The sequence below is a fragment of the Cyclopterus lumpus genome, chromosome 17 (assembly GCF_009769545.1).
Source record: "Cyclopterus lumpus isolate fCycLum1 chromosome 17, fCycLum1.pri, whole genome shotgun sequence".
NCBI classification, from domain to species: domain Eukaryota; kingdom Metazoa; phylum Chordata; class Actinopteri; order Perciformes; family Cyclopteridae; genus Cyclopterus; species Cyclopterus lumpus.
In genome coordinates this window covers 19806570-19869877 of record NC_046982.1, presented here as the reverse complement: position 1 = coordinate 19869877, position 63308 = coordinate 19806570, and the positions used below count along the sequence as shown (strand labels likewise).

Sequence of the window (63308 nt, the reverse complement as noted above, 5' to 3'; positions counted from 1 at the left end):
CACACACACACACACACACACACACACACACACACGCATGTGGTGTGAACCAACGTGCCCGATATAAGTACAACTTAAGTGGTTTCTCATTGAAAGGTTTGCTCATCGATATTATAAATAATGCACACCACAGCTGAGTAAACGGCACGATGCTGATTGTGGTCGGTATTGATTAATATTCCTATTATTTATCTTGTGTGGTCTTTAAACTGTATGGAGAGAAAAAAAGAGTTATCAATGCCAATCACAACTTACTAAATTCCAAATATGTGTTTTTATATGTTGTCCTCTCAACTGTACACAAACCTAAAGACATTCAATTAACTGTCTAATCGCGCCATCTTTTAAAAAGTGGCAATGGATTCCTTACAGACCACTTTTTAATTTATAGTAGGTGTCTCTTGTTAACTTGTAATTCATTTAAAACTCCTAAAAGACCAAATGCATGACTTTTACACGTTCACTTTCATCACCCACTGATTGTATTGTCTCAACACTAGATGGCACTCGTCTAGGGACTTACACACACCTCCTGAAGTCTATATCAAAAGCCTTTAATAAAAAAAAAAATATATATATATATATATATCTTCACTAAAGTTAGCTTTACATTTTGGTGGCATCTTCAGATGTTTTGTCCCATTTATGTATCCAAAACCCAAATATATTCAGTTTAATCTCATAATTAACAAAGAAAAGCAGCAAACATTCACATTTCAGAAAGTGGAACCAATACATTTTGGGCATTTTTGCTTTAAAAAAAAGACCTGAAGGACTTTTAAATAAAATATTGCCATGTCATTTTCTGACAAGCTAAATTATTCCACTATAAGCTTCGGCTCTTGTTGAATTAACGCCTCTGTGACACGCCGTTGACAGCGATTAACAACACCTGAAGCCCCCTTGCTAGACGCCCTGTGACGCTATCATACTCATCAAAAAAAAAAACACAAGGAGAGAAAACAGATCAAATGTAAGCCGTGCGAGACGCAAGCGGTTCCAGGTCGATGTCGGTGCCACAAATTGAGGCAAAGACACGTCTGCTTGAAGTGTCTTCATTACGTTCATCTCACAGCTGTATGACCTCTTTCTGTGAATATATGCACAGTCAATATTAGGATCCAGAGGGGGAATAAGTGTAACAGCTGGAGTTCCGGTTAATAACGTTTCACACCCACCTGCATGCAGCCGGCTCCTGTCTGTTTCGCCCCCCCCCCCGGGCACAACGGACACCTCTTCCGCCGTCACGTCCCGTGGCTGTTTGTGGCTAATTAACTCGGAGTGCAGTGGTCAAAGCTGCATCGATAAAGATGGATGCCAAATGAGCCTCACACACAAGCCCGGGGATCAAAAGCACCGATGCACTGCTGACAACAAACATCTTCTTTTTGTATATGGCAGTCTCTTAATATTACAGTCTGAGGGTGGCACTAAAGGAAGTGGGATGGAGGGGGGTCATTGTGGAGAGTGACTCGTTAGACTTTGGGACATATTGTGCAGTCGTGGAAAATAAAAGTCTTTATAAAAGATGACTAACATTGAAACTTTGAGAGGAAGACATATACTGCTGTAATGGCTACTGAAATGTTGGTCTTTCATATAGTGCATTAAAAATGACTTCCTGTCTAATGGATCAATGGCCGCCGATGGTCATGGGGGGTGGAAATAAAATTTAAAAAAGATATTAAAACCAAAAACTTGTGACTGTCTGCTGCCCTTCTCGAACATGCAATCGGACATTATGTAGTCAAACGTTTCCCCCGGGGGGGGGGGGGGGTTCACCCTAAAGGAGGGCTCAGCAGGTCGTTAACATTTCAAAAGATAGCCATTAACATATTCAGGATGCATCACCATATTCAGATTTTGAGGTATATTGTACATTTCAGCGTATCTTCTGGTAGTTTTAACGGGTCTTGGGGTCATTTTAGTTTTTTCAGGTCATGAAATAAAAGTATTTGACGTGCTGGTGGCACTGGACGCTTTAACACGAGCACAGCGTTCATCAAAGCTAATATGTATTACAGGAGCGTTTTACAATGTGAATTACAATACAATGTGCAGGTGCTGTGCCTCTCACAACACGGTTCTTTGTTCAGAGGAATACTCCGACTTCAATAACATTATTCAATTCAGGTAGCCCCCTATTGTTTTTTGTGGCGAAAAAAAAACAAATGAGCGCTTCTTTGAAATTTGCATTTGCAAAGCGCATTCGCTCACAGGCTGTATTAATAATACGTTTGACATCGCAGAGAGAAATGAAAAAAAAATGTGTCCGTGAATTTATTTTCCATACAGACGTATCTCCATTAAAATACACAAGTCTCAAGTCTTTTATCCAGTTTTCTTCTCCTTCACCGTTTAATTGAACACGCTCCTATCTTGGGACGAAGCGTCGACAAATCGATCATAAAAACTATATTTTTGTATACTTATATATTGTAGCTTTAAGCACGAATGACGTGTGTGTGTGTGTCGCTCCTCGACGCCCCCCCCCCCGCTACAAAGTCACCTCTGAATTCAATCTTTATTAGCTGAGTCAGAACGTGGAGATGCTGAGGAGGCGAGGGGAGGAGAATTTGAAGGCTCGTCTTCCTCAAGTCATCAAAGCGTCTATAAAATGTTATAAAAAAAGCAGCATGCGGCGGTAGTTTCCTCCTTTTTAAAAAAAAAAATATATATGTTTTTTTTTATTTATACAACGTTGTACTTTAATAGTATTGCGTAGTAAAGCCGGTGGGCTCAGTGTACTCGACGTGTAAGTAACTTTCAGATCGGTTTTCATTGACCCGGCGAAGTGAAGCGGGCAACTCTTGACTCAATTGATTTAAACTAATTGTTTCAGCTAAAAAAATAAATAAATACAAAGGGTTAGGGTTACGCTGCGTCTCTGTTACCATAAAGTCAAGCTAAAGAGCCAGCAACATGTCTGTTATGAAGAGGCCTGTTATACATCGAAAGAGAGTAAACAACTTGTAAGATGGAAGCGTGTGTTTTTGGAGGTTAATCTCGGGAGGCAATGATGTGCATAATAGCAATCTGAAGGCTCCCTATGTAAAGCCACAAATGCTATTATCCAATTAAAAATGCCTTAATGTCGTGCTGCTGGATTGTTTTCCAACGTGAATATTCAAACACACAAGGCTTTAATATTTCAACGCATCTTTGAAGTGATTTTATTTGGACAAGCACTGATATATGTATATATGTATGTATGTATGTATATGTATATATATATATATATATATATATATATATATATATATATATATATATATATATATATATATATATATAAATAATAATAATTCCGTCATTATTCTTTCTGTTGCTAATCTTTCATCAGAAAGACGACCACAATAGTGGGAGAAGATGAATAAATCTTGACTCCAGCGTCTTAAATCTGCACAGACGTATCCCCTTGCGGGCGTGTTGCCATAACGCGTTTATGTAATATTTTCTCAGGTCACTTGCCGCCTGGACTATGACCGCCGCGGTCTGAGCCGACGCTCGAGGAGTCCCAGCGGCTTTCAGGTCAGACGTCCGTCCCCCTCCTCCCCCAATGTCACTCTGAGGAGGAGTGCGAGCTCGGCCCTTGTGTTTCTCTTCTCTCCTTCTTTTTTTTTTTTTTTATTCGCCATGGGCGGAGCCGTGAGCGCCGGGGAGGACAACGACGACCTCATCGATAATCTGAAGGAGGCCCAGTACATTCGCACGGAGAAAGTCGAGCAGGCCTTTCGGGCCATAGACCGCGGCGACTACTATCTGGACGGCTACCGGGACAGTGCCTACAAAGACTTGGCGTGGAAGCACGGCAACATACACCTGTCTGCGCCGTGCATATACTCGGAGGTGATGGAGGCCCTCAAACTGCAGCCCGGGCTTTCTTTCCTCAATCTGGGCAGTGGGACCGGCTACCTGAGCACAATGGTTGGCCTTATCGTAGGTAAGTGTGCCCAGCTGTGCTTTTTTGTTCATGTGTGCTCAGACATAACAAATCTAGGTCAAACAAATGTACCTGCAAAAAGTACACCGTGTGCCTGCAAGCCAGTGATAACAGCACGGCAGTTTTCATTTTTAGTTCTTTAAACAAAATAAAGTACATTTGTTTAAAACTCAACATTAGGTTTATTATCACTTAAGACAAAGACAATATGATTAATGCAGATTAATGTAACGTGTCCATCAATAATTAAAAAAAACAACAGTTGACCGTTTCAGTGCTCCGTGAAGTCACAATAAGTAATTCTGTGTTTTTGATGTTGTTGTTTTAAAGAACATTGTGTTCCCTGTTGTGTTCTTTTTTTCCCCTCGAAGGGCCGTTTGGTGTGAACCATGGAGTCGAGCTCCATAAGGACGTGGTTGAATATGCCAGAGAGAAACTGGATGATTTCATAAAGAATAGTGACAGCTTTGATAAGTACGTTCTTGCTTTTTTTTTAAAAAGGAACATTTCATTTGGGCAAATAGGCCAATTTAAGGTTAATTATTCGGGTTCTGAAAAGTGAATCCACTGTGGAAGTGGCTTGAACGTGCATTCTCTTTAATGGCCATCAGGGGGCGACTCTCCCCTGGTTGAAGTCTGATTGTATAAAAGTCTATGAGAACATAACTTCACACTTTTTATTTATAACCTCAGGAAACATTTTAGTTTGTGGTCTCAATCTTTAGTTTAAAGTTTCATATGTTCATGTTTGATAAAAGAAGGGGTACACTTTAGGGCGTGGCTACCTTGTGATTGACAGGTTGCTTCCACTGTGTCTGGATGTTGTCTGTGTTTTTGTCTTTTTAACTCCTTTTAGCTCATGGAAGTTAATTTTTAACATTTCGGTTGCCTTAGAAATGCCTTGTTCAGTGTTCCGTTGCATTTAGCTCCGCCCCTTCGGGTCATTTCTGGTTGCGAAAAAAACCAAGATGGCGGCGGTGATGGCAGCACAAAAAAAGACGGCAGTCCACAAACAAATGGCCGACGTCGTGATGACTAAGTCCACTTCTTATATACAGTCTTATATACAGCCAGGAGCTGGTTAGCCTAGCTTAGCATAACGTGTGGAAACAAGAGGAAGCAGTTGGCCTGATTGTCCCAATGTAACAAAATCTGTTTCCCAGCACTTCTAATGCTCGCTGTTATATATGTAGTTTGTTTATTCTGTGTAAAAACAACACGTATTACAACAGCTTTAGATTAGATTACTGTCTCATTCCAGTGTGTGTTGAAACCACAGGCACGACGAGCAGTTTAACCTGCCAGCTCGAAAATGAAATACACTTAAATCTCTCTTCCTCTATTCATCGAATCGGCACGATTCTGTCGCAGCTCACAAATGGGATGAAGAAAAAAAACACAACTGTTTCCCTCCTGTTGTTTTAAGCATTTTTTTCACGATACTTTGTCATTCATCTTTTCCCAAAAGGTTTGAATTCTGCGAGCCCGCCTTCGTGGTGGGGAATTGCCTGGAGATCTCGACAGACAGCCACCAATACGATCGCATCTACTGCGGCGCCGGGGTGCAAAAGGACCACGAGAATTACATGAAAGTGCTGCTCAAAGTCGGAGGCATTCTGGTGATGCCGATAGAAGATCAGGTACGTGCAGGCGACGCATAACTATCGCTAACGCGTGAGGGGGGAAAACAGGTGAAAATAAATAAAATAAAGTGGCTTTGAAGACAGGTTATGCAACTTTCACATGCATTATTGAGCCACAACTGCCCCTGGATTTGAGCAGCTGTGTCAGGAGCACCCAGAGGGGCTGTATGAATAAATGTTTTATTTTAATTTTTTTTAAGTGGATGTCTGAGTTATGGACAGACTGTGGTGGCATATAAATAAAGGGGTGCGTTCAAAATAGGATGTGTTTTTAGAAAAGGTAGAAGGCTTGAATAAGAACCAAAAACAGCCTAATGAATCATGATGGGGGGGGAGGGGGAATAATTCTCATTTTAATAAGAAATATAACCAGTATGAAAGCACTACAGCTCATATCTGCAAATCATTTTCGAAAACTTCTTTTGTTTTTACTCCCTTCACCAAGCTGCCACCTCGCCAAATAAAGAACAGAAAAAATACTCTTCAGAGTGGACGGTTATGAATCATGAGCTCTATGCTGCCGCGCTGTATGATTGAGTGTCTTCGAAGACGTGGCGGGGCACTAATGGGGGAGCAACAAGCCATTGTTTTTTTTTTTTTCTTCCCACACTCAGCTTGTGCGTTATAGTCAAATATAATGGATCGCATAATATGGAGGTCATCTCAAACATACTCCACGTTATTGTTTACGATGGTGGGCGCTTCTCAAAAGCATACGCTCAGGAACTGCACTTAGCCGTAGGTCATTTATGACCCCTTAATCTTTCAGAATCTGAATTACCTTTATTGGCCAAGTATGTGTACAGTATATATGTATACAGAAATGGGCATAACGGTTAGGATCAAAGGGCAATAAAACTAGATGAATAAGGTAAAAAACTATGTGCACACTTATGAGAAAATATAGGTGTCCATATGTATGAAAATGACCAATAATAATGCAACAATACATTGAATAAAACATCTATACACAAGTCAATTGTTCTGTAAGTTAGGATCATCTCTAGAAAAATATCTAGATTGATAATTGGCTCTTTTAGAGAAAATGGGGCGAGTCTCCTGGATTTATTGAAAGAAATAATAAGTATAATCACAGAGAGCTGCACAGCGAGCATTATTGTGTGTAATGAAGCGCATCAAAAATAAATAAATGTGCGAATGAATGAAGCGTACGTTTCTTCAGGGTCTGCTGGTGTTACCGGACCCTGAAACCATTACACCTCCCACTAAGACACACTCTCCCTTTATTATGACCACGTGTGACGAGTCCACAGCCTCACGGGGTTTAATAGTGTTTTCATAACTGTCAATAATACTGTGGACTGTCGTAATTACTTGTTATGAACCGAGCTGAGGGCGACGACTCGATGACGTGTCGATAACGTGTCTGATGTGACGACGAAGACCAATTTTATATATTACGACTGCAACAATCAGCCAAATAGTTACTCAGACGTGGACAAAAAAAATTAATTAGCTGCTCTTTTGATGCTCGAATAATTGTTTATTTTTCCAAAGCAAAAATTGTAAAAAAAAAACCAAAAAAACATTTGCCGTCTCCAGCTCCTCGGGATCAAACAACGTATCGACGTAATCGAGAAGATACATTAGCAGATTAATTGATTTCTGCAACAACAAAAAAATAATTAGACTGATTGCTGCTCCTTTTTAATAAATCTGTCAGTTTTTTTTACAATTGTGGGCAGTGTTGCATATTATGACTACAAAAAAGGAATTAACGCATCTATTCATTCATTTGGAACCTTTTTAAAGATTGAAAACATTAAATAATAAAGGCAACAGGCAAAAATAATTTTGTATGATTTTTTTTTTTTTTAATCAATTCCTCAATTGATTTTCTGAAAAATGAAAGACGTGTATGTCTTGACATCATTGCCTTTTTAAAAAAAAAAAAAAACTTCACTATCTTGTTGATGCTCACAATCTTTAATTTTTTTAAGCCTTTTGCCGGTAATTTGGCAATTTTTTCATGCACCTATTTGTCACATTAGCACGTATGCAAATGTAAAAATAAAAAAAAGGAGCTCGGTTCTTCTCCGGGGGAGCAAAGTTTATCTTTAGTTCGGAGTACGATCATTCGATGTGTGAATGTTTCAATAAGCAAACGCTGCATGTACAGGATGACCTCAGTGTCACCTCAACATTTCACCGAATTTTTTTTACAAGTGTTGAGTTCCTGGTTTTGCCTCTTTACGAAGCTGACCCAGATAACCAGGACTGGCCAGTGCACATGGGACAGCAAAAACATCTTGGCGGTGTCCTTTGCCCCCTTGGCCCAGCCGAGCGTAGCCGACGGAGAGAAGCCCGACGCTGTCCAGCTGCGTAAGTTCTCCAGCCTCACAAAAAAGATGTATTATTATAATGCCTAACTGGTCTTGAAGTGTAAAAAAATATATATCAAGTCAGACGGTGCATTAAAAAATGATGTGACGAGACGATTCCGACAGCAATATTTCTTTTGACATGTGAAGCTCGCCCTGCAGCGGCTCCCGTTCAGCCACTAGATCCTTAGATCCTGTTTCCTTGAAATACCCAGACTCTCTCTCTCTCTCTCTCTCTGGCCTAGTTGAAGGACTGGTGCAGTTGTATTGGCCTATTGTTGTTGTTGTTGTTGTTGTCGCGCCCCTGAAGCTCCTGTCGTCTCCGTTCGTCCTCAGCCCCGGTGACCGTGCGCGGCCTCCAGGATCTGTCTCGGATCCACATCCGCCGCACTCTGAGGAACCTGGCCGACGACGGCGACGGCGACGGCCAGGGGAAGGGCGCCGTGCAGAGGGTTCCCCAGAAGCGCAAGCGCAGGCGTTGCCGCCGGCGACGCATCAACACCTACGTCTTCGTGGGCAACCAGCTGATCCCCCAGATGGTGGAGAGCGAGGAGGAGGAGCACGCCGAGGAGGAGCACAAGGAAGTGGTGGTGGAGGAGGAGGAGGAGGAGGAGAGGGACATTGGCGACATTGAAATCCTCAAGCAAGTGAACGCGTTGAGAGACCAGATCATGTCTCTACCGCTGCCCGAGTCTCTGAAAGCATATTTGCTGTATTACAGAGAGAAATGACTGATTTATTTATCTTTATGGGTGCAGCGGCGCCTGCTGAAACGCGTTTGTTCTTCACCCTTTTCAGTACACATGTAGCATTGGTTTTCCATTGAATCGGAAAGAGACGTCATAGATAGTGGATGATAATGTTTTACGATTGTCACCCGCTGTATGAATTTGTATATCCTCCTCCTCCCCCCCCCCCCCCCTGAAAAAATAAAAAAAATAAAAACATATGTAAAAAGTAGACTAAATGGACAGTTTCAGAAACCCCAATGTTGAGATTCTGATGTCGGAAATGTGCAGATTATAAATTGTATATGAAAATAGTTTGTCAGAATACGATGAAGACCTTTTTTTTTTTTTTATAGAAGCTTTAACTTTACTGTCGGGCGTCAAAAAGACACTGAAAGTCAAACAAGGCCACGCCCCCTTTTTTGTGAGTTTCCTGCATAATCATAAATTGGGATCACTTCAGATTTCTTTTTGGGTTTTTTTTCCCCCGGTCAACGTGTTTTGTATCTTCCACGTTTACGAGAGACTTTTATGGATTCATCTTTTTTTTTTTTTCTACAGGGTGCTCATGTTTTTGCTCTCGTTGCATTATGAACACTGACGTCCTACTTGACATGACGAGTTCTCGCCGGCCCCTCCCCTCTCCACGGTCCCCCGTCCCCCCCCCCCCGTCCCCCGTCGTTGATGCAAATAGTATAATTGATCATATCCGAGGTTTGGGGTGATGATTTTAAAAAGTTACCGGTGGTGGTGGTCAATAATGCATGAATTTACTGTAAATGTGTTTCACTTCCCCCGTCTGATGATTGGTCACTGGAGGTGATGTCCCAAGTGATTTTGATAAAAGAAAGACGATTTAAAAGAATATTAATCCAGCAGATGGCCTTGATATAGTACGCCGTTTTATTAAATCAACAATGCAAATCAGAATCTGATTATTTTAAAGCCTTTTTTTTGTATCCTACGAAGCACCTTTTTAGTCTGCAGTCCTCCAGAGAGAGAAAAACGAGTCATTTTGTTACGTAAATCAATGTTTTAATCAAAGTACAACGTGCTCGCGGAAACTTCCCTGACGGTGGCGGCGTCGTACCCCATCACAGTAGGACTCCTGTGAGTTTTATGGCACAAATAATGTAAATGTTTCCCTTTTTAAAAACAAAAAGGTATATTTCTACAAAAGAACATTCCGCGTTGAAAACCTCACTGATCGACGTCACACTTTTATCTTCACGCTTTATGGTCACAGAGTTTGGAGATTTCTTCTTTGAAAGCATCCTTTTTAGTATTTCCAAAAGCTGAACGAACGCTGTTGATATTAATTCTATTCAATATAAAAGTGATATATATATATATATATGTGCGTGTGTGTATTGTTGTCATAGGGCTTCTGCATACAGTTTAATTTGGTTTGTCGTAGCGTCCCGTTTGCTGTTTACTGTCCCTCGACACTGAGAAGCTCCACTGCTGTCTGTTAAATATGTATATTAGTGCTTTATGGGATGCATTTTTGTTTTTTGTTTGAAAACGGGAGTTATTATTCTATTAGTAGTTTGTGTGTGTGAAGGGGGTAATTCATTTCTGTGAGTTTTCTTTTTACAAAAGCTTTGCAAGTAAACGATAATAGAATAATTTATCATCTTATAATTACCAATAACACCACAGTCTCATTCGATTTGCCCAGTATCCATTAAAATCATGACCAATTACTGGCCTGCACCGGTTATCTAAAACATAATTGCTAATCAGAGAGCACATTATTAGTATTGAAAGCAGGAGGGGGAGGGAGGGGGGGGGGGGGGTGGACCTACAACCTCGACTCTCAGGTCACGCCTTGCACCAAAGTAAACGGGATCGCCGGGAACGTGGACGATATATATATATATATATATATATATATATATATATATATATATATATATACACACACACGACTGCAAAAAAAGTCATAACCATAATTCTGTGCTTTTTATATTTAAGTTAATTTGGTCCAAGCCAAAAAAAACAAACAGCCGCGTCGCTGTTCCATCAGGTTTTTTGGGTTTTTTTTCTTCTTCTCACAGTTAAATTTTTTTTTTTGGGAGGGGGGGGGGGGAAATGTGTTTTGTGTTTCTCTCTCCGGTAAATGTTTTTGGCACAAAAAATAAATAAAAAAATGTCACAATCACGTACACACGCCTCTTCAAGTCATTGCGTTAACGTGGAAGTAGAAGAAACCTGAATCCTTGGAAAGCTACATTTTTAATTGATAAACACTGAGACAACACTAGAGCTCTTCTGACAGATTGATGGATTTCCAGACAAGTCAACAGGCCGTTATCTGCACGTGAAGCCCGAAGGCTGCACGCATTACAGACTGTTACCGTAATGTACTTCATGTTTTACAGAACTCGCCTATTTTCACTGCAGGAAACGGACGTAAAAGGACGAAATAAAAGACTATGTTTGGACCTTTCTGTGCAGAGACTGAAACATGTCATTTAAATCCGCTAGTCAGAAGATTTAATAGATTTAGTGACATAAATGTCAAATAAACGATTTAATGCATTAAACATGCTCTTGTCTTAAAAAACCAGGACGTAACAAACCAGTATCCGTAACAAATCACCTTGACATTAAATGAATATACGGTTTGTATGATATACATCATATACACATAGGGTGATACAGGGTCAAAGATGTATGTGTATATATATATATATATATATATATATATATATATATATATATATATATACATACACAGTATATCTCAATAGAAACAAGCTGGTGTGTAAAATCAGCTTTTAAACCTTTATTGAATAAAATTGTCGTTGCTTAATGTAAAGAACAGAGCAATATCTTGATTTTAATCTCTAGAATAGGTCAAACTCCACAAGTGTTGGATACTCTTATTTCTTATGAAGCAATGCATATTTAATAAGTCTGAGATAATCCCGAGGACATCTTCAGGGTGTTTAATACTTTGTGTGAACATTTTACTAAATGCATAAATGATTACCCGATAGTGAGGAATGAAAGGAGCTCTAGAATATCTATTTAAATAAGACAGTCCACTCAGCCTCTCCGTCCCAGCATAACCAGTCCACTCAGCCTCTCCGTCCCAGCATAACCAGTCCACTCAGCCTCTCCGTCCCAGCATAACCAGTCCACTCAGCCTCTCCGTCCCAGCATAACCAGTCCACTCAGCCTCTCCGTCCCAGCATAACCAGTCCACTCAGCCTCTCCATCCCAGCATAACCAGTCCACTCAGCCTCTCCATCCCAGCATAACCAGTCCACTCAGCCTCTCGGTCCCAGTATAACCAGTCCACTCAGCCTCTCCATCCCAGCATAACCAGTCCACTCAGCCTCTCCATCCCAGCATAACCAGTCCACTCAGCCTCTTAATGGTAACCATAATTGACACTCCTGGAGTTTAAGACAGACAGGTGAATAAAACAAGCACACCTGAATCTTAAGACAGACAGGTGAATAAAACAAGCACACCTGAAGCTTAAGACAGACAGGTGAACAAAACAAGCACACCTGAAGCTTAAGACAGACAGGTGAACAAAACAAGCACACCTGGAACTTCTTCTCTGCTGCAGCAGCTTTTGTTCCATTCTCAGTAGTTTTAGGAGTTTTTCATGTGATTTTTTTTGTTTTTAATCTGTAACAAAATACATCAGAAAATATTAAAATACAGCAAAATTATTGCAACAAAAATTGACTAAACTTAAGTGCACTCAACTGTTTTCTCAGGAAACCCGCTAAACTGTATTTAACTACACTTCTTTTTGCTATTATTATGCACCGTGTCTTTAAATATGTAAATATTAAATCGCTGACATATAAGTCTGAGTAAATTAAGTTATATTTTAATAATATTGAAACGTGGAAATAAAACCCCACCACACAAGGGAGCCATGTTATAAAAGGTCTCGTTTATTAATTTAAGTCACACAGAATATTTGTTAATAAAACATCTGCAAAAAAAAAAAGAAAGAAGAATAAACTCTCTAGACCCCGCCAGTGTATGAAGGTATGCAACCGAAGATCCTTTATAAAGCGCAGACGCATCGCTCGGACTTTTCTTTGCATAGACTGCACCGCCATTGGTCTCCCTCAAGACGCCCACGCCGGCACTCCGCTGACCCCATTTAACGTGCCATCCTCCAGGGTTTCCCTACCCAGGAGCCCCTTCTGCTCAGAGTCCACTCTGTAGATGGGGAGGTACGAGCGTGACTAATTGCACTAATTGACCTGAACTCTTTTTGGGAGCATGATTAGGTTAGTGGTCCCTCTGCTGCGCTTAGAAACTGTTTAAGTGTGTTGAAAAAAGGGGGGAGGGGGTGGGATCTCAAACCTTTTGGAGGCCACGACGCTACATATCTGTTCTTCACTTTTTTTTCTTTAATAGTCAATGAAAAAGCTGAAGTTTCCACCAAAAAAAAAAATATATATATATATATATATTCCAAAAGATGCCGTTTTTCAGAAGATGATAGAGAGAGAGGTCATGAGGTTTTCCACCTGGTTATCTCTGGTGCACATCAAATTAACAAATGCCATAATCCCCTCTGCGCGTAATCCCTCAAGTCATCGACCATAATTCATAATTCTTTTGAGTTCATTTGAATGTCAGTGTTTATTTACATAATGAAGTTGTGGGGAGAAAAATAAATAAAAATGCTCTAGACATCATAGAAGGTGTTTCCTCGTCGTGTTTGTTGTCAGAATATAGCTGTGTGGTCTGGGATTTATATTTTTCATCCATACAATAAAAACTACGCCTTCTGGTTTTTTTTTTACGTCATTTACAGAGAAGAATAAAAGCGAGAAATGAAATATAGAAAGCGGGCGTCATATCGGCGTCCGGACACGTCCTCCTCACCACGGGGGGGGGGGGGGAAGCTTCGATTGGGAAATGAATAAAAGGCTCCCCCAAAAAAAAAAAAAATCTTGAAAAAGCATCGCGACCGTGGGGGAAAATAACGGTTGTTTTTCTTCGAGATGTGCGGGCTCACGAGGACGAAGAGGACCGTTTCACTTGAAGAAAGCAACAAAAAAAAAAATCTGCACACGTCCTTCGTGGAGTCTCTCAAAGCAGATCCAGGTCCGCGAATTATTCCAGAACATATGGAACTTCTTCCACAAATATCAAGTATATCACTCTCAAAAGAGGTCTTTTTTTTTTTTTTCATCATTTGATAACCGTTCTCCCGTTCCACCTCTTTTAGGTCCACAGCTTCGATGCAGCATCCCGATGGAGAGAGGCGCGGAAGGGGCGTGGCCTGTCAGGTGGCGTACTTGAGTTTAGGCGTCTGCGGGTTACACGACATACTGCAGAGAGAAGAAGGGAAGCCGGCGGTCGTCGACGTCGACGTCGCCGTCGTCGCGGCGCCTTGGCTCTCCACGAAAATCGGGTCCAGGCAGGCGACTTTGGCGGCGAAGAAAGCGTGAATGCAATGAAGCACGGCGAAGAGGTTGGAGAACTCCAGCTCCTAAAAAAAAAAATAACGAAAATGAAAAGACAAGAGACATCGTAAGTCATACATCTTTCAGAACTTGCGATGCTTTGTCCCGTTGAATAACCGTTTCCTGGACATGCAGCTTTAATGCGAGTTCACCTTCGCTTCGATAGATTTGGAGTCTTGGTTCTGGAATAAGAACTTGATCTTGCTCTTCCCGTCGTCCGACGATCCTTTCAATTGGGAGAACTTGTATCTCCACAGGACGGCCTGAAGAGCGGAAAAGACAACTTTAAAAAGGAAAACAACAACAACAACGTGACTGCATTCCTTTCTCAAGTAAACAATAACATCGCATTGGGTGAGAAATGGAGCGTGTCACCCACTTGTTATTTCTGCCATTAGGACATTTTAACAAGCCGCAGAGATTTCGCCCCGAAATAGCGTCCGTGATTCAATTAGCGTCGGACTGAATAAACAGAAAGCTGCACGGGGAGCCGAACGAGAGGCAGACAGCTGGCCAACGCGTCCGCATGAATATGCATCCGTGTCCCTGCACACTGGAATTATTACCTTGGCATAAAATAAATAATAATAATCTGATTGATTACAGCGCAAGTCTAACACGGCATGCACACAAAAAGAGTAAATCTGATCAGATTCAGAACGTATATATATATATATATATATATATATATATATATATATATATATATATATTTATATTCACGACGCCTCTCCGGCTTTCCTTTGAAAGCCACGATACCTCCGTCTCCTCGGTGTCAATCACGAGCACCTGTAACGGTGCACCTGGATCGGGGCCTCCGGGCGCACGGAGACGCGTTCACTCGTGGGATGGAATTCTCACGAGATTCTGCTCAGTATTATTTTAGTTATGATGTGTTTCTGCTAGAAGGGAGATATCGTACTCTATATTTCACTTTATGCGACAGCTGCGGATACCTCTTACTTATTAATATATTATGATTTCAAATTACATGATTATTGATACATTGCTGTAGATTAACACCCCCCGAACAGTATGAATTAATTATGATAATTTAGCTCACTTTGACCAGCTACATTAAAGTCTTAAACATTAATGGAGCAGTACGTATTAAATAGTAATAAATAATGATGTACCACCGACAGCGGCCATGATGAGCATTTTTACACTAACTATCGGAGGAGCTCCTTTTAGTGTTTGATTTATTCGAGATATTCGCTTTATAAGAACGAAGTAAGATAGTGCGTGTTCTTTTGCTTGGTATTTGTTTAGATTATAATTTTTTTGTAGGAATTATCAGCACTACGGACGCCAGGCTGAAGGCAGGCAGGTACAGGACCAGCATGCACCTGGGGTGGCTGTTCTTTTCAACCAGAGCAAGAGAGGATGTCCTTGTTCTTTGTTTGCTAAAAATATTTGAATCCACAGTGGATATATTTTCTATATATTACTCTGGTGCACGAGGGGCCTTTTATATATTATTATAGATATTAAAGCGCTGGTCTTTTACAGGATTCCCTGGAGATGTCCGATTTAAAAAAAAAAAAAGAAAAAAGATGTGCATGTCTGTGGGCTCCAACGGATCCTATGAAATCATCTCTCAAGTGCTTATGAATTACGCATTCCACGTTGGCAACCGAGTCGTTTAAACTCGCTGGAAACAAGTTGGGAAGAAAGCGACGTTGCGCAACACGGCGTGCAACCTGCTCGCACCTGAGGGACGCTGCCAGCGTTTCCACGGCAGCCTAGTTCCATCTATTCATGCAGGAGGATCATATCAACGTTCAAATGGGAGTTTGTGGTTTTTGTTGTCAGCTCAAGGAACAATGTTTGGAATAATATTCCAGGACCGCACGGGATTCTTCCACCACATAATTCCGATGTATTATATCTTTCATTTATGCCATCGTTTGTATCATATTGTAGCGGAAAGGGAAATGCACAGAATACCACTCGCACCGCCCCCCCCCTGACCCACAACACTTAGCGTGCCTCTGGAGTCATCATTTAATGCAATTACTTTAATTGAGGGCATTTCGATCTCCATATCTAGACTCCCGTATGCGTGTTTATCTTTCGTTAATGGCGTAAGACCGTATCGAGTATACGCCTTACACCTTTTATTTTTTTATTTGACCATTTCTATTTAAGAAAAGTGGAGGAAAATGTATTTGTTTTGTGTATTTTTGTGTATCTTTTGCAGCATCCTCTTAAAAATTAGTACAATTATTCTCCTGTCTGGCGCCCAACTCCTACCTTTAATAGTTGGAAGGGAAACCTAATATAAATAACATAAATGTACCCGATTCCTTGCCGTTTCTCTTGGTTCGTGCAGCTGCTCACGCTCAAGTCTCCGGTGTCAGAGCTTTGGACCTTTGAGGTGTTCTTCCTTTATGAAAAGCCCTCATTAGATATGTAGAAATACTGTGCTTTAACATGTAATATGTTGATGTATCGACAGACTGTACGCCGGTCAGAGCCATGTGCACGGTGCAGGGTGCAGGGCGAGCGAGAGCTCTGAACCGCCGACCCGATGCCAACGCAGTCCAACTTAGACCAGATAGACCAGTCAAAGTCAGAGCCGCGCTGTGTTTTATGCTTTTAAATGTCTTGATAATAACCTTGTTGTATACGTGTTTTAGTTTTATGTTGTGCCTTATAAAGTAACATTGCTACTTTTGATTAAAAAAACAAAACAGACCCATAAACATCTCACCGGGCCAACAGATACATTTCCATTTGTCCAACAGAGTTATTGTAGCCACGGCGTTTCTGATTGAAAGCAATTCAAACGTGCTTTCTGCAATCGGGAGTTTACATATGGATCGTGTTCTCTCTGTAAACAATGCGCTGCCAACATTTCTGTTGTCCTTGGGGGGGGGGGGACGACGACATTGTCGCTTCACATTGCAAGAACGGAGGCCAAGATCTTGCAGAACAATATGGCCGGCGCTCGCGTCCTGCTCATCCGCATAATGTCGGCAAAGGCCAACGTGAGCCATGGGGGGCAAGGGGGTGGTGGTGTGTGTGGGGTGGGGGTGGGGGTGGGTGTGGGTGTGTGTGTGTGGGTGTGTGTGTGTGTGTGTGTGTGGGGGGGGGGGGGCTCACACTCCCAAAATGTGGAGAAAAGGTTAGTAGCACACAACAGAAAAAAAAGGAAAAAACAGGAAAAGAGAGGCTGCGGCATGGTGATTAGTTTCATCACACTGTGTGTTTGCGTGTGTGTGTGTGTGTGTGTGTGTGTGTGTGTGTGTGTGTGCGCGCACAGACTCTCTTCCCCATTCGTATTGATGGTAAAGTATCACACTCACCTTTGAAGCGGCATCAAAGCACACAAAGCCCATGCTGAAGTCGACCGTGAGTCCCATGAGGTGGCTCTCCAGGATGCAGGCGTACGTTTTACACTGCACGGAACAGGAGAACAAGATGTCACCCGGAAAGAGCGACAAGAAGGACACAGAAGCCCCTGAATGTGTTTTCCCATGTGAGCGTAATCGATGTCTTTTAAAAGAAAATTATCGTCAGTTCCCTTCACGCGGCCTACTGTTCAGGTGCCGACCTGTATCCTCTCCACCTCCAGGAACGTGGCCATCTGAAAAACCTTTTCCCAGATCAGCAGCTCGCGCTCCAGCTCCACGCTGAAGAACATGTCCTCGCCGCTCTCCGTCTGGACGCTGAAGCAGTGCTTCCTCTTGTCCAGGAGGTCATTATCCTAAGATAAGACAGTACGGCTGCCATGCTGATCAGGTACAGATGGGCAGAGTGACGTGGAGATAAGACAAAGCAACAGCAGTGCAGTCGTTTTTCCTGAAGCTAAACCCGAGGTCTGCGGGCTTTAAAAGCACTTGAATTATTTCACTCCGTATAACCGACGCTTACGTGAAGGTGATGTGTAACAAACGCGAGCTGAACGGCGCAACGTTTTACCCATAATGCATCGTTTTGTCACCTAAATTAAAGCGTTGTGTAATAAATTAAATGAAATCTGAACCGTCTGTGAGACACTCATGCAGATGAATCGGTGGGTTACTTTATTTTTCTCTCAATGCATCCGGTGCTCATCGCTCCTCTGAACGCTCGAGAAAAAAAAAGAAAAGGAAACCCGGAGCGGGCCGGCCTTACCTTTAAGATCTTGCACATGATTTCGTACACAGTGAAGCTTTTCTCGGCTCTGGTCCAGTCCCACGTCGTCACCTGAAGAAAAAAAAAAGAAAAAATAATAATAATGTCACATATATTTTGATAATGAAGAATGGCTTTATTAAAAAAAAAAGAAGGAAAGAAAGTAAAAGTGATGGAAATACTTTTAAATACAATTACAGTTTGACCCCCACCGCCCTCGTAAACCATTGCTATACATGTCAAGCTAAAATCTGACAGTTTACCAAAAAAAAAAATAATAAATGAAATATGGAAGCAGCTTTTATCAGCTAGGTAGTTAATGTGAGTGGTGCATTGACATTCAGGAATAGCACTGTTCATGTATTGCACGTCCTGTTCAATAAAACTAAATGTTATTCCTTAAATGGTTTAAATGGTTTAAAACACATGTAGTCACACTTTAATGTTTTTATATATTTAAACGGCACGCTTCACTTTGACAAAAGAAAACCCTTTTTCGCGATATCTTAACCCCGCTTTACGTAGACGGATATCCTCAGAAAGTAGCCCAACCGGGGGTAAACCAGACCGATCCTCGGGGGCGGGGCTTCCAGGTGTCAATCATTTGATGAACCTTTATTATTTATTTTTAAAAAGCGGTCATCCTGAGGGGTAATTTTCCTTCTCTTGGTCTGCAACGAGCTTCTACGTGACACACACACACACACACACACACACACACACACACACACACACACACACACACACCCACTCACATTAGCATATTCCATTTATACGAGCAGATTCAAGGCAATTGCAGTTTTCCTATCAATCTCTTCTCATCTCCAGCACCATCAACAACTTATCCTTCTTGTCATAATCACTTAAGTGGGCTGGCAGTATGTAAACAGATTTAATGATGCTCATCAATCAGGAGGAAGATCAATGCGGCAACCAAAAGATGATGACGCTTCCTCCTTCTTCTTCTTCTTCTTCTTCTTCTACTGGGTGGAAAAACATGTTCTCCTTCAACAATACATTAACGTGACGTGAAGCAAAAAGAAATTCTCCCGCGGAGTCCAAACGGGCGTTTTTTTTGCGTCTTCTGATGCTCGAAAAGAGGAAAAAAAAGTGAGCCGAGACAAATGTGAGGATTTCGCGATGTGAAAAACTTACGGGAGGCGCCGAGAACTTAAAGAGGGAGGAGCCCCGCAGAGCGAGGAACTTTGGGGAATACATTCGGTCCTGAACGGAGTCCTGCTCCTTCTCGTCCACCCAGCCCATGTAGATGATCTACCCGACGGGGAGAGAGAGGCGAGTGGTCGGGAGGCAAAAAGATGGGTTAAGAAACATCATAACACTTCTCTCCTCCGGGTCTACACTAACATGATCAATACTTCTGACAATAAGCTTTGTTTTCAGTGTCGGCAATGCATCAGTAGGATCAATAATTAATAACAAATGCATGGTGTCGTGGTGACTGCGACACAGTTTCAAGCATGCATGCGTGCAGCAATCGTGTCACTGGTGCAAATAACACAACAATAACATTTATAAATGTATTTTGTGTCTGCGTGGATGTGATTAACTAACATTTCCATATAACACAACACATCAAATATAATTATTTCTTTTTAACAATATTTGTGTAAATCGAGTTTTCCTACATTGAAATGGATCAAACCACATTCGAGGAGGTTATTAATAATAAACGGTGTTTTTTTTCTTCTTTTCTTCCCTCTCCAAATTTTTACTTGATTGCTTATTAAGTCATGAATATTTAACTTCAATTGAAAGATACTTGTGAAAGAAAAAATGATCAGGGGCTTTAAAAGATTACCATTCAGGTACTCCTATTTTTTGTTTTTTTTCTAGGAGATTAAATATCTGACAGATCTAGGAACAAAAAAAAAATCACATAAAAATCCAATATTATCACTCTTGTCTAATAGAAAAAGTGGTACTGAAGACGTATTAACATGGCATTTATGTTCATATTGCCCACATGAAGGCGGATGGGAAGATAACAGAGAAAGAAAGTAAAGCAAATGTTCACAGACTTGATTATTTATTATATTTAAATCAAGTGCATCTCAACATCAGCGCTCGTTAATTAAATCTGGGTGATTGCAAACCTTTGGAGTGAAAGATTCGGGACACGTAGTCACGTCGCTTCCTCTCTTAAAAAAGAATCGTCGAGTGAATTCACACGCTTTTTTTTTTTTTTGTGGCACAAACCCCAAAATAAATTAGTCGCATTATCTCCCCGTGTTTAGACGACAGCGGCGGGCCGACTGAAGGCGCTCCTCTTTCTTCCCGATCATCCCTCTGCGGACGAGCTTTAATGATGCAAAGCGTTCTCCTCGCGTTGCAATAGACGGAAAGACATCGCACCGTGCACTGGCTGACCTGATTAGAGCCACTTGTTATACAAGATGGGGGTAAAAATGAAAACACCTTACCTGCTGGTTGACTGGGAAATTACGGTTAATCTTCTTCACCTGTGAAAATGCAACAAGAACACATCAAATGAGAACATTAAAAACCACATTTTCAGACACCGGTTACTGGCAGAATAATCAAATTGTCTCAGAACCAATGAACTCCCAGTATCTGTGCTAACAGGTTAACCACTGAATACCGTTAGAGCTACTTCATTTAGTCGATGCATGCAAATTACAGAATGAAATAGATAGTCATTTCCACAAGGACCCCGAGGCCGCTCCCTTCAAATATACGTATAAAGAAATCCATTTAAAGAAATCCATTCTCTCTGTGATAATAAACTACCGAGAGAGAGCAGTCAGGCTTTAAATTAGGAAAAAAAAAAAGCTCAGATCACAGGTATCACTCCCCTAATCCGACACTAGACTTAATACTAGCAATATAACTCTTTCTTAGCAGAAGAAACACCACGTTAAGCCAGCCCGGACCAGAACTCGTCCTCCTATAGAGGCGAGTCACAGCTGCTGGAGGTGAAAAGTGCCCTAAAGTAATGGAGGAACGCTCCATTACACGTACTCAAGTAACATTGTAATGCCCGGGGGTTCGTACACATTTACGATGGATTTCCATGACTTTTCCCATGACTTTTCCCATGACTTTTCCCATGACCAAACATGTTGTGCGTACATGAAAAAGTGAGAAAATGTAGCGCGGAAAAAAAATGTGTCTTTCTTTTTAAAAAAGCATATTAATTATTTTTTTTAAACTAAATGCAACAAATTTCCATGACTTTTCCAAAACTTTTTTTTTTTCCTCAATGACTTTTCCAGGCCTGGAAGAAAACAAAAAAACATTCCATGACTTTTTCCAGGTTTTCCATGACCGTACGAGCCCTGTAACGCAGCATATTCCTTTTTTTTGCTCATGAATAATCGTTACTATTAACACCCGTCACATTTGGATGTATTCTACTCTTATCTATAGGCAGGTGATCATGCTGCAGTCTCTCCAGCCGAACCAGCTGGTCCCAGGTCTGCTGCTGCAGCCACGCCTCCACTCGACTCTTGTTCAAAGCAGCCAGTTAGCGGAGAGACCACGTTATCTCCTAATCTGAGATGTAATTGATCTGTGGGGCTCAATAGACACAGTTCATTATGCACATGATCTGATGATTTATTTGGCAAATCATAAAATAATACAAGAGACAAGCAAAGCATGTCATGTGGAAAAAACACAACTTTACTTATTGGTGCGAACAGAGTATAATATTATAATTTATTACTATTTTGTGATCAGATTTGAGAGATTCCGACTATATTCTGGTAAATATATATAGTCTGGTAAATATATATACATATATATATATATATCACATATATATATGTATATATATCACATATATATATGTATATATATCACATATATATATATATATGTGATGTACATATATATATGTGCTATATATACATATGTGATATATATACACGTGATACATATATATATGTGATATATACATATATATATATATGTACCTGTATATATGTGATATATATACACATATATATGTGATATATACATATATATATGCAATATATATATATATATATATATATATATACACACACATACATATATATATATATATATATGTGATATATATACATACACACATACATATATATGTGATATATATACACACATACATATATATACACATATATATATACACACATATACACATATATATATATATATATTTATATATATGTATGTGTATATACACACACATACATACATACATACATATATATACACATACATAATGTTTTATCATACGGCTCAACTCTAACTTTCCAAGGGGTTGCTAGGCAGGTAACCGGTTATGATACGTCAGCTTAATAATGATGAGTCGTGCATGCTTTGCAGTGTAAGTTTCTGTCACAGATTTCCCTTTTTTGTTTTGGTTTCCGGTTCATCTGGTTACGACTTTAAACAAATATTCAACATGCATGTTTAGTTTTTTTCACTACTTTTCAACGCCAAAGGCCAAGAAACGCAGCGTTGCATTTAAAAACATCTCAAGTGCCCCGTGGACACCCCACTGTGGGGGTTTTAAAGAGCATTTTAATTGATAATTACATATTTCATACATACCCCACATTTATATAACACTATAATATTGATGCACCTTTATGTCCAGTAATTTAACGACATTTGTTCAAGACAAGTATTTTACTACAAACAGTTCAATTGTATGACGGTAAAATGAAGCATAATTTTAATTATGGCCCTGGTGTTTGTGCTATTTCGGTGCCCAATTATTCTATTTACACACACAAAAAAAGGTCCATCTATGAATATTAATTTTGACTTTGAAAAGCAGGGGAACACAAAACAAGCCCCTCACGTATATTCTCAAGTTTTACAGTTGTTGTTGTTGTTTTAAGGTCTTTGTGGGACTCTGGCTGATCCTCAGCCTAATAAATCAATCAATAAAGAAAATCACTTTATTCGTCCCAAATAGGTTGCGCAGCAGTGAAAAAAATATTATAAAAAGGCATACAAATACATCACATAATAACCAAAAAGACGCATTATACTACAAAAAAAAATCTTTTTTAAATCTTAAAATTTGGACTGGAAAATATAAAAACAACGTTATTACCGTCAGCCTGATGGAGGCAATTTAGATGCATGATTGCGAATACAAGTTCTGCTTATATCGGTTATATATTTGTTTTTTAACTACTGGACATTTAAGGTCACAATCCTACATGAGGATGAAACATGGACATATATGGATGAATTATAATAGCTTTGGGGCTCCCCAAAAAAAATAAAAAATAAAATCGACGCTTGTCCAATACTTTGCTTTATGACTAAATACCTGCAGAACTAAAGCCACTCTCATCAGCCTCAGTTTGTTTATTAGTGCTAATAAGCAGCTGGTGACGGTAGACACGGTCGCGTTACCGTGACGACGCCGACATTCAACTCCAAGTGACAGCAACCGATCTCCTCCTTTAAAACGTAACGCCGGTCCGAAGCGTAAAATCGACATAGCAACAAAATAAAAAAAATAAGTGTCTTTTTTCAATTAGACGTCTGTTTTTTTTTTCACCAGCAAGAAAGCTGTCCGTCCCTCATCCGTCTAGGTTGCTGTAGCTCAGGCGCACGCCTCAGTGAAAGCAAAATAAAGAGGGCCAGAGAATGAGAAATGCACTCTCTCCATTGTTGAGGCCATTCTGGCAGTGAGTGATCAGTGTGTCCCTCACTTCAGCCACTCCAATTAACCAGGCCTCCATTATTCCACTCTCTCTCTCACACACACACACACACACACACACACTCGGTATAAATCCCTGTTTTTCACTCCGCGCTCTGCATTCAATCGTCTTGAAGCTGACTGGTTACATATATTTATAGACGTCGACTTAAATTAAGACTCTCCGCGAAATGGAACTTAACGGTACGACGATTGGAAACGCACCTAAACGTCAGCAGCGTTTGTATTTGACTCCTCCCCCCCCCCCCCCCCCCCCACGCCCCCCCCTCCCCATCTTCACCGAGCGGCATCGCCCATCTGGAAAACACACGCTTTGTGGGTTGTTTGTTTTTTTTATATCCCCGACAATATGCTCACAACAAGAGGAAAAAAGACACAACGTATTACGTTGAATTATAGATAACGAGTGCACAGGGGGGGTTTTTTGGGGGCTGGAGGGGAGTCAGTGAAGTGCGGCGTCGTTATCGTGACCCCGAGCTCGGAGAAAATAAGCGAGTACTCCGCTGATGGAGTGGGAAAGACATTAGTGTGCGTCCACTCAACAAAGCGTGACATTTGCATAAAAAAAAAAAAGGGGGGGGGGGGGGGACTCCCGAGACGATCCGCACAAATTGAAACTCTTCCGCGTCAACTCCCAGGCCCCCACGACCGACGTGGTATATTATGGGTTATCGTTGCCCCGGCGCGCGTGTTATTTATTTATTATTTCCTCACACTCACATTGTGCTTGGTGAGACCGGAGATGTTGCCGGCCAGAGCCTGAAGCCAGTCCAAGCAGTCCTCCGCCGTGGGGAACTGGATCACGCCGCTGCAGACTCCGTCCACGGCCACCAGCTGGAAGGCATGACTCCTGAAAGGAATGAAAAGGTAAAAGTTAAAAGATTATATTTAGCGTCGATGTCAACTACAAATTACATACTCCTTTTTTTTATTGATTCGGTGCGATCGAGGAAGCTTTCGCTTTCCATTTATGTCGGCAGGGGGATGAGAAACTCACTGGCAATGTGTCATTTTTCTCAACTTTACTTTAGTTTCGGGGGTGGTTGTTCCATTTAATTTCATCTGACATCTTTGTTATTGATTGTTTTGGCCACTAGGGGGCAATGGAGGACACGACGCTGACATATTATCCCTTTTTTAGGTTGATATAGCAAACCTGTCTGCAAACAAGCTTATTTACACGCCCCGCAGTCAAAGTCATGTTACTAAGTCGAATATTAATACTCTTTTAGCTGTTTTTTGGTGTGGAAAAATGTCTTTTTTTTTAGATGCTATGCTCACCAGCTAGTCGCTAGCGGCTGTCTGGTGCTGACAGATTGTGTTTAGTAGTTTGTCCATTGTTGCACCACCTGCCATGACAAATTCCTTGTATGTGAAAACATAATTGGCAATAAAAGGTTCTGATTAACACGTTTTCAAAAATGATATATATAATATTATAGATATGTTTTCAGTCTGATGTGCAAAAAGATGTTAAGTTGATCTTTAATTTTGTCCCAAATCAAAGTGAACCCATTGCCCACGACATGTCTAATCAATCTAAAAATGGCACAATGCACGCGCAATTCTCAGTTAATTAACTAAAACGCGCCAAACCACAAGTGTGGTCCATTTAGAGGCAATGCACAAGATGGCCGTCTCCATCATCCACAGTGGAGCGAAATTAAAATGTATTTATTGACAGCCAAACAGCTTATTAAGTCAAGCATCCGCTATTCAGTATCCGTCCAACTGCAACACCATATTGCGCTCATCTAATTGCGTTTGAAGGGAATAGACTAAATGGGAGAAAGGATATATTTTTTTTCCAGATGAAGGATTGCAGTCTGCTCCATTTAAAAAAAGGCAAACACCTGACGAGTAGCCGTCCTGTAGAGCCTTTTTACAGATAGAGATACCAGCTCCCCCCGCAGCTCACCTGCAGACGTCAGAGCCCGGGTTGTACTGCGACAGGCGCGAGTGAAGCAGTGGAATGAGGCGCAGGTCCACCCATCTCTTCTCCCAGCGGAGCCCCGGGGACGTGGGCCAGGACGAGCAGGACAGCGTGTCCTGCAGAAAAGAGGGGGGGAAGAGGGGGGTGGAGGGGGGCGAAACCGCGACTTAAAGAGGAGCTCGTCGTTTTCCAAACAATCGACGGGGGGAAAAAAAACCAGTACCGTGTTAGGGTGGTAGTTCAAGTGCAGGCCGCTATCGCACAGAGGTGAGGAGGTCCCACTACTCTGGTCGCTGGGGATGCCTGAATGTACAGGGACACACACACACACACACACACACACACACACACACGAGAGACAATAAACCCTCCAAACTCAACGCCAAACATGGATTTCATGCTCCGCTGTTCCAATGACGAGTGTTCAATCAATTGCGCCACAATGGGCAACGTCTTCATACGCCGCCTCTCTCGCTTTATACATCTTTAGCAAAGTGAATTTTGCTCTTCGTCGTCACCCCGGACAACCGATATCTCTCGACAGGAATTAACACCCGGCTACAAATACTCTTTGGTTAATTATTTTTCACGGTGATTATAGGCCGATACTTTAATCATAGGAGTGCTTTGCCTCACATGTGCAGTCTTCACACACGGGCAGTTTCAGAAAGGCCGGAGTCTTCTTCAGGAACGAGACGTTGAGAGTCACTTCTTCGCCGGCGTTTCTCAACACCTGGACCTGGAAAGTCAAAAAAAAGAAAAAACGCATAAGGAGGATATCTTTTTGTTTGCAGGAGCTGTGAACTGCTCGGGTGTTTTCTTGCTAACGCCTCTCTAAGAGTGGAAAAGCCAAGATAAGACTTACACAGACACATTTCTTGCAGTTACATAACAAAAACACCCCCCCCCTAAAAAAAAAACCCTGAAACAATGGGTTTTACATGCCAAAAAAAAAAAGATACAAATCCTTAAAGTGAGACACGATAAGCGGGTTGAAAGAGCGGCCGCAGTGCAAAATATGAGATATGAGGCGACGGCTTACCACTTCCTCGTGGCGATAACTTCGGACGTTTATTCCATTTATCTGGAAACAAAAAAGGAACGGGGTTACCCTAAAATAAAATATATACCGCTGGCAATCACATCACTGTAACTTTAAAAAAAAAAAAAAGAAGAAAAGATTAATGAGGAAAAGCACAATAACTGTTATGGCATCTGAAAAACTGCAAATAAAGAAAAAAAAGAAGTGACATCCGCAGACGCCGTTGAATACAGAGAGCGGCTCCGGCTGGCTCGGACAATGTTTTTGGTGTGATTACGTGTAACCAATGAAAAAAAGATTTGGGGTGTGACATTTAAGGGGGATGCAGCTCCATGTGGCACATGAATTATTAAACATACAAGTGTGTGTTCCATATAGGATGTGTGTAAACAAGAGCTTTTTTTTTTTTTACCTGAAGGATGCCGTCTCCAATGAAAAGCAGCCCAGAGAGTTCAGCTGGAAGTAAAAAATATATATATAATAACAAAACTAACTAGTGGAAAACTCTTTCCAAAAAAAAAAAAAACAATATACCTTTTTGTTCTTTTGATATCTTGGATATTACGACCGGGATGTTGTGCTCCGCTCCACCCTGGAGGACAAACACAATTACAAGAGGACCACAAAAACACTCCAAGGCAACTCGATTTCCCAGCGAGTCCTTCAGCTTGACAAGAAAATGATCAATAACACTTGTTGGGACTTAATTTAAAAAGGCGGTCGGGACGGGCCGGCCTAATCAGACGGGATCTAAATTACCTTGATGCTCAGGCCGAACCCTCCGATCGTCTGCCTCCTGATCGTTACCGTCCTTTCCTGGAAGAGATTCAGTTAGAACCGAGAAAACGAGTTCAGACCCGACGCCGAGCTCTCAGAGACGCGAGGGGAGCTATATTACATAATTATACATAGTATAGTAGGAAGTGGTGATAGTGCAATGTTGTAATTTTTCTTTGCTTTTCTTGGTTGTACAACATTCGTGATTTTGAGCAACATTCAAGGACATTCGTTCATTATCAAACACAGTTCATTGATTTTTAAACCAAAGTTGTGTGTTGTGTGCAATGCAGTACGTGGATGTTACTCATTCTCTCACACACACACACACACACGCGCACACACACACACGCCTACTGTATCCAAGACAGTTTAGACAAAGACGTGGTGGGTAAGATGGCAAAAATATAGTTTGATTCTTTTCTTTAGTTTACAGCACGATGTTTATTGAAGATTCAATGTTTCCTGTCGTCCTGCAGGCGAATTCACAACATGTAACAACTTAACAGACTTATTCATAATTATTCCATGAATCATGAAAGAAATGTGGAAATAGCCATATTTATTCTGCCTTTGTGTACATATTATTGTATATTGTACATATTATTCTGCTACCGTAGACTGTTTACTGTTTTATCTACTGTTGTTATATTGATCCTACCATGTCTTGTGTGCCTTTGCTGCTGTAATCCTGTACATGTCCTCACTGCAGGACTAATAAAGGATTATCTTATCTTATCTTATATTGTTTGTCTCATATGAGAGATTGTTGTTGTTTTACAATAATTGACTATATTGTGACAGGTATTTGTGACTTGACTGCTCTTCACAGTGGTCGTTGCAGCCTGTGGCTCCAGAATAAAGACGCTGGCCCGACACATTTTACATATTTAGGTGCCGACAGCGTGCAGGAAGTCGGCGCTTTCTCTGACGCGTAGAAGTGTAAAGTGGTCACCGGGGCTAAGGAAGTCTTCACTCGGAGTGCCCGATAAGCTAATGCGGGTACCGCTGGAACACATCTTCCCCCTGCGCTTCCTCCATTTATCGTACAGCAACATCCCTGGGATGAATAATTCCATTTTGAGAGGGTGGGGGGTAAGTGATGTGAAGTAATGTGAAGGCAGAAAAAGTTGTGAGACGGGCGCGGCTTAATTATTAGGCTCCGTGATGCAGCAGGTTAATCACTATTAAATAGCACCAATTGATTGATGAGGAACAGATGAACTGAAGCATATTTGTTATTAGCGCGGACGTTCTTTGTTCTCCGTATATTTGAGCTGTAACCTTTCACGTGTTGCACCACATGCAACTCACACGCCCGTGTGTGCGTGTGTGTGTGTGTCGCTTACATAACACACTGCTAACAAATATGTCCCAAAGATCTCGAGGGCTCACGCGCTTCGGCGCTGCACTTTCTCGGGTGCTTAGCAATTCACGCCGAGTGTGAAGTCAATCGGATGAACGGTTGTTGAGAAAAATCAAAAAGACACGTAGAGAGAGACAAGAGGCTCCTTCCAGCTCGAAGGCGAGCGTGTGAAGTGTGGCACGGCGGCGTTTAGTGATGGAGAGGTTGGGCAGACGGCGGGGTTTTACTCACGCTGGAATAAAAAGGCTCCCCCGACACACAGATGACGTCTTGCTCTTGAAGGGTCAGGAGATCTTTGGCCAAGTGCAGTCGAATATTAAACGGATCCTCGTTCCCTTCTTGCATCAAGTAAATCCCAGTCTTTGTCTGCGAACAACAGCCAGAGAGGTAAAATCATCCATCATCCCTCCGTGACTGAATTAACCGGCCGTGAAATGAAATGTTGTTGAATGCCCGCTGCGGGATGAACATGGAAATTATAGGATACAGAGCTTTGGTGACGTCTGTTATTTTCTTTTGGAACAAAATAACCACATTCACCATCTCTGAGTAATAAACACACATTTTTATATATATATATATATATATATATTTATATATTCATATATATATTTATTTATTTATATATTTATTCATATATTTATATTTATTTATTTACATATAAATATATATAAATAAATAACAATAAATAATATATATAAATAAATATATATATACAGTATATATATATATAAACACATACAGTATATATTACACACACACACATATATATATATATATATACACATATGGAATAATGAGCCAACGCTCTGAGAAGCAGCTTTTTATGATTGGTGTGCTTTGGATACACACTGGCTGGGAGAAAATAAAAATCATATCATCTAATTAGTTCTACTTGTAACGCTGATGAGGATGATGGCAAATTAAGAACCTGTGAAATTAAGTGGCTGGAACCAAGCTCGCCCTCCACATTTGAATTTCCCTGCTTCACACAGGGAACTGTTTCCAATGATCCATTTAAAAAAAATGTTAAAAAAACGTGCTAATCCGCACACATTTGCATTCTGTGTATCTCCTCCTCCTCCTCCCCCCCTGGCTAATTGCAATGCCTGGCCTGTCCTTGACTTAAAAAAGGGGGTCTAAATAAAAGAAGCACCTTCACCTGACTAGACTGCCAATAGATAAATAACATTTTTAAAAAAGGCTCCAGAGTCAGCGTCCTTGTCGCCTGGGATACGCCGCTCATCAGTCAACAAGCCTATTCTTAGCCGGAGCATCTCGACTGCAGGTCGAGACTTGAATCAAAGTTCGTTCTCGCAGCATTATTATCTGACGCCGTCATGAGGAATGTGAAGAAATGAAGCCCCCCCCCCCCCCCCCCCCCCGGCTGCGGCGTCGGAATAGAAACGCGGAGCACATTAATTCACATTATTTGAAGTAACACGTGCGCGAGAGTCATTAGCCGAGCAGAATGAGGGCGGGCGTGCCTTAATTGCACATGGCTGGGTCAGAGCGCGTGGCGGAGCGGCGTTTGACCCGCTGCAGCGCTTGCATCGCAACATAATTAGGCTTATCTGCGATCCTATTGTACGCTCATCTATCACTCTTCAAACACCCCTCCGGTGTTATCTCCAGCGTCGTCTCTCTAATCTGAAATCACGCGTATGAATATTTCCGATGCAAGGACATCTCTTTCCAACCCAGGTGTGTCGGAGCGATGGGAGCAGTGGGACACACGTGGGAAGGCCTGGTATTAAAAGTTAAGCATATTTTTAGCAACAAGTTATTAGCATCATTAGAAAACTATTTCTCCTGGCAGACTAAAGGTGTTTAAAACAATATTACGACTTCATTTATCCCTGATGAATAAAAAGCATAGATTTAAAATATAGTGCGCTACTATCCAATATGTGTTTGTAAACAAATGAAAAATAAACTTGCAGGGGCAGAGATCTTTATCAAGTGAGCATGGCTAATTATGACTTTTTTTAGGGAGCAGCGGCTAATTCGTTTTTCTCTTTCAGAAGCCTGTTTGCTTGTATGTGTGTACTTGTTGATTAGGTTATTTGTGCAAGTGTAACAATGAATGGAATAAAGGGGGAGCGGTGAGTGTGTGTGTGTGTGTGTGTGTGTGTGTGTGTGTGTGTGTGTGTGTGTGTGTGTGTGTGGGGGGGTGGGGGGAGAGTCGCTGAGGCTGCATATGCACAGGGTCCCAGATGTATGAGCCGCCTAGCCGCATGATGTTGTTTCAGGCTGCTTGGAAATGCCAAAGCTGCTTCTATAATCAGTCAATTTACTGTCAAAATATGACATTGATTGAATCCTACTCACCTCTTCATTTGAAGTCTTGAAATCCATGTGCTACTACGCAGTGAGGGATACTGTGACGGGGCAAAATAACAAGATCCAAGTTAGTCCGGGGAGGGATGAAAAAAAAAAAAAACGTACAGACGATTTAAACTAGCATTGTTAGCAGGACCCCCCCCCCCCCTATTTATATGATATACTCCTAGATATATAACTCGACTGGAGAAGCGATCCCTTGCAGAATACCGGAGACCACTCAGCGTTTGATGAATAATTCACGAGCAAAAAAAAAAAAAAAAAAAAAAAGGTGAGAACCCAGGTATCCTAATAAACGTCTCGATATTGAATCCAGCGCTGCAGCTGACGCCTCGTCGGAAAGACACAAAAAAAACTGGGCCCACTGCAGCAGAAAAACACCACAGTTTAAGTACAACAACCAAAGTGGAGAAGAAATGTTATGCGAGAAGCCCCGTTTACACAAACCAGTCCCACTCGGTTGTAAATCAGACACGACGGCCACTCGACACTTGAATTATGAAACCTCACCTCGGTAGAAAGGCCCCCAGTGCTTTGTACGGCGAGATCTAGCCATCGAGCGGCGAGGCGGCGCCCGATCCGAGCCGCGGCGGAGGGCCTCCCCGCATCATGGCCGCAGCTGTTCCAACACAAACGAAAAAGAAAAGTTAAAAGTCTGAAAATAAAGCTCGAAAAAAAACAACGTCCTTGTTTCTTTAGATTGCGGTTTTTAAAAAGAAGCTTTTTTTTTTTAATGGGGGGGGGACTCGAAAGTTGAAATCAAAAGGATTCCAGGAGACTCTTGGCCTGAATACTTAATGCGGAAATATTCTAGATAACCTAACACACACACACACACACACACACACACACTCTCCCTCCAAGAATCCATTGACCAGCATGCCGCCGCAGTACGTGCTAAGCTAAGCTGCCAGTTTATTAGGGGCAATGACGCAATAGACTGCATTCATTGTACCTAATAAACTGGCCGCTCAGTGTCCGTTTATACTGATTTGTGTAGTGAGGAATACATATCATGTTACAGGAATTATACAGATGATAGTAACACTAATAATTTGATATAGTGCTGTGACGACGACGTGACAGTTCACGCGATTGATAATCGATTTATGTTGAGTTTTTGTGATTGATAATGTGTTTTGTACGACTGAAGTTTTATCTTTTTTTAGAAATCCGATCTGAAGAAACGGAGATCACAGAGAGCCGCCGCCGCCTCGTCCAGCCGTTCGGGAGACGGGTCGACACGCTTTTTGGAAAATTGAACGTCTTGGCGTGAAAGATGTGTCTGCGGCTCCGAGACGAGCGCTTTGTCTCAGCGGGTGACCTCTACGCGTCCCGCCAAGGTCGTTAAATAAAGCGAACCTTTTTAGTGGCTTTTTAGGTCGTCGTCAGGTATTTTCAGTCCCACCCAATTTGCAAACCAATGTTTTGTTTGTTTCTTCTTCAAATAATTTGTTTTGTCTTTGACACAATGGAGACGCAGCGGAGTCAAGATTGCCTGGAACGACGTCTCCATCTCATAGACCCGAGGACCGCTGTGCCCCCCCCCCCCCCCCCGCTGGGTGATGAACGGGGCCGCCTGCAGAGCGCTCCGGAGAACGTGGGTTTTTATTGCCGGAGATGAGTTTCACTTACTTGGAGTGACGAGAGCAGATATACTACGTTACTCAAATGTTATGGCGTCGCCCCCCCCCCCCCCCCCCCCACAAAAAAAGAGTTTCACACAGTAAATCTGCTCATTTTATGTCATAAAAACATAACTAATTTCAAGTTTTCAAGCTCCCAGTACTCCTCTGTTGTTAATCATCACATCCCCCTCGTGTCTCGTGTGCATCTTTAAAATCCTTCCATCTTTTCCCTATATGAAGAATTATGATGATCATCCATTTATGACTTATTGTTGTTATCTTGAGAGGAACACGCTGCCTCAACATGTGAGTTATTTGTTGATCAATTATCAGGATTTGTATATTTTTGAAGATTTTTGGACATCCGGAGAGGCAGACTTGGCTCAAGGTTACTGGTCTGGTTAGTTTCTGCTCTTCGTGTGGCGTCATCTTTTCTTTGTGTTTGCTCGTCATCTTTTCTATTGTTACTTCAGTTTCTTTACACATATTTTGAAAAAGAAGTGCGTTGCAGGACCTTGTCGAAGCGTTATGGACGGAAAGGCTTCTTTGTGTCTCAAGGGTTTGTTTGTCTCGTGGGTTTGTTTGTTTATTTCAGCTGCAGTGTGTGTATAACTGAAGATAAAAGTGGAGGTTTTATAAAGTACCGATGATAAGCCCTATTCATCGAGGGAAAACACGAGGCAAAAAGGAAGAAAAATTTACATTTTTCTCTATTCCTCACTTGGTTTTAGAGCTGCAGCTAACAATTACTTTGATTAGTGGTTAATCTGCAGGTGATTTTCTATAACAATCAGTTGAGGGTTCGGGCTGTTGAGTCACAATACCACGAACAGATTGCATTTTATGTCAATTTAGCATCAAAGCATTAAAAAACAGCACATATTTACATTTTAGAAGCTGAAACCGGTGAATCGTTTGTCCAAAGTACATTTCTGTTGGACTTTCAGGCAATTATAGGGCTCAAATGATAATTATTTTCATTACAGATTTATTTGCCTGTTATTTTCTCCATTTAATTGTCTATAAAATGTCCAATAAAAGAGCCCAGGGGGGTGGGGGGGGGGGGTGAGATCTCTTGTTGTCTGAGTAGCAGTTCTAAAACCAAAACCAAAAACCAAAAACCAAAAACAATATTATATTCACAACGATAAATCCTCACAGTTAAAGCAGCTGGAACCCAAAAGAACGTTTGCAAATATTTAGTTGGCTCCTAAATTTCAGTTCTCGACGGCTTTAGCCTGAAGAAAACGTGCGTAAACGAGCGTAAACGTGCAGGTTCCTCTTCACCTGCCAATTCCTGACGCGTTAATAAAGCCGAGCTGTTTGAACAGTTCTGTGTACTCAACACGGAGCTGCGTCTCCCTCTTTGCCTTCGGATTAAAAAACTCGACGACGACGTGGAAAGAGTATCTCCTCTTTCAATTCACTCAATTCCAGTCCGTCATTTTCCCTCGTAAGTCAACACCTGAGGCGACACCGCCCAGTGGCGCTCCGCGGGCCCGATGCCCACGAATGATTGGCACGGGGGGTGGGGCGGGGGTTAAATTAGTGATGGACACATTTATAGACCGAGCTCTTGACCTTGCTGATTATGATGGATGGGGGGGTTTTTTTAGGCAACGGGAAAGCCTCCGGATATCAGATGGGTGCCATAATAATAAATCAGTGAGAATTATTTTCTAAACTGATATCGGGGAGCAGGAACATAAGCAGGATGTTATACTGCGTGGCTAGAAGACAGCGGTCCTGCAGCCTGGTTGATGCTGATGGGCTGTTTAATGAGATTGGAGTGTTTTCTTTAACATGCGATATAATGGTGCAACGCCTGCGGGTAAATTCAAGCGTGTTATCTTACACACAAGGGTCTTAATTAGGCTTTATACTACCCTGAATAGCGTAATTAAATCATACGACGTATGTTTAGATGTATATGTATGTTTTTTTTTGTTGTATTTCAGCCATCGGGGGGGGGGGGGGGGGGGGGGGGGGGGGGAGGCTCGGGGGGCCTGGAAATGACACCAACGGTGTACATGAAAGGATTTTAAAAAAAGCTCAGCATATTGCTGAAGGCCGGGGCGACGTCGACGTGCAGCGACGGGCTCGTTTGCTAAATATGAATGAATGGAAATACAGAACCGTCTCTCCATTGCTGTGGGAAATTATGTATGTATTCAAACTGCCCACGACGTGAAACTAATGACTGGATATGAATTAGAATTTATGTGGACCTTAAATAGCGGCGATAAAAGCATTGGTTAAAAACCAATGAAGGATCGTATGTGTACTTTATTTCCTGGAGATTTGCATGATTCCCTTTAGGTCATTTACAGAAGCAAGATCTGATATATAAATCTGAGAAACTGCCTAAAAACGATTACATAGATGTAGTATAGTGCAATAAATTACTTTTTATTATTTTTTTTATTAACGGTTGAATCATTTAGTCTATAAAATATGAAAGAACAGTGTCTAACGCCCATGACATTTTCCCAGAGCTCAAAAGGGAACATCCTTAAAATGCCTTTTTTGTTGAATGAAAAGATCGAAAAAACACTAATTTATTCAACTTATTGTGAGAAAAAACAAAAAAAACAGCACATTTGAGAAGCTGGAATCAGAAAACATATTGAATTAAATAACTTAAAAGAAAATAGTCCACCCCAAAATCTAAACTTTTACATATTACTGTAGTGCAATTTATCCATCTCTAGATTGTTAAAGGGCCAGTTGCCCAGTTTTCTCCAATACAACGGAGATGAACTCAATGGTTCTGACATGAACAAGATTAACGAGGATTAACTTGAGTAACCAACTCGTGATTTATGAGGAAAAAAAAGACATCGCCGATGAGTTTTTCCTCGAATTCATTTGTTGGTCCTTTTTTTTTTTTTTTTGAGCGCCACAAGCCGAGTGCCGCACGGTCTCCAACAATCATCACGTCACACCAAAGCTAACCCAATGTATTAAAAACACCACATGTAAGAGGGTAAATGTGTAATTCTTTTATTTTGGGGGTGAACTGTCCCTTTAAATTAAACGATTAGCAATTAGCATGTCTGTTGCCGTACTCCTCGGTCCAGGACTAACTGCCATGCAAGTCTGTGTTGTTGTTTTTTTGCCATCATAAGCAAAAAAAACAAGTGGGTTAATTGCAGCTCTGGGCTATTTTACTATTGACCGGTTGAATGAATTGCAAACGCTCCGAGAAAACGCACCAATATAAATTCACCGTCTACACGAGGACTGAGCCGCGATGCTCGACGAGCCAGCGGAGCTTAACGGATAAGACTCTCTCTCCACATTAATCAAACGTGACCTAAAATTGTCCCCGGCTGGGCTATTTACATGTTGCAAAGCGTGAAGGGAACGAGGAGGACTCCCCAGCAGTCGGAGGTATATGGATGTTATCTCCGAGGAGGGTGGTGTTTTTTGTGTGTATGTATCGTACATCACCGTGTGTAATCCAGCCCCTCGTTTCCCTTGTACTCGGGGGGCAGTTATCACTTTCCTGTGGCTCTCAGTGCGCTGGTCTGTGTAGTCCTGAGCCTCTCGATCAGATGGGCTGGTATACGAGGCGCATATGAGAGTTTGTGTCTTCGGCGTGCATTCGCCCCATCGGGCCAAGACGGACTAATGGTTTTCTTGTTGCATGACCGGCGGTGACTTTTGTGGCACAGACCTTAGTAGTTTTTTTTTTGTTGTCTTTTCTGCACCCTCTCCGAGAGAGAGAGAGGGAGGGAGATAAATAGCGTCTTTTCCCATTTGTAGCTGCTCCTGCATCACCTCGCCGCCATAAAAATAAACCGAAAAAGCATATGACTCCGGTGAATTCAACATCTGGAGCAGTTTGTATGGATGGTTGAGCAAACAGGCCCCCGCAGAACCATCAGGTGTGATGCATGTTGCTCCGTGCTGCCGGGGCTCTGGGGGCTATAGATGGTGATGAAGATGTCCGGCCTCACAAGTGACGTACCTCTCTCTCTCTCTCTCTCTCTCTCTCTCTCTCTCTCTCTCTCTCTCTCTCTCTCTCTCTCTCTCTCTCTCTCTCTCTCTCTCTCTCTCTCTCTCTCTCTCTCTCTCTCTCTCTCTCTCTCTCTCTCTCTCTCTCTCTCTCTCTCTCTCTCTCTCTCTCTCTCTCTCTCTGCCCTTTTAGATGGAACGATCGCTGCAGGAAAATGTTCGCTCTATTTCAGAGGAACTGTTTTCTTAATAATTGCAACAAAAATTCTGCAACGTCATGCTTTTGGTTTAGTTTTAAATAAATGTGTACTCACCCACCCCACCCCTCTTATAAGTCAGTGCTACTCCCCCCCCTTGTCAAGTTTTGTTTATGCCTACTTTTTCAGCACGGCACTCCTTTTTTTTCACGCTTGAAATAGGTCAGTGAACAAAAACCACATGAAATAAAATGTATTTGAATCCGTTAACATACTAAATGGATGTGTGATGTCACTGTCTACATCCGCTCCCTTCCAGTGGCGCCTTTGGGACGAGCTGTCCCGACCTCGTACGTTTGGAGACGTTTAACTGGTCCCGGATTCCTGAACAGACCCGATTGGGATTCGGCTGCAGGAGGAATGAGCAGATTATTGATTACCCCCAAGTAGGGAAGATAAAGTGTGCAGGAACTCTTTTGTTGTGCGGTGTAGACGTTTGTTTCCGGATCGCGATCGATGCCGGGGGGCTTTAGATCGTGTCGGGTAAAAACTTTGTGACGGTCTCCTTTTCTTTCTTTCTTCTTTCTTCTTTCTCCTCCCCGCCCAATTATCAGCAGATCCAGACTGCACCACAATACGGGGGGGGGGGGGGGGGGGATTCAAAACACCTTGTCTCTCTCTCTCTCTCTCTCTCTCGCTCACCTGACATATTGACCGGACATGGCTGACACCATTTCAATCAGCCCGGATTTTCTGCCCTGTCACTTCTGGCAGAACTTCTTTTTGATTCGGGGCATAAGCAGAAATGGGGGGTCGGAAGTGAGACCTCCAGTGCATCAAACAGATGGCTCCTGACCTATGACCAGCGAATGGACCCCGCTCAGCGGGCTTGTGTAGGGGGGCACGGAGAGTCCATTCATGCGAGGTCCGATTCCTCCATCTCAGTGGGCTTTCTATAGCTACACACTGCACTGATTGTCTGTCACCGTGCAGCTTTTAAATCAGCGAAGGCGCGCCCGACTATATGGTGCGCCCTGCCACGCCAGGTTACAGTAAAAGTAGCAACACACATTCTGTGAAACACCTGGAGGAGTCAGGAGCTTTCTGACGAATAAAAAAAAAAAAAACACACACACACCGGGACCTGAAATACTCCTCAGGTTCATCCCAGATGGACGTCGCCTCGGTGCTCTTTGCGAGAAGAGATAATAAAAATATTTTGTAAACAATTTTTAAGTAGGTTTGTTGATGATATTTTTGCATCCAGAGCCGAGACTTTAACGCCGCTGATGAGCAGTATGGGTGTAAAGAAGGTTTTGCTGCCACACTGCACTGGCTGGATGGAACTGCGGGTGCTGCTCCTGCAACGTGAAGCTTATACATCCCCATGCAAATCATACAATCATTTTTTTTTTTTTTAAAAGAGGGTGTTTCATCACGAGGTCCATTAGAAGTGAAGTGTTCAATCTCAGTGCATCACACACACACACACATACACACACACAAAAATGTGACCGATGAGAAGATGGTATGCTTCATTATGCATGTGCTCATATTATAGGCGATTGGTACATAAATCCTGGTGCGCAAAAAGCATTGTGTGCATTGAGGCAGATTACATCTCAAAAAAAAAAAGTGCATTAATGACTCGTTTCATGGGTGTTTGCCACAATAACTACGTCCGTCGCACACTGTATTTATGAGGCAACCCCAGAAAATAAAGAAGCTGTAGAGGCTTACCTGGTTTTCTAGTAACAGGTGGTGATGTCTTATATTAGATCCCCGTTGGACTGCGATCCCTCATGTGACGGAGGCTTTTTTGGGGGGGGGGTGGGGGGTGGGGGGTTAATATATGCAACGGTTGCTTTTAAAACATCTCGGCGAAAATCACAATGTATCCCTTGTGGCAGCATCGCCCACACGGCATCCTGGTCCGCTGGAGCCTCCTCTCTCTGTAGCGACACGGCAAGAAGAAGAAGAAGAAGAAGAATAAGAAGAAGAAGAAGAAGAAGGAGGAGGAGGAGGAGGAGAAAACAGCCCGCACTCCTCGCGCATAAAACCAGACTGGTCCATGTTTTTCCTTGGGCAGCGGCAGGTTTCAGGGCTTCCTCTCCGTCGACGTCTCCGGCAGCGGGTCCGGTGCCGCGGCTCCGAGTCCGCCTCTCCCTCGCATCGCGCTGCCAAAACGACTGAAGCCGTGGAGATCACACGCGGCGTCGGTTTGACGCGCGCGCGTTTTTTTTTATACCAGAGGCACCCCGCGCAACTCTGGGTAAATTAATATTACATGGCTCTACTTTTTGCCCCCCCCCCCCCCCTCCCACACGCACACACACACACACACACTGTTTCTAGGTAGGCTACGCACAGTTACACCCGAGCTAGACACGCGCAAACATCTCACTAAGCGTTCACTACCCTCTGCCAATTACGTTTGTGCGTGCACTGCGGTCCTCTAGTGTGTGTGTGTGTGTGTGTGTGTGTGTGTGTGTGTGTGTGTGTGTGTGAATTACCCCCCACCCCCTTACAAAATGAGCTCTGCCTTTTAACGCAACGCCCACACCTTAAAGTTAATTCCACGTTGGTGTGTGAACAACTTTCCTGAGCTAAATGGCATTTTAAAAAAAGCAGGGAGGGGGGGGGGCCCTACAGCACACAGTGGCCCTACAATATGCAATCACTCCGTAGTATTTGTTCCATTTCCCCGAGGGGGAGGGAGGGGGGGGGGGGGCGGCGAGCAGCTGCGCGAGCTGACCAGGTGTTCCTCGTCGCTGTCCTCGTGCCAGCTGAGGAGTCCGTTTTCCTCCACAGCGACGCAAGCCGACTCCTCTGACGTTTCAGAGACGGCTCTCCATCGAGCACGGAGGAAGCACGTGCACGTCAACGGCGCAGGATTGATACCCTGACGGCCACCGTACTTATTCGGTATACGCCAGTGCACACTGTTGCAAGCGGGATTCAATCGATTGGGACCGACTGCTTCATCATAACTGGCATCTTGACCTTTGACCCTCCTGCGCAAAGGATTGTGGGTCAGCATAGTGTGTAGTGTGTTTGGCATACTGAATTTGACACACTAATAATATGTATTGGGACGTACTCGTAATCTTTACCTGGCATAGTATGATAGTATGGGTATTGGAACGCAGTATGCCAAAAACAACAGGATGTCCTACTGCATCCAGTTGCAGTATGTAAGCCAGCATGCTTTTACCCACAATCCTCAGCGCAGTTCATATATGAGCAAGAGGGTCAAAGTTCAAGCCCGAAATATTGCGGGGAAGGAGAACGTCCCAGGGCAGCTGCAGTATGAGGTAAACGCAGTTGCAAATCTCTTTTTTTTCCTGAAGGGGTTGCTTAATAAAAATAAAAGAAAGCTGCAGCTCCAGACCAGTAAACAGCTTCCTGTCTGTCCTGCGGTCTACATGGGAGACGTTTGTCACCACAAACCATGATATTTACCCAAACCTAAGGAGATTTATGGCAGACGTCTCTAATATGCTGCTCAGGGGGTTATCTGCTGGTGTGATTCAGGCGGCATTCCTCCGGTTCTGAAAAGTGAAGCTAATACGAAGTGCATTCTTTCTAATGGCCATCGGGGGGGGGGACTCCTCTGGTTGCAAAAACAGGTTTGATTGTATAGAAGGTCTATTAGACAATAACCCGACTTCTCACTTGATTTATTACCTAAAATGATCTGCCAAAGTGGGATCAGTTGTGGGTATTTCACAGTGTGAATCTGAAGAAGTATAAAGTTAACGCTATAAACAAACTACATTACAGTCGCATTGGGCACCATTATACACAAAAACGGTTGTTTTGCAGTCTCATTTAGCCACTTGTTAGTTTTTCTTTAAAAGCCCTCAAAAAGCTAAATGTTCACAAGAGGAATATTTACTAATACATTTTAAATTTTAGAGCAAATGTTTTCAGATTGTAATAACCACATAATGACTTGGAAATTTACAAAAACCATCGACTTCGAGAAGTTAAATTGCTAACTCATTTCCAATTGTTATGAATAATTCCTGCAGCACTCTATTGATACCAAAGGTCAGATTCTGACCTCCTGTACATAGTGTTAATTTGTGCACACTCAAAATACAGCAATTATGAAATAAATAGGTGCACAAAAGGTATTCACATACACGGTGTACTCATATATATATATATATATATGTGGATTAAAAGTAAACAAAAGCCTGTGTGGGCGAAAAAGCTGAAGCAAAGGCCGCTCCCAGAAACTCAAGAAAAGATAAGCAGCATTACATTAAATAAAAAATAATGAGGAATGGAAAGGCAATTACAAAACAAAAAAGAAATTAGGAAAGAAGAAAGAAAAACACCGTCTCAGTCCAGTTGTTCATCCCTTTGATTGGGAAGTTAACAATGTTGGTTTCAGGTGTTTCTTTTAAAAAGAAGATCACGAATGATGGACAATATGCAACATTCAATGGAAATGTAACCACGTAGAAGAAGATGACACCTGTGTGTTGCTTTTGAGAAGCTGCTGTTGCCTCTCAAGGGGGAAAAAAAAAGCAGCTTTTTATTATGGGGAAAAAAAAAATCGTGTTCACGTTTTAATTGAGCACCATTTTTTTTTTTTGTGCTCGCGTTGCATTATCCCGCCAAGGACCATTATCCCGCCAAGGGCCAAGGATACACGGCTTGTACTCGGTTAATTAATAAACTACAGCCTTTTGCTTTTTCAGAACATACAGCGATATGATTTGAGTCGGTGCGCCGTGCTTTTTATTCCCTCTTCGTGACCCTCTGGCATCCTCTCACGCTGCTCCCTGACGCGTCCTCGTCGCCACATGCAGCCACCTCCTGAATGTGTGACGGTAGAGAGAGTTATTATGCACAGATAACCTTCCCGTCCCTCTTTTTTTTTTTTTTATAAATCCAACCGTGGGCACAAAGGGAAACTTTCCATGATCTGCAATTATGTCTTCCAGATAAGATAAAGCCGTTCACAATTAACTGAAGGCTTGCCCCGGACATTAAGGTGCTTTTCATATCTGCTGACCTAGCCAATCAAACTGCTCCGGGAGCTGCGTTTTGATATCACTAAAGCCTTTTCCCTTTTGTGTGTTTCCTTTTTTTTCTCTCTCTCTCTCTCTCTCTCGCTCTCCTTCTTCTCCTGCCTTGTTACCTTTTTCTTTTTTAGATGTTCAACTCTTGCTGCCCCCTTTGCCAGAAGAGCCGAGTTGAACACAAGGGGGCGTAGGCTGCTAAGTTTGCCTCTCCGTGTCCAGTTCGGCAGCAGCAGGGGTAGATTTTGATTACAGCATCATGTCTGACCTTGAGAGGGGAACTACTCTAACATTTGCATCTCAAGGAGGACTGCCTTATTGCATTAACGGAGAGGAGATGCGTGGCTTTCTCCACACACACACACACACACACACACACACACACAACTGCATTAGGGAGGGCCGTCCTCGGGCAAAGGCACAGAATGACAATGCCTTGGTTGGTTGGTTTGATCATGAAGCCACAGATTTGTCCGTTCAACAGCTTGTATACATGGGCGACATCTTCTATTCTGATATATGTCATACCTCGATTACGATATATATATATATATATATATATATATATATATATATATATATATATATCACGACATGGTATATGTTCTATATATTAATAGCCACAGGGTGAAGCCTGTTTACGATACTCCTGCGTGAATTTAATACGCGGCAAATGAAAAGTACACTGTATTTTGGTTGAAATTAACACAACAGTTTGAAGAGAAATGAAAGATTCAGATATATACACTGACTTTGATTACATGCATGCACACAAGAGTAAGACAATATATTAATAATTTAACCACACTGGGGTATTTTCCCAGATGCAGTATTCATATCAATTCTGATTTCCTGAGAGATTTAAGCCATTATGTGCTCATGTCATTATCAATTTAGACAACATAATCGCACATCACGATACCTGGAAATAATATATATTATATATATATATATATATATATATATATATATATATAAAGAAATGTTCATGATTAGGAGTGCTGGTGTCGGTTCAAAATAAAAGATATGGCACAGGATAATCAGTCCCCAGAGGTTTCTAGCACAACAATCATCAGTGGCGTGATGCACACTGTGCAGTGATTACATGAGCGATGGCATTTTGAATAAATAACCTCCAACTCTTCTCTTATTTTATTTCCCTTGCACTTCAATCTCATCCATATACACTTACACCCTCGCCACGCTCACCAGTCCAGCTCAAAGCACCTGTCTAGCTGGAGAGCATGGCTTCAACCCAGCCCCTAGGGGGGGTTATGTGCTCCTGTAGGCCCGAGCTGCGTGGTAAAAAGCGACTTTTAATTGGTTTGAGGTCCCCGAGTATGTAAAGAGAAGTGGGTTGGCTCCTCCCATGCACCTGATGGGGAGTATTTACAGCTCTTTACAGCTACTCGCTGCACTGTTTCCAAGAGCGCAGCGACGCACCATGACTCTCCACTGGACTTAAGCAATAAGGATTTTCCCCGTCTCCACGCAGTGAACTCGCAGCTGTGTATTTTATTTATTTTTTTCACGACAAAAAAAAAAGTTTGGCAAAAGTTTTGCCCACCAGTTATTTTTTTCAAGATGCCACGCTCTTTTCTGGTCAAGAAACACATAAACTCCGCGAGGAAGCCAAATTACAGTGAGCTGGAGAGCCCCACAGGTAAAGTGTTCAAAGTCAAGGACCTGTCTGACTTTTTTAACAACTTGTAGTCGAGTTTTATCTTGTTTTTTTAACTTAACAAAAGTTGTCAAACTTTATTGACCAACTTTTTTAAATACTCGATCACTCATTCTCCTTTCTTTTTCCTGTTTCCAGTGTTCATCACGCCGCACATCTACCGGGGCATCCCCCAGCAGGAGATCCTGAGCCCGGCCGCGTACAGCCCCATCACCGTGTGGACTACCAGCAACTTGCCGCTGTCCCCGCTCCCCAGCGACCTCTCCCCCATCTCTGGATACCCGTCGTCGCTCTCCGACGCCTCCTCCAAAGACCACAGCGGCTCCGAGAGCCCGAGGAGCGATGAAGACGAGCCGATGCTGCCCAAACTGACAGACCCTCACGGGGTGGAGGCAGAGAAATTCCAATGCGGATTGTGCAGCAAGTCCTACTCCACGTACTCTGGACTGCTTAAGCACAAACAGCTGCACTGCGACGCCCAGACGAGGAAATCCTTCAGTTGTAAATACTGCGAGAAGGAGTACGTGAGCCTGGGGGCTCTCAAAATGCACATCAGGACTCACACGTTGCCTTGTGTTTGCAAAATATGTGGGAAGGCGTTCTCCAGACCGTGGCTGCTCCAAGGACACATCAGGACGCACACCGGTGAGTGGATGATGGGGGGTGTAGGGGGGGGGATACCAGAGGGGCCTTCAGAAGAGGGCTGCATTGCACGTTGCATTGATTCAACCTTTTTATAGTGCATGATTTTTACAGATCAAAACTCTCACAATCGTATTACTTCCTGTGTCGGTTTTGACTTTGTGCTTGTGTGTTGAAAAGAAATAAAATATTCGGGGAGGAAGAAAATGTCATGTTCACAATCCAACAACACTGTGTTGCAACCAGCCCTGGAAATTAATAACAGCGAGACGTTCATGTGTCCGTGGGCTATGTTTGACAGTGTCTTTTCTTCTTCTTCTCCTTCTTCTTCTTGACAGGAGAGAAGCCGTTCTCCTGCCCCCACTGCAACAGGGCTTTTGCGGACAGGTCCAATCTCAGGGCTCACCTACAGACCCATTCGGATGTGAAAAAATACCAATGCAAGAACTGCTCCAAAACCTTCTCCAGGATGTCTCTCCTGCACAAGCACGAGGAATCTGGTTGTTGTGTAGCACACTGAACTGGGATACTTTTACCAACACCAACCACCACCACCAGAAGAAGAAAAAAGAAAACAAAACCCTCTTGTTGCTTCTATGTTTGTTTTTGTTTTGTTTTTTTCCCCCAGGAGAACTGTCAGGGAATCACTTCGAAGGGGGTTTGTTCCCAAATATGCAGACTTTTTTTTTTTTCTTCTTCTTCTTCTTCTTCTTCTTCCTTCTTCTCCTTGGAGCGGTCCATTTCATTTCAAAGTGAGAAATATCTCTGCGCTCACGTGCTTCTCGTTTCAAAGCAGTTGTTTCTGCGTCGAGCTCATGTACTTACTTTACCTACCTGTGCTATTCATGCACTTTTTTTTTCTTCTGCATGTCTAGAATGTTTTATATGCCTTCACAAATGTTATCGTCAGTGTTTTTTTTGTCTTATCAATGGCTGTCATGCAGTCCTCCACTTTTCCTTTTTTTTCTATACGGACCACACAAACGATACCAAAAAAGGCGCATTATGAATGACAGTACACACATATATAACAAGAGGAATACCGAAGCCATTGTTACTTAGGGAACAAGTGCAAACTTTAGTTTTTAGGGTGAAATTATGTTTAACTTTTTTTGCACAGTCATTAGAAAACAGTTTGCCAGCACTCGAATAGCAGAACAAACCTTTCTCAAAAGTGCCTCAGTTTGTCTTGGCAATAATATGTATTATTCAACAGTTTTCCTGTTATATTTTTTATATATTGAATGTAAGCGTGACTGAGATGATTGTATATTTACAGTGGAAAAACTGTGACGCGGAATGACTTTTCATATTTTTTTTCATATTTTTCATGACACTTTTATTTTTTTAGAAATAAAGTTTCGTGACATTTTGTATAATTTTCATTTTTTGGCATCTTTTTCAAGTCGCTCAGCTCGTTCATCGGGACTCCAGCATGCATCCGTCGATTGTCGAGCGCTTCAAACGGGAGAACTGAAATGATATTTAATCCGTCTTGCACCATCTCATGTTATGGAGAGGCATTAAAAGAAAAGGGGCGGAGCGAGGTGACTCGGCCCTGAATCAGGCCTGAACCTGTTCCTTGTGAACCTGTCCAGACATCAAACAATCTCGAAATTTAACACATACTAGCTATATTGATCTGCACTCACTTGTTATACCCTTTGAGGGCCACATGACTTTCTCTACCTAAGTGTGTGTGTGTGTGTGTGTGTGTAAAGTTTAAATGCAAGGGCGTCGTTCTTCGTTTTTTAGAAAGTAATCCGAAAAATCTCACGTCATCAATGTAATGTAACTTGAGAAAAGTGAGTTTTATTTTATTTTTGTTATCTTCCTGCTCAATCATAATAACAATCACTGCAGGGGCAACACACACACACACACAAACACACACACACACAGACACACACACACACAAACACACACACACAGACACACACACACAAACACACACACAGACTCCCACAAACACACACACACACACAGGGCACTCAGATATCTAGATTTTAATATGTTTTCACAAATAGCTCACATTTGCATTTGCTTTGACAACCTCTTTGAATTTTTGGGACGCTTGCCCATCGAGGATTAAACGGACGTCCTCGGGCCACGTTTTGTTGTCTTTTTTTTTGTCGTAACGGCGTCGACATCGCAGCAGATAGAGGAGAGAACCGAGAAAAAAAAAGAAAAGAAAGTGCGACGCCTTGAGGGATACAGTCACAGTCGAACTCTTTTCTAACGAACCCCCGGGAGTGTGTGTTTCTGTTCACCCCTAATGCCCAAAAGCTACTGACCTGAGTGATGCGAGCTGAAGAAACAAGACACTTGTGGCCTCCCTCCCTACCCCCCCACCCCTGGAGGTAGATTCTCCTCGCTTGTGAATCATCGTCGAAAAAAAAAAAAGAAGCTATTCCAGGTGGGAAAGCAGGTGCAAACCGGGGAAGGCTGCAAAAAAAAAACGCAAGCCTGCCGGTGCAACTGACACATGTGGAAACCTCAGCCGTGACCTAACGCGGGAGCATCACAGGCGGCGGTTTCCTATTATTCAGATCGTAAAAAAAAAAGAAAAGTAAAGTGCCATCGAGAGGGCCACTCCGCCGCCGCCGACATAGCTAAGCTGTTTGTCCTCACTCTCTTAATATCTTTTATTCCATAGGCAACACTTTGTCATGCTAGTGTCAGAGAGGAGCAAACACAATGAACGCGCGATGCCAATTAGCCTCGCGATCGTGTGAGATTTCCCCCTTTTTTTTTTTTTTTAACAACAACAATTAACCGCGTGACAGATTTCTTGGATAACAACAACACGTTAAATGCTTCCCCCCCCCCTCCACCACCCCCCCCCCCCCCCCCCCCCATCCCAACATGAATATTTGATTTAGCCATTGTGATAATAGTGGGAGGAGAAGGGGGAGCTCATTTTGTTCTAAAGCGTATGCCTGTTAGAAGACGTGTTAAAGAATGCGAGATCAAATATTTGTTAGGTGTTGGAGGCTGTTAATACTCGAGTTGTGAATCCCCCCCCCCCCCCCCCACCCCCCTCCCAAGGCGCCAAAATGCAGGTAGATGGCTCGTGGGTGTGTTTTTTTTTTTTTTTACACAAGAATCTCTGTGCTGAAAAATAATTGCGAAGATGAGATTAAATTTGATCGGCTCATTTCAACTAGAACGAACAATATTGGAGAATTAAATCGTCCGTCATATTCAATGCAAAAGAAAAATGAATTGTGCCTTTTGCCGCGGCCTATTTTATTTTATTTAGCCGTCTGCACGTTTCACTTAACTGTGAAATGTTGTGAGGAAGAGGCTGAAAAGAGGCTGAATAAGTTCATTTCATCATTTTTCAGTTCAAATCAAAAGCGCCGACTATAACAAAGTAATTTCACTATTGATGAATCTGATTATTTTGAATTAAATACCAGTCATATTTTCAACCCACAGCACCACGGTGATGTTTAAAACTGCTTATTACATGTGGCGTGTGACAAAAGAAAAGACATTTGAGAAGCTGGAAGTTGGCCTTAAAAATGACTAAAAGGACGAATCAACAAATAAAAATAGTTGTGGGTTTAAATTGATGTCAATCAAACACTTTATTGGAGCTGAAATGAGCCTTCATGTTCATTTCGGGTGGAAGCCCATCATCCTTTTGTTTTTGGTAAATGTTGACGATACCATTAAAGCCCCGGATTCATGATACCATTTTGTTTGATCATGTATTTTATATCACGTGTAAAATAAATGTCCTCAATTTGCACAGATGAGCGCTTGGAGGGGGGGGGGGGGGTCCTCAGAGGGCCGCGTGTTCGACGTAAAGGAGGTCGCAGCTCTCCGATAAAAAAAAAAAAAACTGCTGACTTTATGGTGAATCGGGGAGTGTGATTTCTTTATGAACATCAAGTGGAACAAATAAAGTTGAGGGCGCCCTCTGAGGTCTGATTGTCTTAGCTGGGAAGTGATCCCCCCCCCCCACCACATCAGAAGAGAGATGATTGTGTATTCCCCCTTTGACTCCGACCGCCCGGAGAAATATTTGCCCCTGTTTATTGACGATATTCTCTTTTTTTCCGCTTTACGACTACTTAGAACGGCCGGGGAGGTGCATATTCTCCAGATGATACGCCGGGTTTTTTTCGCCTCTAATTGCGCGGCAACGGCGGTTAGAAATGGCCGCTGAGCCTCACACGGGGCTCAGAAACTATTTTTTTGTTTGGAGTCCAGACAGAGGCTGTTGTGTCGTCTTAATCAATAGCTCCGCGGTGTCTCTCTCTCTTTTTTTTTTTGTCGAGCAGAGGTCAGCTGTCAAAAGATCCTGTGATCATATTTACTTGATTGTATTTCCTCCTTAATGTTCAAACCCGCAAAAACCCCGTGACCGCAGCTGTGAAAGATCGTCTCTCCCGCTAACAACGCGGCCCATTGTGACCGCCGAGCATTTCGACCCGCTGAAAGTTGTCCTTTGTACCAAAATGTTTTCACTCTTTAACAGTTTTATTGAGTTAAAAAGAAACATTTAGCAGTGCATAGACAATTAAGAGTTTATGAAGAGAAAAGGACATTAAAAGCTCATTAAATGTCGCACCGTCTCGGTTTCGTTGGCAGGTTTTTGTCCGTCTACTTGTGATATTTAACAGAAATCAATAAAATATAATCATCCGCAATCTGACACGTCTTAAAAAGTGATTTAAAAGGTATTTTAACCACTAGACTTTCACTAGAGTCCGAATCTGAGATGAGGAGACGCCAGCCGAGTGTTCATTTCCTGTTTCTGTGTCATGTGGGTTTCGCCACAGGCCCCGCCCCCCTTTTGGAGACCAGCAGAGCCCCCTGAGTCCATTAGCTCCAATGGGAGAAGTGAACGTAAAAAAACACAGATTATGAGTGATTGTTTTTGCTCCACAGTCATCCGAGTAGAAAATCAGGATAAAATGTACGTTGATCGAGAGCAACACACTTACGACACCTGGCAACTAACGTGATTGATTATTTTTGTGCATAAACACACACAAAAACACAAAAAAACCAACAATAAAAGTCCTTTTATCTTCTTACGACTACATGTTACATTATGAACAGTTTACAAGTGTTAAGACACTGCTAGTTATTTGAAATTGTGAAGTTTACGTTTAAATGTTAGAGGATGAACATGTGTTGACAGATTTTGAATCATGTTGGGAGTTTGTTTGTTGCGAAATAGTGACAAATGACACTTGGAAAGTTTGAGTCTTGTGGTTTGGTCATCGTGTACATGCTGCGGTCGGTACCTCCCATGACTTTTGCAAACATTTTTTATACGTTTTTTTTTGTGTCCGTCACTAATGGCATGTGACGAAATACATTCGTCAGCATCTGGAAAGGAAGCGTTGCGGCGGGGGCCTTCGAGACGATCACCCTCAGCTAGGACCTGAGGCCACTCCGCTACCCAGCATGCTCCTCTCCTGGCTCTCACACGCAAATGAGATGGATGAAAAGCAGCTGGGAGGTCGGTGACCGTCGAGCCCAGCGCGTCTTCACAGAGACCTCGCTCTCCGTCGTTCATCCCGGGGTCAAGCTGCACTCGGCTCCGGCTGGACCATCACGACGTAAACACAGACAAAGTCGACGGAGGATGTTTTACTCCACTTTAGATGTCGGCCGTATCATCTACCCAGAGAAATGTTTTTGGTTGCTACAGTTTTACATTCCCCGGGATGCAAAATTCAAAGAAAATGTGCTCCAGGAATGTACGAATGGGCTCAAACTGAACTTCGCTGTGTTGCATTATGACAATAAATCATAAATGTGCAATTTCAATTCAATATGACCCCCCTTTAAACTTTCAGAGCATTCCCCCCCCCCCCCCCCCCCCCCCACGTTCAAATATTCAGTACAATCTCTCAAAAATATCCGAGATGAGCTCCACACAAAAAAGGTGACCAGCATGTCGCCACGTGATTCGATTAATTTTTTTTTGGAGGGATTTCTCCTTCAGAGTTTTGAGTTCCCCTTTTCCTCTCAAAAGAGACCATCTGGGTGAAATCAGGAGTTTCCAAAGCTCGTTTTCCCCGACGGGCACCCTCTCTCTCTCTCTGAACGGCTGCGCGGGACAGTTCGATGTGAAGCCGCTGTGACACTTCGTGGGGGGGGGGGGGGGGGGGGGGGGTGGGGGGGGGGGTTGAATCTGCTTCTTTAAATTTGAATAATAATTGACGGCATTCTTTGAAAAGCGAATGCCTGCAAATTGCTAATTTTTTTAAATCCTTTTAAAGACCTCAGAGCTGCCTTTGACACCGTTGATCATCCAATTTAAAAATGTAACGCCCGTAAGCACCGGGTGTTATTACCTGCCCCTGCGCTTCACTGATTCATCTCCCTCCTCTCAAACAGGAAACTTTTTTATTTTCACCAGTGGGGATCTCATCTTCCACGTGGAGTCCCTCAGGGTGCAATTTTTTACCAGCCAACCCATTTTACACACAGCTCCCCCGCCCCTCCCCCTCGGGCCGCATTGCTTGTAAACAAAATGTTTAATTGTGTTAATATGGCAATGCTTAGTTTGGAGCTATACTTTCTCTTAAATCCGAATGTATCATTAGCATCCGTTAACAGCCTTCTTACACCAGTCAACTGCCCGTTGTTGATCCTGTTGATCCTCTGGCGCCATTACGAGGTTCACATTCACGGTTGTGAGTGAAAAACTGGGTGGGCTTCATGAACTTTATTACAGACATTCGTGACCCCCTTAGGATGAATTGAAAAAAGTGATCCTCTGACTTTTCACCATCATCCCCATCATTATCATTATCAGGTAAAAAAAAAAGGCCATTTGATTGACCGAATATCATATATGACATTCCCATTAGCCATCGGTTGTTCTTTGTGTTCATGCTTCAGTGATAGAAACGACCTCCGACCCCAGAGAAGTGCGAGTCCCAATGTGGTAACACAGACTTTGAGTGACATTTACTTCTGACTGATTAACAGATGAAGACAGTCGTCGTAGTTTCCGAGCATCATATACCAGCTGAACGTCAGCGTGCTAGCTAGCTGTGTCAGCGTGCTCACTGTGTCATCGTGCTAGCTGCGTCAGCGAGCTAGCTGTGTCGGCGTGCTCACTGTGTCATCGTGCTAGCTGTGTCATCGTGCTAGCTGTGTCATTGTGCTAGCTGCGTCAGCGCGCTAGCTGTGTCAGCGTGCTAGCTGTGTCAGCGTGCTCACTGTGTCATCGCGCTAGCTGCGTCAGCGCGCTAGCTGCGTCAGCGCGCTAGCTGCGTCAGCGCGCTAGCTGCGTCAGCGCGCTAGCTGCGTCAGCGCGCTAGCTGCGTCAGCGCGCTAGCTGCGTCAGCGCGCTAGCTGTGTCAGCGTGCTCACTGTGTCATCGTGCTAGCTGTGTCAGCGTGCTCACTGTGTCAGCGTGCTCACTGCGTCATCGTGCTAGCTGCATCATCGCGCTAGCTGCGTCAGCGCGCTAGCTGCGTCAGCGCGCTAGCTGGCGCTGACGCAGCGTCAGCACTGAGCACAAAGCACCACTGTGCCCCGGTGCACCCTGACGGAGCTGCTGATATGACCGCATGACTAATTCTGAAACAACTCTTTTGCTAAATAGTCCAGATATTTATCTCAACCAAAAGAACCATTCAGTAGCCGATCGCACCCCTTCAGACGGTCTGACGTCCGCCGGAGCTAAATTTAGTGTCGACAAAAGCTCTTCTTTATCCGCTGCATCTTTTTTTTCACAAAAAGAGTCTTTATTGTAGCGTCGAGCTTTTTGCAAAAGCTTTCTGTGCACGTTATCCGGTGGATGTTCGGTTCAGTTGTGTTAAACCGGACCTCGAACAAGAAAACGTTTTTTACCGAAATGTCATTTGATGTTGTATTTTTGTCGAGGAGGATGTTTTTTTATCGTTATTTTCAGCAGCAGCGTGTTTTTTTTAATTTTTATATCAATAACATGAATATTAATATTTTTTTTATATTCTTGCTACGCCTCTTGCAGAGGATGTTTTTGACAGACGTTACGCTTAAAGGGAGCCTCACATACACCGACGGTGGTTAAACAGGGAGGTAATTGGCAAAAAAATGATTAATGATAAATGCATTTTAGGCACCGATAGTTCCTTTGTCTTTTACCAAATAAAAAAAACCCTCACATTATCAGTTAATTTCAAAAAGGTATACGGTAATTTTAAAAAAAACATCAGGAGATAATTTAAGAATATTTAGAGACGTAACAACCATCATAACCTCTAAATGTTGTTTGGTGAAGGTTTACTTTAACTCCATCCAGCTTCCAGAGTTCATTATACTATTTCACATTCTCATTACCCGCTGGTATATTCACGACTGTTGACGACTGACATCCAGATTAGGAGCAGAAATTATAAAACAGAACGCACCATCATGGAAATGGGATTCACTTTCTAATTGTACAACTGTGTCCCGAGTCCTTTATTCAAATTGATTTTCCTCATTGTTTACCTGTTGTGGGACGCACTTTGCATCTTAATGTACTTTTCTTTTTCTTTTTTTCAAATCCATTACATATCCTGAATATGAAAAATGTTACAGGGCACTTTTCCTGGCATGCACTGATGAAGCTATTATCACACAGAGGTGTGGGGGGGGGGTAGGGGGGGAGGGGGAGGAAGACAGATAAAAGAGCAGCAGATGAGTTGAAGAATGGAATAACAAGACAATAATTAGACGTTAGGATTGTGCAAGCGGGTTGCACTGACTGCTAATATGAGGAGCGTTGCCTGCACGTTCACATGCGTTCTTATCTTCATCTCTTATTATCACTGAGCGGCATTGGCGGTGTGCACAGTGGTGTGAGCGTACAAGTGGGAGATGATCCCTGAGAAGCCAGCAGACCGAGCCAGTGACCTAATTATGATGAATCAAAGCTGTCTAGCCACCAGCCGTTTCTAAGTGCTTTTACACTCCACAGCGACGGCACGAGCAGAAGGGACGCTTACATGTGGCTCGACATGTATCCTTGTTGGACGAGCTGGAAATACAAAAAAAAGGCACAGGGCACTATTGACTATTATATTTGTTATTATTTCGTGAGGCTATTATTTAAAAAGGACTGGATGAGGAGAATGCCGCCGCTCTCAGACGAAGAGTGATGTCGCTCTTCTCGTATCTTAATGGGATAGTTTGGTGTCTTTTGAAGTAGGGGGTTGTATGAGGTTCTCATCCATAGTCATTGTTACTTATTAAGGGAGATGACAGTTGACCCCCCCCCCCACCACCTTCTTCCACCAGTTTGGAGAAGCAGACCGGCACAGCAGCAAAGTACTGTACTTCTGTGGATGGGAACAACCCAAAATATATATATAAGTGTATGCTTTATCTAGAATATTTGGGTTTACTTTGGCATGAGTACTGAAGCCGTTGTATCCATCTACGCTCTCACCAAATAAACCACACAATTAGCGACAAAAATCTATTTATTTTCCCCAATGGAGTCCGGTAGCTTTGGCCAGAGCTCAGATATAACGGCTTCGGTACGTTGCTTTGCTTTTCGTTGCGTTTCTCCAAACTGGAGACGTGTCCACCGACTGACTATGAGTAAGTACCTCATTCGACCCCACTTCAAAAGACCTGAACTATCCCTTTAACATGTAATGCCCTACTACTCCTTTAAAGAAAAACTAACTGGATCTAAATTGCGTGAGCTTGTCATTGAAACATCCCGGTTGAGTCCCAGGTACCGACATCAAAGAGCAGCTGTTTCGGCGACACGTGCATACCGCGCGACCTCTCCTAACTTATGGGTAAATAGTGAAACAGAATACTCGGGGGGGGGGGGGGGGGGGGGGGGTTTGTGTAGTTCGGCATGACATTGGGCCTCCGAGTCACATTTTAAGACTCCAATATGTTGCTTTGAGTGATTTGGAGGGGATTTCTTAGATGGCCATGACGTGGTATGAAATCAGACGACAATATCCACCGAGACGCATTCTGCAGAAAGCCGGTTGGCGGCTCGGACATCTTTAGAAAGAAGTGATGTAGGGTAATCTGCGTCTCTGCTGCTGCATGATGCATATAAATAAACACATCGCAAGTGTTGCCACTGCTTGAAAATGTCACAACCGGAAAAATAGAAAACACCTGCAAGGTGTTACGCAATACAGCAGCAGCCCTGCAGGAAATACTACCTTAACGGTATTACTACCTTTATTTAGTTCAGACCGCAGTAGTTGACGCAGTTCTTTGGCACTTTTGGAGGCTATACTTTATGTTGTTTTAGGGGGTTTCCAATATTGTGTCCACTTCATTGTAGGAGCAAAAACACAGTGCAATGCATTTGCACAAGTTGAACCATGTAAAAAAAATAAAAAAAAGTCATTAAAGTTGCACAAGAGGAGCAATCGTTACAGAAATATATTACAATTTAGCATACAAGCAAGCATTTGCATGTTGTTTCTTTATTCTGTGGTATTTTGTGTCTATCACAATATAATATATTAAATGGGAAAATGTGAAAGGGAACTTTTAATTTTAAAATAGCTTATTATACATTTGTTAATCTATTCTTCAAATCAGTGGTTTTCCAATCAAAGTGGCTTGTGTACATTTAAAAAAAAGCTTTGTTTTCTTTGCACCCCTCGTCACACGTTGCATAATTCATCAGCTTCTCACCAGTTATTAAAAACGTGGGTTTTCTCACTTAGGTATGTAAATAGAGGTAAAATGAATGCAATAATTCACCCGTCAAAGTCATGGTAACGACCTGTCAGTGACAGGTAGCCGTGCCCTAAAGCATAACCCTGCTTTATTGTCTAATTTACTATAAACGGAAACCATAATTTATGAAATGAACGTCACGCTGTATTGAAGAAGACTTGAAACTAGCGATTGAGACCATAATAAACTCATGTTTACAATGTTTACTGAGGGAATACATCAAGACGTCATTTCCTCATACGATCTTCTATACAACCAGAGGACTCGCCCCCTGGTGGCCTTTAGAAAGAATGCAAGTTAAAAGGCGCTTCCCGTTGGCTTCAGGCTCGGTTGAGGTTGATTTAGGACTGTATTTATAGTTACTAAAAAAGATGGACCTTCTTTTCCGCTCCCCTCTTCAAAAAAACTCGTCAAAAACTTCCATCCTGATCTTTCAGTACTTTATGTTATCAGGTTGATTAGCCAAGAAGGCTTTGAAGAGTCTCTACAAAAAGTTTATGACGCAATAAATCATTTCGTAAAATAAACGGGAATCCTTTACAGTTGTTTTTTTTTATCTAAAGTGTCTTAACCCCCCGAGAAAGATTTTTACGAGCTACTTTCACTTAAACAGATTATAATTTTGTGCAAGATCTGAATAAAAAAAAGAAACTGTAGTCATAGTGCGATAGTTTTAATGCTCTCTCTCACACAAAAAATAATGAATGCAGTCTGGCGGCACATTTAGATACAATATGGCCCAATAATATACCAGATCATTTACACAGGTCTTTCATAAAACTAGTTTTGTTTGGCTACAATTTGTATTTTTCTGTTATGACTGGAAACGGAATAGATACCGAAATGTTTACAGAATCCAACAAAAACCCGTCCGAGGCAGAGAGAAGAAACTCCTCTGGGACGGAACTTATCGCCATTTCCCTGTTTTTCAAGAGGAGTCGGAAATATTTCATGCACTCTAGGATTTCTAACATAACATGTTTTGGTGCATCGATATTACAATCCCCCCCCCCCCCACTCCCCCAATCGAGAAACAGATTGTTTGTCTTTCCGAGCTCGTAGTCTTTCTCGCCTGCCATAAATATCCTCTGTCAGTGGTGCATTCCTCTTGCCTTCGCCGCAGCCTTTGAGTATTTTTTATATATTTTTTCTCCCGGAGATTGTCTGGTCTGCACCGATGCTTTCATTCCAGTGTGCTGATCACAGGAGACCTGATCCAGCTGTGTCATGAGCCACAGAGAGAGAAGAAGAAAAAAACAACCCCACGGGCTGATAAGAGACCCAACAAGACGGTTCAGTGATGTGGGGATGAGGTGTGACTTTAAAAAAAAAAAAAAAAAAAAGGGGAGCAAGCAACATCCGGATTGCGTTAGGACACCAATGCCGGTGGTATATTAAACACTAATCTAGGCCTTCTGTGATGGCAGCGACACAAAAAGAAGAAAAAAACAACCTGTCTCGAAGATCACCGCCGATAGCGTCAACGCGAGACATGCCACCGAGCACGAGAATGGGATGTGAATCCCGGGAAAGACACGTCACCGTCAGCACAACAGCAGTGTTAGTTGCCACAGACAGCTGGAATGTTCCACTGGGATGACAGAGGGTGTGTCCGATCGCACGGCAACACATCCCCCCACCTCTCTCAACACCGCCCTTCCCCATCAACATGCCTCCTGGTTGAACCCCCAGCCACCCATACCCAACCCTCCCACCCCTCCAGCTCTAATCCCCTCGGTCCGCGCTAACCGGTCACTCGAGACAAATGGCGAGGCTCCAACCCCGGCAGTGAAGAAGCAGCAGGTGCTGTGCTGTCAAAAGCCACTTCGCACCTCCTCTCTCTCTCTCTCTCTCTGTCGCTCTCTCCCTCTCTCTCTCTCTCTCTCTCTCCGCTATCAACCCACCCCCTCCTCCAGCCCCGGCCACCCTCTCTCTCCGTGGGAGGCGAGATGGACTCTCCGGGGTGTGCTTTTGTTATCAGCGTGCTCCAGCTTTGAAGTGAGCTGGGCCAGAATCTGGACTGTGTTTACTTGAAGGCATCTCTCCCCCCCCCCCCCCCCCCCCCCCCCCCCCCCCCATCCCCCCCCACCCTTGTTGTGCGTGTCGGTCCGAGGTAATTACGGCTCAGCAAGTAGGCCTGACCGTGATGACACGGTGGGGTAGGTGTGGAGAGTAGGAGCCCCCGGACTACATCAGGCATCTTTGGCCCTGCTCTTACTCACTAGGATGTGGTTTAGAAAAAAAAAAGGGAGCTCCCAAAGGGGGGCTTTGCTTGCACGGGCACGGTTTCTTAAAAGAGGCGACGGCCGTGGCCAATAATGTCCTATAATTGCATTGTTATCATGAAGTACAGGCCTGTTGTGCTTCTTTTCTCTCGGTGGGGCGTCACATCAAAGGCTTGTTGAGCAATACATTCGGAAGTACACATTTTTTGTTGCATAACTGTACGCTGAAGATGTTCTTTTTGCCATATTTACGTAGGGAAATGAATGTTCTAGAGTCATTTCGGTTGGAAAAGAAGTTTGCAAATGTCATCAGTTCTTTAGGATGTGACTTAATATAAATAGTGTTTGGGACATAAGCTTGTTTACTTTCTTGCCTGAAAGTTAAATGAGAAGAGGACGAAATGTCTCTCTTTGTTTGTATGATAAATATAAAAGACACAGCTGGTTAGCTTAGCTTAGCATAAAGACTGGAAACAGAGGGAAACAGCTAGCCTGACTCATCGTCTACCATCTTCTCAAACTTTCCATTAACCCCAAACCTAAAAGATGTAAATTATTTATATATATATATATATATATATATATATATACAGAAATACATACTTTCATTTCCAAAGTTTTTGCACACTGTAGTTTTTGACAAGCATTACTAGATTAGGAGTAAAAAAGTATATTTTCAGCTGCGGATTAAAACATGTTGTGCTCTAGTGAGTGTTTACAGCAGCAGAACAGCGTATGTGGGATTTAAAATAAACTGCAGTGCTCATCATATTGAAAAAAAATATGTCTCACGTACGTCTTTTTAATAGTTTTTGGAGGTCGGCGGCATGTCTACAATCTACAATATCAAGCTTTTTACTACTTATGATCAATTCATTGTTAGTTTTGGTCTTTTCGTGGCATTTGTTGTCAATACATTTTTTTAAAACTATAGAATCACTATGTAGAGAGTGTAGTGTCTATCATATTTGGATAGAGCCACGTGACACTGATTTCCAAGAGTAATTTTAAAATAATCGAGAATATGTTGAATATTTTGCTCCGCTGTACTTTTAATAAAAGGACCCAAAAATAGACCAAATCTAATCTGCGTCATAACAACAACAACATTTCATAAATTGCAGAAGTTTACAGGTGAGAGTTTGATAATGAGATTTTCCTCACCCTTCAAGAAACATGATTTCTGCAGCTCTTCGAATATCCCATTAATGAAATGTACACTAATAATAATAATAATAAGAGTAATATATCATTCATTTATCCCCGTGGGGAAATTCTTCTCTGCATTTGACCCATCCTTAGTAATTAAGGAGCAGAGAGCTGCAGTGAAGCGCCCGGGGAGCAACTGGGGGGGTTCAGTGTCTTGCTCAAGGGCACTTGGGCTGCAGAAGCCTGAAAACCAGTGAGTGTATTTTACCAGGTCTAAATGGCAAAACTCATGACATTGGTTTTTGTCACAGATCATGTTGTGAAATCTTGTTTCTCCGGGGCTTCAAACACGGCGGTGATGTCAGCGTTAGCACGAAAAGGTCAAATGTCAGACTCCACGTAATGCTGCTAGATAACCCGCCGCACGGACCTTTGTAATGTGGAACTAAAAAAGCCCGCTGGAGAACAGCGCATCGCAAAAGGCCAGATATTCCCCCTGCGGGCTTGTCAGAGAGGACGCTTACGCTCTCCGTCAGGGTAACACCATAAAGAATAAGTCTTGCATCACGCGTAAGATCCAGCGAGGTGTCTTATATAACCGTATTGCAAGAGTGACGTGTACGAAATCGTGTGATCTCTGCGCCGACTGAAGACTCATTATTATTTCGCGGAGGCACATCTAAAAAGGAAATCTAATCTAATCTGGGATATTTATCTTGTCACTCTCTCTTCTAACTTGCTACAATTAATTCGATGCCAGATTTAATAGACGTTTCTCGCTCGTGAAAACCAGAGTTATCGCTTTGAAACGGCACTGGAGCTTCTTTTTCTTCTTTTTTTAAAGACAAACAAGAGCATCAATTCCAACACACCACCAAGGTGACAAACTAAATATGGCAGAGAGTTAGTTAATGTGACAGGGAAAGCTTCTTTTTTTTTTTTTTCAAAGCAAGTACACACACAGATTAGGGAGGATCTACAAAGCCTATTGCAATCTGATAAGACTTCTGGTGTTTTTCATTGGCGGGTGTCTCTGCTTTTTTTTAATTTTTTATCTTCTATAACCGCTCAGCTCCTCCTTATCATGTGCAGCACGGTTTGGAATTCAAGCCTCTGATAATTATCTCGTAATCTTCTGGTCGCCAGAGCAAAGAGTTAAAATGCGGACCGTTAAAAAAATGTTAACAAACCGGCTCCGAAAAACTGGAAGTGAAGTTATACCCGCCAAGTTAATATTGGTATTTAAAATGTATCCAGCTGAGATCTCCAGCCCAGTGTTGCCGACTCTTTTCCCATGAAAGAAGCTAGCAGCTCCGAAAAAGAAAAAGGGTTAAATCGAGTAAGAAAGCACGACATCGCCGACAGCCTCTAAAGCTCAATAATTAACACGTTAATTCTCCCAGTGTGGAAAGAAGTTTAGGAAGGACACGTCGTGGTTATTACGAGGAGACGTGTTAATTGGTGAGCTTTTGAGTTGCTGGTATGTGGATTCTGGTGGTGACAATCTACCTCCCACAACCCCCCACACACCCCACCCCCCACGTCTTTTCCCGTCTTTATGCTAAGCTAAGCTGAGAGACGTGTAAGTGAAGAAAAAAAAAACACACTGCAGTCCAGATTCATTCCATCGAAACCGGTCTGCAAACTTTTCTAATTTTTATTTTTAATTTGACATGTCATCTGCTTGTATCCGCTTGCCCCCGGCTGTGTTTTGTCAATGTTTTCATGCGACGAGAAAACCAATTAGGAACCGGTTTATTTAATGACGCGCTTTGTGTGAAAAAAAAAAAAAAGGGTCCGTTGGATTCATCCCGCAGAATACATCCGCCGGATGGGATACAAGTCCGAGGGTAGAGAGGGAGAGCCGAGGCAACGGTTGACCTTGTGCTTCTCTTGGTCTGTGGGTTTGGGCCAGGGACAGGAACTCCCTGTACAGACACTGTGTCTGCGATTGCTGAAGCTACTCCACAGTGGAACGCTTTGTTCACCGCCACCAAGGAAAACCGAGACAACAAAAACACACACTTTTCTGAAAAAAAAAAAAAAAAAAAAAATGAAAGACTTGAGAAGGGGTCGTTTTTCTCCTCAAAAAAACATCTCGCTTGGGTTTCAGCTGTTCAGAGGGGGGGGGGTGGGGGTGGGGGGGATAATACAAAAAACCTGTCGTTATCAAACCATTCATCTAAATTTACAAGCGGGCAGGGGATTATGCTCGTAATCACATCCTCATCCTTTACATCACATGTCATTTAGCTGACGCTTTTATCCAAAGCAAATTACAATCATGTTACATCAGCTACAGGGAACAATGCAGGGTTAAGTGTCTTGCTCAAGGACACATCGACTAGGGCGGGGGATTGAACTGCAAACCCCCCCGATTGAGAGACGGGCATGCTAACCACTGACCCACAGTCGCCCCTGATCCAAAGAGTTTAAGTTGTTAAAACAACAACGCGGGGAAATCAGGTAGATCATTTGATTTCGGCGCTTCAACACCAACACAAAGTGTGCATTTATTCGATTCGGGTACACGGCTCAACGACTCTTGTTGACGTTTAAATAAAAGATTACCGCTACAGCCCGCCCTAAAAAAAAAAAAAGAGCGACTCGGCGTCTTTTTTTCATTCACGACCAAATGATGCTTTTCCTGCGACGCCGGGACATTGCTTGTGACCTTTTTGTTTGTTTTCTCCATAGATAAAAATGAAAAATGAAATTCACATCCCCTCGGGGGCCGAACAAACTCTCCCGCCCCATTTTCGCGTGAGTCATGCCGGGATGGTCAAAAACAAGCCTTCGAATGCGATGATGAATCTACAGACATTAACGTTGCTTCCGTTTTAGAAAGAAAGCAGGTCGTCTCTCTCTCTCTCTCTCTCTCTCTCTCTCTCTCTCTCTCTCTCTCTCTCTCTCCCTCCCCGCGCAAGCCGCCACGCGCCTGCTGCACCTGATTGTCTCATCGGCACACATTCCAGGTGAGAGGGCCCCGACATGCCGGGACAGAGCGCCCAGACAGTGATACACTTGTTCACAGCGGGGCCACAGGTGTAGCTGCCCGCGTGCTCTCCCAAGAGGTATTAGGCATCGTGAGGGGGGGGGGGGAGCAAGAGTAATCTGAAGGTGAGGGCGTGGAAGAAGAAGAAGAAAAATCAATGACGAATGACTTTGGCCTTTTCTTTTTTTTCGCACAAGTAAGAAAAGAACAGCCATTTTTTTTTTTTTTTTTTAACGTGCGCTCATCTTATCGACCTATATTCCCTTCCATCACTCAGAGTAGACTCGGGAGGTAAAGATACAATAAAGTGAGACGCTGCCGACAACTGACTCGAGTCATTATAAAACGGGATTTCTTTTTTTTCTTTCTTCAAATATCTACATTGATTTAGCTTCAGTCCCTCAACTGGGCCGACCACTGCAAGTGCACTCGGTCTGCAGTGGTCTGACGGTAGAGTGTAAAGGACAAAATAACGGGAACACCTTGTAATATGTATTTCAATGCCACAAAAAATGTCCATATTCCACATGTATGTTTTCACTGACTGTAATAAGCCTGTGCAGTTAATTAATTTGCCCTGAATGTAATGAGTTGGCGACACTGTACCGGGATTTTTAGGGTCGATAATTAGTATTTTTCTGAGGATTACCAACTTTTAGTTTCAATAATGCAACCAACTTCCTAATTTAAGACATATTGGTCTGCGGGTTTTCTTTTTAATCCCTAACAAAGTATATGCCTATACTGGAGAAATCAAAACGAATAAAAAGGCCCATTGTGTGTGTGTTTTTTGTTTTTTTCCCCAGGCTTATGAGACAATGTTAGTCATCTTAAAACTCTGGCCAGCTCTGGCAAATATGGACCTACGCTGTACACATGACATCCATTGGACATCTGTTCATCCTGGGAGATGGATTCCTCTTTTGATCTCCCAGAGGTTTCTTCTTTGTCTACTCTCCCTGTTTTAGAGTTTTTCCTTTTCCAATGCAAGGGTCCAAGGATATAGGACATATATTTTATATATATATATAAATATGGTTTATTTTACAATGGATTCATCTTATTTTCTTGATTGTCTGGTCCAGAAAAAGTTGACCACCACCCTGTACATATTGAGTGCCTTAGACAATACATTCAAAGCAGTTCCTCAGTATGAACTGAATTCCCCCTTCCAGAGCGGAATAATGCTAATTTGCTTTTAATACTTACTGGATCTCGCTCACAACTCCCCTTCATTCATTCAGACAGCCACTCATACGTTTCTCCTTCTCCAATGTATTCCTCGGTTGGGTCTGTTCCACCGGGGGGGTCGATCAGCCATTCAGGAGACGGAGGAAACAGGAAACTGAAGCATTTTGATGATGTAATTGGCAGCAGATGCGCGGCGTGATGGAGATAAGGGAGAAGGAATTCCAAATAATATCTGTTTGGGCATGTATTGTGTGTGTGTGTGTGTGTGGGGGGGGGGTACTAGAGGAGTCATGTTTTTACTTTTATTTCACTCATTCAAGTGCTTTCGTTTTCACAGAGGTCTGAGAGTCTAATAGAAATCTGATATGTTCAATGCAAACAACGGTGCATGGTGAAGGACCGCTGTGGCGTCTCTGAAAAAAGAAGCCTTACATAAAACATAGCTTATCCCCACCCACCTGTTCGGAGAGCACACGGGGCCCCCGAAACACAAGACAAATTGAATATGCTAATATGCCATGCACATTG

The 63308-nt window shown here is 42.6% G+C and overlaps 3 protein-coding genes across 3 annotated transcripts in view; 2 read left to right on the top strand and 1 right to left on the bottom strand.

Moving 5' to 3' along the window:
• The window catches only part of pcmtd1 (protein-L-isoaspartate (D-aspartate) O-methyltransferase domain containing 1), a 10622-nt gene extending 1305 nt beyond the window's left edge, over positions 1 to 9317 (top strand). Inside the window, exons 2-6 of the mRNA XM_034555578.1 lie at positions 3463 to 3943; positions 4315 to 4417; positions 5412 to 5583; positions 7806 to 7929; positions 8265 to 9317. Of these exons, the coding sequence (XP_034411469.1) occupies positions 3637 to 3943; positions 4315 to 4417; positions 5412 to 5583; positions 7806 to 7929; positions 8265 to 8659 (1101 nt within the window). The 5' untranslated portion in view covers positions 3463 to 3636 and the 3' untranslated portion in view covers positions 8660 to 9317. The remainder of the gene's footprint in view (positions 1 to 3462; positions 3944 to 4314; positions 4418 to 5411; positions 5584 to 7805; positions 7930 to 8264) is intronic.
• A 4614-nt stretch (positions 9318 to 13931) lies between these two features.
• On the bottom strand, positions 13932 to 31975 carry sntg1 (syntrophin, gamma 1). The gene is made up of 18 exons (XM_034556041.1): positions 31916 to 31975; positions 31394 to 31443; positions 29294 to 29428; positions 27679 to 27735; positions 27454 to 27511; positions 27332 to 27375; positions 26920 to 26961; positions 26514 to 26616; positions 26101 to 26180; positions 25863 to 25993; positions 24665 to 24794; positions 20676 to 20714; positions 19390 to 19506; positions 18235 to 18306; positions 17672 to 17824; positions 17424 to 17516; positions 14265 to 14375; positions 13932 to 14138 (listed from the first exon to the last, which is right to left on the bottom strand). The coding sequence occupies exons 2-18, from the start codon at positions 31418 to 31420 to the stop codon at positions 13932 to 13934; spliced, it is 1599 nt and encodes a 532-aa protein (XP_034411932.1). The 5' UTR covers positions 31421 to 31443; positions 31916 to 31975.
• Positions 31976 to 43651: 11676 nt separating this feature from the next.
• snai2 (snail family zinc finger 2) lies at positions 43652 to 45934 on the top strand. The gene is made up of 3 exons (XM_034556433.1): positions 43652 to 43889; positions 44046 to 44552; positions 44888 to 45934. The coding sequence occupies exons 1-3, from the start codon at positions 43811 to 43813 to the stop codon at positions 45067 to 45069; spliced, it is 768 nt and encodes a 255-aa protein (XP_034412324.1). The 5' UTR covers positions 43652 to 43810; the 3' UTR covers positions 45070 to 45934.
• Positions 45935 to 63308: the final 17374 nt, after the last annotated feature.

What these genes read in the sequence shown, in the direction of transcription:
- sntg1 (XM_034556041.1), bottom strand. Translation starts at nt 31,420, where the DNA reads ATGGATTTCAAGACTTCAAATGAAGAG. An exon ending in TGAACTACCACCCTAACACG is followed by an intron (nt 25,994 to 26,100) that starts GTACTGGTTTTT and finishes TCTTTTCTGCAG; the next exon opens with GACACGCTGTCCTGCTCGTC. An exon ending in TTAAGTTCTCGGCGCCTCCC is followed by an intron (nt 18,307 to 19,389) that starts GTAAGTTTTTCA and finishes TTTTTTCTTCAG; the next exon opens with GTGACGACGTGGGACTGGAC.
- snai2 (XM_034556433.1), top strand. Translation starts at nt 43,811, where the DNA reads ATGCCACGCTCTTTTCTGGTCAAGAAACACATAAACTCCGCGAGGAAG. An exon ending in TGAGCTGGAGAGCCCCACAG is followed by an intron (nt 43,890 to 44,045) that starts GTAAAGTGTTCA and finishes TCCTGTTTCCAG; the next exon opens with TGTTCATCACGCCGCACATC. An exon ending in ACACATCAGGACGCACACCG is followed by an intron (nt 44,553 to 44,887) that starts GTGAGTGGATGA and finishes TCTTCTTGACAG; the next exon opens with GAGAGAAGCCGTTCTCCTGC.